Below are 72089 nucleotides of genomic sequence, written 5' to 3'. Positions count from 1 at the left end.
CTGGCCTGAGCTTGGCCAGCAAGAGTAATAAAGAATGATGCCAATGCTTGAACTGCCTCAAAAGGCATGGCAGGAATACAAGTAGGTAGCGAACAAGGCAGAGGATGTGGAAGAGTCTTGGTCTGTTCAGCAGCAGGTGCTGCTCGAATAGTAGACTCAATCGATTCCCCCTCTATAGGATCTAGCTGACGATGTTGGGAACGACCTCTTCCCTTCCCAACCTATCTAGTGAGAAGTGGGTGTTCGCATCGAGGAGGCATGTTAATCTATAAAAGGAAACAAAGCGTGTTTAGGCTACCTTAGGCTCTATATACTGATGCATGTATTCTACTCAACCTAACCTGATTTAACCTAACTAACTTAACTTAACTTGGGCCACACTGACACTGTAGTTTTTAAAATAACTTTAAAACTAAAAACTCTTATCTTTAAAACCAAAAGCTCTGATACCACTAAAATTGTCACGACCCGGAACTCCATTCGAGCCCATGACAACCACCGCGGTGTCTCAATGGGCACTTATCTCTCGGAATGCCATCCGAAATCCCGCAAGGTTTAATATCAGTTTCTCGTTTTCCTCGGTGAGTCACTATTGCCAAATATTATGTTCTAAAGGATTTTGAGCTATTTCAAACTTAAAATAGATAAAATGAAAATTTTGTCTCACAGGGGCATTTTAGTCATTTTTCCCAAAAATCTCAAAATCAGTTAAAAATGTAGTATGTAACTGGAAAACACATATTTCATAATCAAAAATAATTTTGGATGTCTATAACATTCATTTAAAATGAAATTATGACTATTAGTATAAAATAAAAATATTGAATAAAATATTCAATTTTCTCATAAAACAATATTTTAAGAACACTGCATAAATAATTTTTACAGCATAAAAGTAAAATAAATTCATCTATATTGTAATACAGATAATCAAAGTATAAAAATAAATTTGCAGTGACACGTGGGCCCACGAACGACTAAAAGTATCTAAAGAGATAAACCTACATATTTTGAGGATGCCAGTCCAATTGTAATCCTCGATGAAATGAGCTATCTACCAACTATCCTGAGCCTAAAATGGGTGGAAAGGAGGGTGGTGAGATTATATAATCCCAGTGAGTAAACAAATATCATTTAAAATATCTAAAGGCGAGTAAAATGAGACTATTAAAACATTTCATCAAACTGTAATTTATCATCTTTCGACTTATTTCAACCAAATGAAATTAATTTATTTAAATCAAGTAATCAGTGTGGCTTATGAACTTCTTAAAACTTTGGCTCGTGCCAAAATCATTATCATACTCAGTTATCAGGGATACCTTGATCGAGGGCTATCCCAACCGACCCTGCCAAGGTTGTTAAAAAGTGATGAACACATAAATCATGTTTTTATTTTGAAAATATAGTCGTTTCTTGGCTTTAGCAGAGTTCATCATCACGAGGTGGTTCGGCATGAAGTGAACTCTAAAAGTTATACGTCGGGAGTTACCCTACTCACCTCTCCAACTGAGGTAAAATATAACCGGGTTTATCGCGCCCCTCTAATAGGCTAGTCCACGGAAACCCGTCTACTGCAGTAAGCTAAACCCACCATGCAATAAAATTTTAACAGCATAACAAGGCTAATATATTACTACCCAGCCTGCAAGGGTAAAATAAAACAATTCATACAATTCATAAAACACAGCTCAGCCAGTCATGCCAACACAATAACAATGTAACATAAGCCATCAATTTCCAATCATAAATTTACAACATACCGGTGGTCTCCAATTACTCTATTTTCAAAATCATTATTTCGTTTCAAGACAATTTATACAATCATTTTATTTAAACATATTTTATTTGTAAAACCAAAAATTAACCATTTAAATTCATTTTCATAAAATTTCACCAAAATCGATTAAAATCATATTTTAGATAATTAAAATGATGATAAGATTACTCACAGTACTAAGAGTTCGATATACTCCTATTCTCGGTCTTCGGGCACAATCTCTTTACTCTTGTTAGAGGGCTCACCACCTATACATCATACATGACACGAATTTCAATAAATTGTGTCAATTTCTCATAAACTATTTCAGGCTCTCTAAATCTATATGAATGCATGAAATGTGTTACAAAATGTTCGAATAGCCGTTTAAATACGGTATTCGACCTAATTTGCACTATTCTCGATGTAATTGGCTAAAACCTCCAATTTAACTCCAAATCAATTTCTTTCACTTTCTACACTCCAATTATACTTAAATTACCTTAGTGATTGTGAATGAGATTCAATTTATCAGTCTCGGGTCAATAATCACACATGTCTATACATTAGGTAAAAATTCATATTTTCATATCAAAATTTCCCATTTAATTTCTAGCCTCACCAAACATCAAATATCACCCAAATATCCTAAAATATCATCAATTTCAACTACAATATCCTCCCTAGAAAATTCGGCCAATAATGGTGATGGGGAAAAATGAATTCTTTTCATGTTGTTTTGTTTCTAAATATGCTAAACTAACTAAAAACACTAACATAACTTAAAATCAAATCAATCTAACTTCATTCTCTCTCCATACCCATTTGGGCAGCCATGAATTCACCATGAAAACATGAAATCTAACCATGGAAAATAAGGAGAAATGCATGGGAAAGGTAGATCACAAGTCAAAATCAAGAAGTTTTACCTTTGATTGCTTGATTCCTTGAAATCCCACACTTTTTCTTCAATTTTCCCACCTAGGTTTTGTGTTTTTCCTTTCCTCTCTTTGTTCTTACTATGGCCGGCCATATGAAGAGAAAATGGGATAAATATGGGCTGATTTTAATGGAAAATAATAAAATATTCTTGCTTGACATGTGGCATATTTCCATTGGTCCATTTTTAAAACTTTAAAAATTTTAATCTTTTTTATCCCCACCACATAATTAGTCAATGGTCAAAATGAGGATAAGGGAAGACCATGTACTGGAAAAATGTCCTGGTGGTAGAAAATTACTGTTTTGCCCTTGGGGTGGTAAAATTACCTTTTTATCCCTATGCTAAAAAAAATACCAAGAATAAATTTTTTTCACTTCTTAACCTCAAATCATACTCCAATACTCAAATCATACTCCAATAAGTCAAATGGGGCCAAACAAATCTTTTCTAAAAATTTCTATTTTGTCCTTAGGTGGCAAATAACCATTTTGCCCCTAGATAGTGAAAATTTCAGTTTGACTCCAAATTGATCCTCGAACTCCAAATCACCATATTAAACCATTTTGGGACTTTAATATTCTCAATTTCACCCTAAAATCTCTATTTGATCTAGTTCGAGGCTTAAATCAACTTTGTTGTACCTCTAGGTACAATACCGACTTTTGTAAATTCTTCGGGACTCTCCTAGCATGCAAACATGCTATCCATCACATGTATGTCATGATAAATATTTTATAGAGTCGGGCTTGTCATCTTTTCCCCCACTTGGATCAACCATATGATCCTTCTTCGTGACTGATTTCGACATTCGGCTAAATATTAATATTTTAATATTATTTTATTAATAAAATATTATTTTATTTAAAAATTTTATCTTATCTCTTTGGTTCCCAAAGTTCCTTATTATGCCTCACTTGACCTCCAAATGACTCTTTTATCTCACAAATTCTCCTCCAAATAAATATTATTATTTTATTATTATCTTATCGTTTGCGGATCATTTTATCCTAAACTACTCATTTCATCTTCCATCACGTTTAGACATTATAATTGGCCTCAATTTGCATCCGACCAACTTTATTTATCACCATATCAAAGTATGAGGCATTTCAAAGTCTATGTTTCTTTCATCGTTTTAAATTGTATATGGATCTACTCTACGTAAGTAGAAACCCAAAGCTTCAATAACACAAAACATTGTAGGCAAAGCTTCAAAACTGTCCCTAAAGGAAGTCTTCGGTTGCATACTAGCAAGGAAAAGAAAAGAAAACATGATGCCCCGAGACCAAAGCACTGGTTGCATACTAACAAGGAAAAGAAAAGAAAGCATAATGCCCCTAGCCCAAAGCACGGCTTGCATACTAGCAAGGAAAATTAAAGCTGTCCCCAAGTGGGGACAATTGTCAATTTTTAAAATAATTTCACTTTTAATATTATTTTTTGTTAACTTTACAATTGATCTTATTTTGAAATGATTAAAACAAATGATCAAAAGTGAAAACTAAAGTCTTTGAAACAATTCCAAAAGCCTATTGAATATTAAAATAAAAATAGTTAAATGTTTGATCAAGAAATTAGTTCAAATTGGTTCAAAAACATATTTTAAAGCTGTAAGTATGAAAACTTTTAATTAAAATCTCGATATATCATTCATATCAAACAAAAATTATCGAGACCTTCACATGAAATAGTGATACTTTGTTGACAGAGAGCAAAAATCTGAAATGCTGAATTCAAAGTTTCAATACTTAGTTTACAAGTATTATGACTTTTCAACCCGAGAGCAAAAATTCTGAAACAAAGACAAGAGTATCATGACACAAAAAAGAAGTATTAATACATTCAAGATAAAAGCATTCTGTCTTGAAAGTACCGAGACCTACCATACAAGTCTTAATACCTTGTTTAGGCTCAAAAGTAAAAGCATCCAAGTATCCAAACCTATCACACAAGTCTCGATACCTTATTCAAACCCAAAAGAAAAGTTTCATAGACAAAAAGTATCGATACTTTACTTCCCACTCATTTTGAAGTTTAAGAAGTTTGAGAAAAACAATCCAAAAGAAGAGAGCAACTTTCATTCTTTGAGATCATTAATTTCTCTCTTACATTTAAGTATTGTCATTGTAACATTTATTGTACTTTAGAATTCTTCATAATTTATTGACCTACTTTGTAAAACCCTTGTACCCACTAGGCTCATTAATCTTTAAGAGGCATTATAGCTCTTCACCTTTCACTCATTATGTTCAAATTGAAGGTTATACCTTAACCATTAAAAGGTAGAGTTAGTTATACTTTAACCATTAAAAAGTTAGAGAGGTTAAACTTTAGCTTTGAACAAATTTTGTAAAAGTTGTACTTAAACCTCAAAAGGTATTTTTTATTTAGTGGATTCAAAACTCTTTAGTTTATTAAGGGAGAAGACGCAGATAAGAAAGCCAAACATTTATAAAATCGATTATGTCTTCCTCTCTATTTATTTTTAAAAAACGATTGATTCACTTGAAGCTAGTTTTTAAGAGTTCATTATGTTCAAAGTATTTTGAAAAGAATTATGAAAGCAACTTGATTTTCATCAGCACCCGAGCATTTAGCTCATTGGTTGGTGCATGATCCCTTGCCTAAAGAGCAGGGTCTGAATCCCTTTTCCCCCAATTATAAAAAAAAAAAAAACTTGATTTTCATCAATTTCCAAAGTATTTTGAAAAGAATTGTGAAAACAATTTGATTTCCAAAAATTTTGAAAATTTCCAATCCACCACCCTCTTGAAGAAACATGTTATTTAAGCTGACACTATTATCAAGGGAAATATTGGATAAAATGAATGTTACCATATATTTTTAATAACATGACTACTAATTTATGTTAATGTATACAACAAAATCATAAATATTTTTTAAAAATAAAGAACATATCAATTTCTAATTAGATAAAAAATTGAAAGACTTGACTTTAAAATGAGGAGACATAGAGGAAGAAATAAATCTAATTAAGCCTAGTTGTGGAGAAATAGTTCCTCTACGACAATAGCTTGAGAAATACCAATCCACTAACAGCCTAAGCTAGTGGTGGCCCAACTTACATTTAAACAAGGTTTAACTTTTCCGCATTCAAGCAACCCACACACTAGTTCATGTGCACCTTATTGTATTATAAGAAGTAGTTGAAGTCTTGTGAAGGGTAAAATCTAAAAAATTCCCTCCAATCACTCTAAAAGTTCCTCTTATTTTAAAATGATACTTTTAATCTTTTAACTGTTACGACTATTAGTTAATAGCTAAAAAAAATAGACCGAATACCATATAAGAATTTTAAAACACAAATGCCCTCTTTTAAAAAAAATCCAAAAAGAAAATGCTTTCTTCCAACTTTCATCTTTTCTAATTTTGGAGAGAACAGAGTTTTTTTTTTTAAAAGAGGGCATTTGTGTCCTAAAATTTTTATATGCTATTGGGTCTTAATTTTTTTAATTATTGACTAACAGTGTTACCAATCAATAGACCAAAAATATCTTTTTAAAATAAAAAGAATCAAAGTGTCATTTTAAAGTGATTAGAAGGGGATTTTTGAATTTTCTCCAACTTGTGAGGGCCACTACAAAAAATATTTGTATTTCCAACGGATTTGCAACGGACTTATACTGGAAATTTTCCAATGGAATTTTTCGTTGGAAATTTGACTTGTACAATATTTTCAACGGAATATTTCGTTGGAAATCCGTTTGAACTGTAAACTAAAAAAAAAAGTGTGTAATATTTATAGTTTCCAATTTCCAATGGAAAATTCCATTGGAAATTCCGTTGGAACATGAAACTTTTTAAAAAATTGTTCAATCTTTTTACAATTTCCAACGGATTTCCATCGGAAATTTTCGTTGGAAATCCGTCGGAACATTAAACTTTAAAAAAAATTTTAATTTTTTTACAGTTTCCAATGAAATTTTCCGTTGGAACATATAAAGAGTCAATGATATATTAAAAATGTAACTTTCCAACGGATTTTTTCGTTGGAAATAGCCATTTTAGTGCATCAAAGTGTTAATGATATTTGTAACTTTCCAACAAAATTTTTCCTTACCCGGAACTCCCATCGGGCCCGTGACAACCGTTGCGACGTCTCGATAGGCACTCATTACCCCAAATGCCGATCGAAATCCCGCAAGGCTTAGCATCAGCTTTCGCATCTCCCCGGTGAGCGACAGTTATTAAATCTCACATTTAAGAAATCATAAGTCATTTTCAAATCAAAATAATAAAATATTATTTTCTGGCTCACAGGGGCATTTTCGTCTTTTTTCTTCAAAAATACCAAAACCCACCAAAAACATGGTGTAAAAGATAAATATGTTCATACATACTTTAAATCAGATAACTGAAGTATAAAATTTCTTTTACAGTGACTCCTGGGCCCCCAACTAACCAAGAGGGTGTAGGGCTACGAACCCTTACTTTCTAGGATGCAATTCCGAGATTAATTCTCGTCTTACTCAACTATCAACAAACTGTCTTGAGCCTGAAAAATAGATAAGAAGAGGGGTGAGCTTATGATTACATAATCCCAATGAGTAAACAAACACCATCTAAATAATCTAAAGGCAAGTAAAGGGAGACAATTAAAAATAATTCATTTCAGCAAATTTTTCACAACACGAATATTCATATCAACCAAATAATCAATATGGCTCGTAAATTTCTCAAAACTTGGCTCATGCCAAATCCTGTACTTGGGGACACTTGGACCAGGGGTATCCAACCGAGTCCGCCAAGGCTGTGAAAAATTTTATATAATCATAAAACTTGTTTTTATTTTGACAACATAGCCGTTCCTTGGCGTTGGCTGAGTCTTACTCTCATGCGGTGGTCTACGTGAAGTGCACTCAAAAAGCCCACCTTAGGAGATAGCCTACGTGCCTCTACGACCTAGGTGAGAATATAAAGGAGTTCACCGTGCCCCTCTAATAAGTTGGCCCATGAAACCCCTCACCACTGCAGTAGCTAATCTTTTATCTACCACCTAATTTATAAAATCTTTTTTCTGCATGACATGGTAATTTATCGCAACCTAACCTCTCAAGGCTGAATACACAGTACAAATAATTCTAACACCAAAATCAGTTTAGCCATTCATGCTCATTTATTGTCATAAGCCATTCAATTTAAAACCATAAATTTGCAACACAAGCAAGCAGTCTCCAATTACTCTATTTTCAAAACCAGTATTCGATTTTTCAAAAAATTTATAAAATCATTTTATAAAATCACAATTTCTCTTAAAACATAGCAATTTACCATTTAAACCCATTTTCCATAAAATCACACAATTGTATAAAACTACTCTAGATAATTAAGACGATAATAAGTTTACTCACAGTTTTTGAAAACTAAATTCGGGTACTCTAACTATTACTCATCGGGGTGCGATTTCTTTGCCTTTGCCAGAGGATTCGCCACCTTGACAAATTGCACAATTAAGAGGTTTACTACTTTGGAACTAAATCAAAATAAACTAATTTATACTACTAATGCATGATATGAAGTGCAAAATGTCTAAATTTTGCCTAAACGCGATGTTAGCCTATTTCAGTCTTTTACCCGATAAATCGATATACGCATCCGTTTAAACTCCAAATTAATTTTTTTCAGTTTTTATACCTCAATTGCACCCAAATTGACTCAATGTTCCTCAACGTGGTGCAAATTATCAGTCTCGATAGCAAATCACGAAAATACCCCTAGTGGGTAAAAATTCATATTTTTGCTCCGAAAATTCTTATTATTTTTCTAAGCTCATAATTCATCATAATTCCTCAAATAAACATCAAGATCAGCAGCCAATATTCCCCTAGAAAATTTGGCCAATAATGGTAATGGAGGAAAATGAATTCTTTTCTTGTTGTTTTGTTTCTAAATATGCTAAACTAACTAAAAACACTAACATAACTTAAAATCAAATCAATCTAACTTCATTCTCTCTCCATACCCATTTGGGCAACCATGAATTCACCATGAAAACATGAAATCTAACCATGAAAAATAAGGAGAAATGCATGGGAAAGGTAGATCACAAGTCAAAATCAAGAAATTTTACCTTTGATTGCTTGATTCCTTGAAATCCACCAATTTTCCTTTAATTTTCCCACCTAGGTTTCTTGTTTTTTCCTTTCCTCCTTTTGTTCTTCCTTTTTCTTTGTTTGGCCGACCATATGAAAGAGAATTGGCTGATTTTGATGTTTATTTTAAAGTTAAATAATTAATGAATATAAACTTACACATGTCACCTTATTATTGGTCCATGTGTCATTTCTTAACTATTAAGCTTTCTCTCTCCACCACACATTATTCAAGGGTCAAAAATGATGATGGGTGAAGACCTTGTGCTGGAAAAATGCTTTGAGGGTGCAAAATTATCGTTTTGCCCCCGAGATGGCAAAATTACCATTTCACCCCTATATTCAAATTTATACCGAAATTAAATTTTTTTTTCACTTCTAAACCTCAAATCATACTCCAATAAATCAAATGGGGCCAAAAAATCTTTTCTCAAAATTCTCATTTTGTCCCCAAGTGGCAAATAACCATTTTACCCCTAGATAGTGAAAATTTCGATTTCACTCCAAATTGATCCTCGAACTCCGAATTACGATTTTGAGTCATCCTTGAACTGTGAAACTCTTAATTTCACCTCAAAATTCCTATTTAAACTAGTTCGAGGCTTAATTGACTTAATGGTACCGTTAAAGGTAATATCGTCTTTTAACGATTCCTCGAACTTCCTAAATATGCAAACATTCTATTGAGCATGTAAATGACGTCGTAATTATTTTATGGAACAGGGTTTGAAATTAGTGTTAGTTTAGCATGTTAGTAAACAAAATATGTAGAAAAACATTCATTTTTCCCATTACCTAGCCTTAGCTGAATTTTCAAGTCAATGGTGAGAAAGAATGTGATGTTATTTTAGGTTATTTGATTATGAAATCATGGTTTTTGATATGGAAATTAATGAATTATGGAAAGAAAATCAAGTAGGAAAAATTGTGACAATGATGCACCATTTTGGCCGAATTTTTCCAAGAAGAAATATGAATGTGGCTTTGCTGATTTTTGGGTTATTTGGCTGGACATTGGTGATTTGAAGCATTAGAAAAAGAAATGGGATCAATTGGAGCCAAATTGGATGCGTATTTCAATTTATCGGGTAAAAGACCAAAATAGGTCAATACGGTGTTTAGGCAAAATTTAGACCTTTTGCATTCCATATCATGCATTAGTAGTCTAAATTAGTTTAATTTCAATTTAGTACCAATGTGGTGAATTTCTCGATTTTCTACTGTGTCAAGGTGGTGAGTCCTCCGATAAAGGTAAGGGAATTGCATCCGAGGACCAGTAGTTTGAGTATTTCGAAAATCCCCACTCTAGACATTGTGAGTAACCTTACCATCATTTTAATTATCTAAATTATGTTTTTATTCGGTTTTGGTGAATTTTATGAAAATGAGTTAAAATGGTAAATTTTTATGTTTTGTAAACAAAATGTGTTTAAATGAAAAGACTTTATAAATTTTCTTGAAACGAAATAACGATTTTAAAAATAGAGTAATTGAAAACCACTAGTATGTTGCAAATTTATGATTGGAAATTGATGGCTTATGTTATAGTGTTATTGTGTTGACATGACTGGTTGGGCTGTGTTTTATGAATTGTATGAATTATTTTATTTTACCCTTGCAAGCTGGGTAGTATTATATTAGCCTTGTCATGCTGTTAAAATTTTATTGTATGGTGGGTTTAGCTTGCTGCAGTAGGCGGGTTCTGTGGACTAGCCTATTAGAGGGGCACAGAATCAAGATATATATATATATATATGTACCTCGGTTGGAGAGGCACGTAGGGTATCTCCTGAGGTATGGTTAGAGTTCACGTGTCAAGCTCGACCTTATAAAATACTTGTCATGTCATTCATATGATTGACAATATGCTTGCATACTTGGAAAGCCCCGAAAGAAAAATCGTTAAAAGACAACAATGTACCAAATGGTACAATTAAGTTAATTTAAGTCTCGAACTAGATCAAATAGAGAATTTAAAATGAAATTAAGAATATTAAAGTCCCAAAATGGTTTGATATGATGATTTGGAGTTCGAGGATCAATTTGGAGTCAAACCGAAATTTTTAATGCCCAAGGGCAAAATGATCATTTGCCACCTAGGGACACAATGGGAATTTTTAGAAAAGAATTTTTTTGGCCCCATTTGACTTATTAGAGTATGATTTGAGTATTGGAGTATAATTTGAGGGTTTGGCAGTGAAAAAGTTTAATTTTGGTGATTTTTAGAGTGTAGGGGTGAAATCGTAATTTTGCCACTCGTAAACAAAATTTGAGATTTTGAGAGAACTTAGATCAAATTTGACAATTTGGAGAATGGTATGAGTACAAGGGATGAAATATATGTCTATGGGCAATTTTTCAGTTTTTGGGGTAAAAATGTAATTTTTGACTTTTACGGGGGTAAAAGTGTAAATTTCAAAAATTATTCCACCAAGACTTTGGATAAGTCTGAGAACTTTATTTACGCTATGGAGATGTGGGACAAGTGTATGGTGAAAATTTGGAAAAAATTTGATGGCTAGAATTTAAGGAATTAATAAAATATTAAAAAAATGAATACAATAATATTATATTATTTTAGCCATTAAAAAGGTCAAAATTCCAGAATTCTCATCTTCTTCAGCCGTCCAAACCAGGGGAGAAAAGGGGGAAAAAAACAAATAAGAACCCTACCTGAAAATTTGGGGAAAATCAAGAGAAATCAAGAAATCAAGCATTAAAAAGGTAAATTTCATTGATTTTCCTTGTGATTTTTACTACCCATGCATTTTTTTCTCATTTCCATGCAAAATTAGAAAGTGGGTATGGACACCCATGCTGTCCAAACCTCCATGGATGAGTTTTGAGATTGATTTTTGGTTGATTATAATTGAATTAAGTGATTTTAGTTAAGTTATATTGAAATATAGCAAAAATAAGCTAGAGATATAATTTTTTCCCATTGAAACCCATTATGCCGAATTTTCTAGGGGAATATTGGCTGCTGATCTTGATGTTTATTTAAGAAATTATGATGAATAATGATGAATTATGAGCCTAGAAAAATAATGGGAATTTTCAGAGTAAAAATACAAATATTTACCCACTAGGGGTATTTTCGTAATTTGCTACCGAGACTGATAATTTGCACCACACTAAGGGACATTAAGTCAATTTGGGTGCAATTGAGGTATAGAAAATGAAAAAAATTAATTTGGAGTTTAAATGACACGTATATCGATTTATCGGGTAAAAGATCGAAATAGGCTAACACTGCGTTTAGGCAAAAATTTAGACATTTTTGCATTCCATATCAAGCATTAGTAGTCTAAATTAGTTTAATTTCAATTTAGTACCAATGTGGTGAATTTCTCGATTTTGTACTGCGTCAAGGTGGTGAGTCATCAAATAAAGGCAAAGGAATTGCACTCGAGGACCAGTAGTCTGAGTATTTCGAAAATCCCCACTCTAGACATTGTGAGTAACCTTACCATCATCTTAATTATCTAAAGTATGTTTTTATTCGGTTTTGGTGAATTTTATGAAAATGAGTTCAAATGGTAAATTTTTATGTTTTGTAAACAAAATGAGTTTAAATGAAAATATTTTATAAATTGTCTTGAAACGAAATAACGATTTTGAAAATAGAGTAATTGGAGACCACTGATATGTTGTAAATTTAAAATTGAATTAATGGCTTATGTTATTGTATTAGCATGACTGGCTGGGCTGTGTTTTTTATGAATTGTATGAATTACTTTATTTTACCCTTGCAGGCTGGGTAGTAATATATTAGCCCTATCATGCTGTCAAAATTTTATTGTATGGTCGGTTTGACCTGCTGCAGTGGGCTGGGTTCTGTGGACTAGCCTATTAGAGGAGCACGGAATCCTGTTATATTTTTACCTCGGTTGGAGAGGCAAATAGGGTAACTCCCGAGGTATAACTTTAAAGTTCACTTCATGCCAAACTACCACTTGAAGGGGAACTCGGCCAACGCTAAGGAACGGCTATGTTTTCAAAATAAAAACATGACTTTCTAATAGCCTTGGCGGACTCAGTTGGGATAGCCCTCGGCCAAGGTATCCTAGATAACTGAGTATGATAATAATTTTTGGCATGAGCCAAGCTTTTTAAGAAATTCATAAGCCATACTAATTACTTGCTTTAAATAAATTGATTTCATTTGGTTGAAATAAGTTGAAAGATGATAAATTACAGTTTGATGAAATGTTTTAATAGTCTCCTTTTACTCGACTTTATATATTTTGAGTGATGTTTGTTTACTCACTGGGATTTTATAATCTCACCACCCTCTTTTTCACCCATTTCAGATTCAGAATAGATTGTAGATAACTGATATCGGTAAGGATTACAGTTGAACTTGCCACATCCAAAGACTATAGGTTCATTTCTTTTTATACTTTTGGTCATTTGTGGGCCCACGTGTCACTGTAAATTAAATTCTATACTTTGGTTATCTGCATTATAGTATGTAGGAATTTATTTTGCTTTTACGCTGTAAAAAATTATTTATGCAATGTTCTTAAAATATTGTTTTATGTGAAAATTGAATATTTTATTTAATATTTTTATTTTATTCTAATAGTCATAATTCCATTTTAAACGAATGTTTTAGACATCCAAAATTATTTTTGATTATGAAATATGTGTTTTTCACTTACATATTATATTTTTAACTGATTTTGAGATTTTTGAGAAAAATGACCAAAATGCCCCTGTGAGATAAAATTTTTATTTTATCAGTTTTAAGTTGGAAATAGCTCAAAATCCTTTAGAACATAATATTTGGCAACGAATACTCACCAGGGAAAAGAGAAACTGATATTAAGCCTAGCGGGGTTCCGGTTGGCATTTCGGGAGATGAGTGCCCATCGGGGCACTACGGCGATTGTCACAGGCTCGAGGGGAGTTCTGGGTCGTGACATCACGTCACGCCGAACCACCTCATGACGATGAACTCCGCTAATGCCAAGGAACGACTGTGTTCTTTTTTTTAAACTAAAAATATATTTACGTGTATATGAACTTTTTAACAACCTTGGCAGACTCTGTTAGATGCCTCGGCCAAGGTATCCCCAAGAATGATTTTGGCAAGAGCCAAGCTTTTAAAATACTCATAAGCCATGTTGAATATTTAATTGAAATGAATATTTATGTTATGAAATACATATTGAGATGAAATATTTTAATTGTCTCCTTTTACTCGGACTTTAGATATTTTGAATGATGTTTGTTTACTCACTGGGATTATAAAATCTCACCACTCTCCTTTCCCTCCATTTCAGGCTCAAATTAGACTGTAGATAGCTGATCTCATTGAGGACTACCGTTGGGTTTGCATTCTTCAAACTGTAGGTTATAGTCCTCATTACTTTTGTTTATTTGGGGGCCCACTTATTATTGTAAATTAAATTAAATACTTTGGCTTACTGTATTACAGTATGTATGAATTTATTTAACTTTTAGGCTACAAAAATTATTTATGTATAACTCTAAAAATATTGTTTTATGATAAAATAGAATATTTTACTTAAATTTCTTTATTTTCTTATTATACCCAAATAATCAAAATTTCGTTTTAAATGAAGATTTTAAACTTTAAAACTCACTTTTGATTATGAATTATATGTTTTGTACTTGTATATTACATTTTAGCCAGTTTCAAAATTTTTGGGAAAAAATGACTAAATACCCTTGTGAGACGAAAATTATTATTTTATTTGTTTTGAGTTGGAAACAGCTTAAAATCTTTTAGAACATGATTTTCGACAACGGTTACTCACGGGGGAAATGAGATACTAATATTAAGCCTTGTGGGGTACCGGTTGGCATTTTGGGAAATGAGTGTCTATCGGGGTACCGCGACGGTTGTCACGGGCTCGAGGGGAGTATCGGGTCGTGACAAAAAATCATATTAAAAAGTATATATTACTTTATTTACGTTTTAATTGTAATTAGCTAATATATGTAAATTAAGATTGAAGTTTTATAATAAACTTATTAATATTTGTGCTTAAAAAATATCATTTTATTATATCTATGTATTCATGCAATTCTAACCGAGAGCTATAGAAAATAAATAAATATATATATATATATATATATAAACAATTATGACTTAAGAAAAAAATTGATAAATAATTGTATTAAAATTAAAGTACAAGTTATATTTTTAAATTGAAATATCTTTATAACTGAATATATATATATATATATATAAATATATATGAGATATATTAAATAAGGGTCTACATATATATATGTGAGGATATAATTTATGTAAGATTATAGTAAATTTCATTTAGATGATTAATGTAATAGGATCCAAATCATACATATATATATATATATATATATATATATATATATATACACACACTTTATAGTTACTATAACTTGTAATGTCTTTTAACACACACTTTCTATTATATATTATGTTACTATAACTTGTAATTACTATTATATAAATGAGTTACTAAATAATATATATACCTTTGTTTATATAAATTTACAATATATGAAGTTAATTATCTAAAAAAAAGTTGTGAGATTATAATAGTTTTGAAACTAAACTATTTTCTTTAAATTTCATGTAACTAAGAGCAAACGCATATAATTAATAAAATTATAATTATTAATTAAATTGTAATATCTTTTAATATCTATACTTTATATACATTGGGTTAATTTAAAAAGAATATAATTACGACTTTCATATATACACTATAGTACTTATAATACATATACTTTATAATATAAAACTTGTAATGTCTTTTAACACATACATTTTATATTATATATGTCATGACCCGGAACCTCCCTCGGGCCCATGACAACCGTCACGACATCCCGATTGACACTCATTATCCGAAATGCTAATCGGAACCCCGCAAGGCTAACGAATCAGTTTCTTGCCTTTCCTGTGAGCAATCGTTGTTAAATATCGAGTTTTAAGAAAATATAAACTATTTTAAATCGAAAACAATCAAAATAAAATTTTCGCCACATAAGGGTATTTTGGTCATTTTTACCAAAAAAATTCAAAACCTGATAAAGATACAACGTATGGTAGAAAAATATCCACTACCGATTAAAAATAAATTTTTGTAATCTAAATCATTCATTTAGAGTGAAAAGTTGGCTAATTAAACTAAATAAAAATATTTGATAATATATTTTATTTTCTTATAAAATAATTTTTATAGAACTATACATAAATAATTTTTGTAGCGTGAGAATAAAATAAATTCATACATACAATAATTTACAAAGTTATAATGTACAATAATAATTACAATGACAAGTGGCCCATAAATACACCCAGTATTGGTGATAGTAACCTACTGTTTGTGGGATAGAGGGGTCAATTGGAATCGTCAACAAAATCGGATATCTACAAGCTACCACAGGCCTGAAATGTTTGGAAAGGAGGTGGGTGAGATTTTGCAATCCCAATGAGTAAACAGACATTATCATAAATATCTAAAGGCGAGAAAAATGGAGGCAAGTTTAAACAACAAATCACAAACCATTTCATAAGGTTTTCAATTTCTTTCTTAAACCATAAAACATTCGTAATTTACCAAAACAGTTGTCAAGGCTTATAACCTTTATTAAAAACATGGCTCAAGCCAAAATCTAGTCCTCGGGGATACCTTGGCCGAGGCATCTAACCGAGTTCGCCAAGGTTGTTAAGATATTTACATGTTAAACACATTCTAGTTTTGAAAACAAGCCGTTCCTTGGCGTTGGTCGAGTTACATATTTACGTGGGGGTTCGACGTGAAGTGAACTCTAACACTACCCCGGGAGTTACCCTCCTCGCCTCTACAACCAGAGTAACTATGAAACCGGGTTTACCGTGCCCCTCTAATAGGCAGTCCACGAAAACCCGTCACTGCAGTGACTAACCCACCAATTTTAATAAAATTTCGATAGTATAATGTGGTTTTTATTTATTTATCTAGCCTGCATAGTAAAAGACAGCTTACATTCTATTCCCAATGCAATTATAAAATATAGCCACATCTACTCATATATCATAAGCCATTCATAAGAAAATATATTTTTCAAGACAATTGGTAGCCTCCAATTACTCAATTTCATAATCAACACAATATATTTTTATTTGTCACATTTATTTCTAAAACATCAAAAATCCCATTTTAATCTCATTTTCATTTCATAAAATCCATGAAGAGCATTTAAAAATAAACTCTAGATAATTTACAATAATAATAGGTTTACTCACCGTTTGTACAAATGAAATGCTTCCTAGGTGCCCCGATCACTGTTGGTCGAGTACGACTTCCTTACCTTTACCGGAAGGCTCTCCTCTTAGACACATTGCAAAATTTACCCAATTCACCACATTGATGCTAAATCACTATATAATTGACTTAAATCCTATACTAATGCATGGTATGAAATGCAATAGCCTAAACGGCTTAAACGCGGTATTGACCTATTTTTGGCACTTTACCCGATAAATTGCTAACACGCTCCATTTTAGCTCTAAATCGTCCCATTCTCTCTCTAACACTTCTAACCATTAAATATCAGCCAATAACCTTCTAAAATCACCAAAATCAGTTCATTTTGCTCCTTGGAAAATTCGGCCAAAAATGGGACATTAACTCGGTAAATTTTCTACTTTGTTTTTCTATCACATTTAACCATTTTTCATCATTTTCTCTTCATTTCTCTTAGAATAAAAATAAGATCATCATCATTGTACCTCATTGCAGGTTCGGCCAAGGGTGGGTATTGTGAAAATTTAATGCTTTTCTTGCCCAATTTAATTTCTTAACACATTTAACTAACTAAAACTATCAATTTAATTAAAAATCAAAACCTAAAAATTTTAATTTCTCCCCCCTTGAAATTCATCCAACCCTTGGTGTCACTTTTAGATCTCTCTCTTCAAGTATGCTAAATGGCAACAAAGGCATAGGAAAGGTAGAAATCAAGCTAAAGTCGAAAAATCTTACCGTTAGACGCGTAAACGGGCGAAAAACGCGAATTCCCCTTTGAATTTTCTTGTTTTTCTTTGGTTTTTCTCTTTTCTTCCTTTCCTCTCTATTTTCTCTCTTGTTCTTTCCTTATGGCCGGCCATCACTTAAAATGGGGTTTAAATAGGCTGACGTTTCATTAAAATAATATTAAATCATTAAAAAGTGTCATGTGTCACTTTCCCATTGGCCCATTTTTAAAATTTTATCTTTTAAACTTCAATTTTTCATCACTTAACATACCATAGTTGTTCATACCAAAAATAAATAAATCCTATGATTTTGACAAGTTTTGGGTGGTGAAAATTACGGTTTTTACCCTAGGACGATAAAATTACCGTTTTGCCCCTATGTTCTGAAAATTGTCAAAATTGAAAATTTTCACTTCCTATCATTAAATTATACCCCAAATAGTTAATCTCGGTCAAAAAATTCACTCCATGATCAAATTATTATCTTAAGTGGCAAAATGACGATTTTTGCCCCTGAACATCAAAATTTTCAATTTTACCCCTAATGAACCCTCGAACTCCGAACAATTATTTTTAGTCATTCCTGGACTATAAAATATTAAATTTCATCCTACAATTTCTATTTGAACTAGTTTGAGGTTAAATCAACTCAAGTGTACCGTTAGGTACAATATCGGGTTTCGTCTATTCTTAGGTGCTTTCCGAGCATAATAACATGCTACTCAGTGCATGTATGTCATGACATGTGTTTATAGGGTCAGGTTTTACAATTCTACCCCTCTTAAAATAAAATTTTGACCTCAAAATTTCACTTATCAGATTCGACAAATAGATACGGGTATTGGTTCCTCATCTGATGCTCTACTTCCCATGTCATTTCCTCCATTCGAGCACTTTTCCACAACACTTTGACCTTTGAAATACTCTTGTTCCTCAATACTCGATCCTTTCGATCCAAGATACTTACAGGTTGCACATCGAACTTCAAATCATCATGCAACTCGATCGGAGGTGCTTCAAGGATGTGAGAGGGATCTAGTACATATATTCTTAAGCATGAAAACATGGAAAACGTTGTGGATCCGATCTAACTCCGGAGGTAATTCTAACCGATAAGCCACTGGTCCAATTCTCTCAATGATTCGGAATGGTCCAATATACCTCGGGTTAAGCTTTCTTCGCTTCGCAAATCGAATCACACCTTTCCAAGGAGACACCTTAAGAAAAACTTTATCATCGACCTCAAACTCCAAGTCTTTTCTCCGTTTATCTGCATAGCTCTTCTGCCTATCTTAGGCTACCTTTAGCCTCTCTCGTATAACCTTGATCTTGTCATTAGTTAGATCAATCAATTCCACACTAACTAACTTTCTTTCACCCACTTCATCCCAACAAAGTGGAGTACGACATTTCCTTCCATATAAAGCTTCGTACAGTGCCATACCAATGCTTAGACTGAAAGCTGTTGTTGTAAGCAAATTCCACTAACGGCAAGTGTCTATCCCAACTCCCAAGAAAATCCATGACACAAGCCTTCAATATATCCTCCATAGTCTGGATAGTCCTCTCTGACTGACCATCCGTTTGTGGGTGAAAAGCAGTGCTAAATTTCAATTTGGTTCCGAGAGCTTCTTGAAATTTAGGCCATAATCGAGAAGTGAATCGAGGATCTCGGTCTAATACTATAGAAACGGGAACTCCATGTAGCCTCACAATCTCATCTATATAGAGCTGAGCCAGCTTGTAAAATCCGACCCTATAAATACATGTCATGACATACATGCACTGAGTAGCATATTATTATGCTAGGAAAGCACCTAAGAAAAGACGAAACCCGGTATCATACCTAACGGTACACTTAAGTTGATTTAACCTCGAACTAGTTCAAATAGGAATTTTAGGATGAAATTTAATATTTTATAGTCCAGGAATGACTAAAAATGATTGTTCGGAGTTCGAGGGTTCATTTGGGGTAAAATTGGAAATTTTGATGTTCAAGGGCAAAATCGTCATTTTGCCACCTAAGATAATAATTTGATCATGGAGTGAAATTTTTGACCAAGATTAACTATTTGGAGTATAATTTAATGATAGGAAGTGAAAAAGTTTAATTCTGGTGATTTTTGAAGTGTAGGGGCAAAATCATAATCTTGCCACCCGCGGACAAAATTTGAGATTTTGAGAGAATTTAGATCAAATTTGAAAAATTGGAGAATAGTATGAGTATAAGGGATGAAAAATATGTCTATGGGCAATTTTTCAGTTTTTTTGGGCAAAAATGTAATTTTTCACTTTTACGGGGGCAAAAGTGTAAATTTCAAAACTTACTCCATCGAGACTTTGGATAAGTCTGAGAATTTTATCTAAGCTATGGATATGTGGGACAAGTGTATGGTGAAAATTTGGAAACAAATGGATGAAATTTTAAAAATGGGCCAATGGGAAAGTGACACGTGGTATTTTTTAAATGATATAATATTATTTTAATGAAAAGTCAGCCCATTTAAACCCCATTTTAAGTGCTGGCCGGCCATAAGGGAGAACAAGAGAAAAAAATAGAGAGGAAAGGAAGAAAAAAAGAAAAACCAAAGAGAAACAAGAAAATTCAAAGGAGAATTCGTGTTTTTCGCCCGTTTACGCGTCTAACGGTAAGATTTTTTGACTTTAGCTTGATTTCTACCTTTCTTATGCCTTTGTTTCCATTTAGCATGCTTGAGGAGAGAGATGAAAAAGTGATATCAAGGGCTGGACGAAATTCTAGGGGAGAGATTTTGGAATTTTTTAGGTTTTGATTTTTAGTTAAATTGATAGTTTTAGTTAGTTAAATGTGTTTAGAAATTAAATTGGGCAAGAAAGCATTAAATTTTCACAATACCCACCCTTGGCTGAATATGCATTGATGTACAATGATGACGATCTGATTTTTGTTCTAGGAGAAATGAAGAGAAAATGATGAAAAATGGTTAAATGTGATAGAAAAACAAAGTAGAAAATTAACCGAGTTAATGTCCCATTTTTGGCCAAATTTTCCAAGGAAGAGAGTGAGCTGATTTTGGTGATTTGAGATGAATATTGGCTGATAATTAATGGTTAAAAATGTTGGAGAGAGAATGGGACAATTTAGAGCTAAAATGGAGCGCGTTACCAATTTATCAGGTAAAGTGCCAAAAATGGGTTAATATCGCGTTTAAGACATTTTTGGCTATTGCATTTCATACCATGCATTAGTATAGGATTTAAGTCAAATATATAGTGATTTAGCATTAATGTGATGAATTGAGTAAATTTTTGCAATGTGTCTAGGAGGAGAGCCTTCCGATAAAGGCAAGAAAATCGTACCCGACGAGTAGTTATCGGGGCACCTAGAAAGCTTTTAGTTTGTACAAACGGTGAGTAAACTTATTATTATTGTAAATTATCTAGAGTTTATTTTTAAATGCTCTTTATGTATTTTATGAAATGAAAACGAGATTAAAACGAGATTTTTGATGTTTTAGAAATAAATGTGACAAATAAAGATATATTGTGTTGATTATGAAATTGAGTAATTGGAGGCTGTTAACTGTCTTGAAAATTATATATTTTCCTATGAATGGCTTATGTGATATGAGTATATGTGGCTATATTTGATAAATTGCATTGAAAATTTATGTAAGCTGTTTTTACTATGCAGGCTGGGTAAATAAATAAAAGCCACGTTATACTGTCGAAATTTTATTAAAATTGGTGGGTTTAGTCACTACAGTGACGGGTTTCCGTGGACTGCCTATTAGAGGGGCACGGTAAACCCGGTTATATAGTTACTCCAGTTGTAGAGGCGAAGAGGGTAACTCCCGGGGTAGTATTAGAGCTCACTTCACGTCGAACCCCCACGTGAATGTATAACTCGGCCAACACCAAGGAACGGCTTATTATAAAAATAAAAATGTGTTTCACATGTAAATGTTATAACAACCTTGGCGGACTCGGTTAGATGCCTCGGCCAAGGTATCCCTGAGGATTAGTTTTGGCTTGAGCCTTGTTTTCTTTTATAAAAGACATAAGCCTTAACAACTGTTATGGTAAATTACAAATATTTTATGGTTTAAGAAATAAATTGAAAACATTATGAAATGGTTTGTAATTTGTTGTTTAAACTTGCCTCCCTGTTACTCGCCTTTAAATATTTATGATAATGTCTGTTTACTCATTGGGATTGCAAAATCTCACCCACCTCCTTTCCAAACATTTCAGGGCTGTGGTAGCTTGTAGATACCCTATTTTGTCGAGGATTCCAGTTGACATCTCTACCACACAGACAGTAGGTTTCTAGCACCAACATTGGGTGTATTTTGGGCCACTTGTCATTGTACCCATTATTGTACATTATAACTTTGTAAATTTTTGTGTGTGAATTTATTTTACTTACACGTTACAAAAGATTTCATACACATGTTTCTATAAATATTGTTTTATATAAAAATATACTATATTTTAATCAATATTTTGAATAGTGATATTTATTTATAAATCTTTTTAAAATATTTTTGTCTTTTGATTTACTTGAGTAGGAAACTACTGGAAATTGTTTAAAAACGATTGCTCACAGAAAAGGCAAGAAACTGATATATAAGCCTTGCGGGGTTCTAATTGGCATTTTCGATCATGAGTGTTAATTGGGGCGTCGCTGCGGTTGTCATGGGCTAGAGGGAGGTTTCGGGTCTTGACAATTCAATTGGTATCAAAGCTTTTGGTTTAAAAGCTTATGGTTTTGAAAGAAGTTTTTGATTTTTAAAGTTCTTGGATTTAAAGTTATATTTTTAAAATAATTTACAATGTCAGTGTGGCCCAGTTAAGATTAGTTAATTGCATATAGAGTCTTAAGTTGTCTAAACCAATTTCGTTCTTTTTGTAGATCATTATGCCTCCTCGACGTAAGCTACCACTTATTACTAGATCTACTGGTAGGGGAACAGGTCGCCCCAGACAGAGTCGGTCGGATTCCATAGAAGAGGAGTCGGCTGCGTCTTTTTTTAAAGTAGTTCCTACTGCTGAGTCTACGGACATTCCTGTACCTCCTCCACCACATGTTGCTACTCCTGGCGTACCTGCCATGACACCCGAGGTAGCTCAGGCATTAGCGGCTTTTCTCATTGCTCTTGCAGGCCAGGCTCAAGCTGGTCCAGTTTCACTCGCTAATTCCCCTGTAACAGCCCCAGTACCACCACCTCCTATTTCATCCTAGACACCGGACATCTCCATTTCTAAGAAATTGAAGGAAGCTAGACAGTTAGGTTGCGTCTCGTTTACTGGTGAGTTGGATGCGACCGTAGCTAAGGATTGGGTTATTCAGGTATCGGAGATACTAGCAGATATGGGATTAGATGATGAGATGAAATTAAAGGTGGCTACACAATTACTTGAGAAGAGAGCCCGTACCTAGTAGAATTCAGTAAAGTCTCGCTCTCCTATACCGCTGACTTGGACGGATTTCCTCCGAGAGTTCGATGGTCAGTACTACACCTATTTCCATCAAAAAGAGAAAAAGAGAGAATTTCTAAGTTTGAAACAAGGGAACATGACCATTGAGGAGTATGAAACTCGTTTTAACGAGCTGCTGTTGTATGTACCTAAGTTGGTGAGATTGGAGCAAGATCAGGTAAACTACTTTGAGGAGGGACTCCGTAATGAGATACGGGAGCGTATGATAATGACTGACAAGGAGTCGTATAAGGAAGTTGTGCAGATGGCCTTACGGGCTGAGAAGCTTGCCACTAAGAATAAACGGATCCGAGCTAAGTTTGCAAAGAGAAGAAATCTGCCTACGTTCCATGGTCAGTCTTCAAAGAGAGGCAGAGATTCGACATCTACTGCAGGAAGTACTACCTCAGCGTCTGTGGCATCCACTAGACCTCCATCTCAGCAGTCACAGCCAAGATCTTCTAGATTTGATCGGCCAGTGATGAGTAGTCAGGGGAGGACTTCAGGAGGATTGGACAGATGCCGTAATTGCGGAGGATTTCATGTTGGGTCATGTAGACAGCCTGTAAAGTGTTTTCAATGCGGCCAACAGGGGCATATCAAGAGAGATTGTCCTCAGTTGAGACGGGGTACAATAACTACTTCTACTCCTCCAACTCGTCCTAGTATACATTGGAGAGACATTTCAGGATCACAGTTCAAACATATGCTCCGAAAAATACTTGGATTACAATTTTTTCACTTCTCAACCTCAAATCATACTCCAATACTCAAATCATACTCCAATAAGTCAAATGGGGCCAAAAATTCTTTTTTAAAAATTCTCATTTTATCTCCAGGTGGCAAATGACCATTTTACCCCTAGATAGCGAAAATTTCAGTTTGACTCCAAATTGATTCTCAAACTCCAAATTACCATTCTGAATCATCCTTGGACTATAAAGCTCTTAATTTCACCTTTAAATTCCTATTTGATCTAGTTCGAGACTTAAATCAACTTTATTGTACCTCTAGGTACAATACCTACTTTTGTAAAATTTTTGGGACTCTCCTAGCATGCAAACATGTTATCCATCACATGTATGTCATGACAAATATTTTATAAGGTCGGGCTTTACAACATGAAATATGACAAAATTCATCTTTAAAATATTCCCTATAGAATTCGGTTAATTAGGGTTTGATGAAGAACTTGTTGTTTTCTTATTTGTTTTTCATACCGAATATCACAAAATACTAAAAACACCTAGATAGCTTGAAATCTATCAAAAACCATCATCAAAACCCTCAACCCTTGATTCGGCCAACATGCTTCCATCATGAAAACTTGAGTTTCAACCATAGAAAATGAAAAAGAAAGAATGGGTAAGGTAGATCTTAAGCTAAATCGCGAAATCTTACCTCCGATAGCTTCGTTTTTCAGAAATTCAATTATTTCTCTTGAATTTTTCCTCCTTAGGGTTTTTGTATTCTTTCCCCCTTTGTTCTTTGGCTTGAACGGCAATGAGAGAGTGAATGGGAGAGTTTATGTTGAGTTTATAAAGGAAATTATAAAATAATAAAAACTTGACACATGGCAACATATAATTGGTTCACATTTAAAACTTAACTAATAAGGCTTTTCCTATCCACCATATATAATCCCATAATTATCCAAAGTATAAAATAATAATCGGTGAAATTCATGGGTTTGACAAGTGTCATGGTGGTGTAAAATTTCAAAAATTCCAATTACGTCCTCATGGACACGTGAAATGATCGTTTTGCCCTTATGTTCGAAAAATGTCAAAATTGAAATTTTTCACTTCTCAAATTCAAATTATGCTCCAAATAGTCAAACTTGGTCAACCATCTCGTCCAACATTCCAATTTTTGCCCTAGGGTGGTAAAATGACCATTTTGCCCCTACGTTATAAAAATTCCCAATTGGACTCCAAATCAATTCTCGAACTCCGAATCACCATATTAAAACATTTTAAGGTTCAATAACTCTCAAATACATCCTAAAATCTCTATTTGGACTAGTTCGAGGTTTTAATCGACTTAATTGTACCATTAGGTATGATATTAACTTTTAACTATTTTTCGAGGCATCCAAATATACAAACATGCTATCAAGTACATGAATGACATGACAAGTATATAATAGAGTTAGGCTTGACAACTGTCGAATGCTTTGTCTTGTCACTCCAAGTTTCAAACCTCATTTAGGTTGGAATTGTTGATCATAATGGTAAATTCAAATACAAGCTTTTTTCATTACTGTAAACAACTGCATAAATTCTTGTATGTGAAATTCTTCAAAATTATAAGAAATTTCACATTGCTCCAAAACCTGCACATATGGCACCAAGTATGATCTTTTGTAGCTGTTAGATGATGACGATTATCTTGATAACGTAAAAATTTTTGCTGTCTATACATTAAATTGTAATAATTAAATATTGTTTTTTATTTCCTTTTTCAAACAATTTATGATAATTGCAATACCAAAAATTATTAATATTAATAAATAATTATCTTTTAAAATTTTAAAATTTTTATGCAAAATTTTTAAAATCAATTGTATATAAAATTTTACAAACTCACTGCGTAGTACGGGTACTCTTTAGTTATAATGATTCTAAATAGCGAAGTAAAATTAAAATTGAGAAAATGTAAGGTATTGAAAGTATTTATTTATAATTTACATAATTTATATGATAACATTATTAAAATAAAATGAAATATTAATTACACTTATTAAAATTTTCTTAATTTTAATGATGAAATTTTGTAAATCATTTTAAATTTTAATTATTACTTTTTAATCTTACGCTTTTACAAGTATTTAGAATTAACCCACCTTGTGAAAATAATCTTGGGATCCCCCAATAATTTTGGTAAGTGATTATTCAATTTTATTCAATTAATTTTTTTATTTTTCATTCTTATCCTTTCTTAAAATAATTTCATAAATTTAATTCATGTATAAAAAATAAAATTACATAAATAAAATAAATAATTACAAGGTAAAACAGTGGGTTATGAAATACCTCAATTGTTGTTGGGTTTGACCCAAATCTACTAAGCGTAAAGCTGATCCCAGTTGGGCTTGGGTGGATTCGACCGACCTGTTCATTTTTCTTCTCCAATAAAACGACGTAGTTTGGTCTTTGTATAAAATCTTAACATAACCCTAAAAGCCAACCCGTTTCTCGTTTCTTCATTTTTGCGCTCTTTTTCTCCCACTGACCCTACTCTTTCTCCTTGCTCCTTACCTTAGTCCCCGACACCTTCACCTTCGCCGGCTTAGGCCTTTCCGACGCCGGCTCCCTCTTTCCTTCCCCTTCCTCTTTTTTTCTGTTCTTCTCTTCCCCCTTCCTTCTGCCTCCAGTTTCCTTTCTTTCTTCTTCTCGGGGTGCAAGGTCTCCTTCACTCTTAAAACTGTATAAATACCGCGAAAACTATCCTGTCCGTATCACCCACCTCTCTCTCTGTCTCTCCAAAAAAAAAAAAATATTTTACTTTCTCTCTAATAATCCATTAAATCAGGTAATTGGAATTCAATAATTCCAATTTAATTTTAGTTTTGTTTGTATTCTTTAGCATTCATGTTTCTTTCTTCGGCAACAAGTGTTCTGAAAATAAATATTCTTTGCTGAATTGAATCTGGAATTGATTTATTTGGTATATATGTGTTATTTTTTATCTGGGTGTTTTTAGTTCTTCCGAAAGGTGTTAGATTTAGTTTTAATGGGTGGTAATCATTGGTGGTTTTGAAGGGATTAGATAGATTCTAGCTTCACATTATTGGATTATGTGCTATTGGGAGCTAAAGACTCTTTTTCTCTTGGGAGTGGTTTTTACTTTGCTTCCTTGCGAAGATCGTATGAATGAGATTGCTGTATCTGGGAATGTTTATCTTTCTTGTTGCATGGGAAAGTAAAATGGACTAAGACTCAATTCAATCAAGGCAGAGCGCTTGTTGGTTTTTGTGTTTTCTTACTCGTAAGTATTTTGTGTTGGTTTTAGCATATATGGGTTCTAAATCAGTTGAGTATACGATAGGGGCCTCATCCGGGGTTCAATTTTTGTGGGGTCCGTATGGATGGTTTGGAGTCGAGAAATAATGGGAAGACAGTTATTATAAATTCAAAAGACTTCTATATGACTGGACATGTGTCATTAACACACCTGTTTAGGGACAATTTTAATGTATGTTATAGATATCTTCTACCCTCTATGACATGATCATGACGCATAGATATCTGCTGCATTAATGCTTAGGTTGCTGCTAGGGTGAACATGTGATGTGTGGACAACAATAATGTAACTTAAGTATGTTATTATTAGGAAATTAAGCTCATCAATTAGTTGTATTGTTTTCTAATAAATATTCATGATAATTTCATCTTTTTTATATTTGGTATTAAAATATAAAATTAACTTTTGTATTTGGTATCGATGATAATTGTAGAAGGGAGGAAGGTGAATTTTTTGGTAGGGCAAAATAAATTGAACAAAAGAATATTACCCATAATTGAGATAAGGACTCCATTAGGTAAAATACAAGAATGGGACTCAATTAGGTACACATAAAGAAGAAATATTCAATTGGGTACGATAAAAGTATATAAGCTTAATCGCAAAACTCTTTATAATTTAACGACTTTTGTTGTTATTTAAGCCAAAAAAAATTATTGCTAATGCGTTTTTACTCAACAGTGAACTTTTTTTCTGTTTCTTCCCTCATCGTTTCCCTCTTCCCTCAGCAGTCTCTGACCTTGCTTATTATTCTGAAGGATAGGAGAATGGAATGGGACGGCAATGAAATTGGCGAGTCCCAATATAACAATAAGGAAGAAGAAAAGGAAGAAGTAGAAGGCAAAGTGGGAGATAAAGAGGATGAAGATGATGACGAAGAAGAGGAAGAAGATGATGATTACGAGTTTAGATTCAAGAGCGGTATCAACCCATTGGAGTTTGTGGGGGAAAATGCTTCTGGTCTCCAAATTTATCAACAATTTGAGCGTCTTGAGTATGAAGCTCTGGCTGAAAAGAAGCGCAAAGCACTTGCCGACACCCACCTGTAAATTCAGCTCTTCTCCTCATCTCGACTGGTTTTAATCTTTTCCATTTAATTGTCACCTTGGTATTTCATTCTTTAAGTTTCTCCCAATTTCTGACAACAGTAGTGAAGGTCCAGCAAAGAAGGCTAGGCAAGAGGATATCTCTGAAGCAACCATGGATGAAATAATGCAAGTCATCAACTTTGGTGCTCGAAGAAAATCAAAAAAGGTACAATATTTGTTGTAAATGATCATTTTCCTTCATTTTAGTGTAACTTCATCATCAATTGTTGATAGAAGATTGATGATCTGTTCTTGCCTCTTTACTCATATTTATAATTTTGCTGTGTTTGAAGGTTGATTTCAATCTACTATATTAAAGGGCTAAGAGTCGCTAGGAACTATTCTTGTTAGCTGGGATATATCTCTTGATTCTTCAAAAAAATTGTTATAAAATAACCTGGGAGGAAAGGTTGAGGAACTTTTCACTAGTTATAATTCTAAAAATGTGCTTATCTCATATAAATCAAACTCAATGTCAACACTCTTTAAGCACTGGTTGTTTTCCAGCTCAAATTTAAGTTGTGGATGATTGCTTCACTTGCATCCTCTTTCTTGTCATGTTTTTTAGTTGGTGCACTCACAGTTGATATCATAATGCTTTTCATGACTATTAAGTGATTTTCTAATAGAGTTTTTAATCGTGTTATTTGTGGATTGCTTATCTATGAATTTGGCTCTTTGCGTGACTTCAAATTTCTGTTTCTGCATCTCATCTTATTTGCCACATATGCAGCGTAAGAAACGAGGAAGGCGAAAGGGATCAAGGAATAAATTGAGCCCTGAGATTTTGGGCATGCTCGGAGATGCTACACTTCACTATGCAAATGGCCGTTACAAGGAGGTATGCATTTAATTGATAACCACGTCTCATGCTGCAATATATTTGTTTCAGTTAAAGTAGAATAGTGTGTTCCAATCAATTTGGAATATACAATTTCCATTACTTTTTGGATCCATGTGCAATTTTCTCGCTTTGCATTGGATGTGGGAGTTTTGGTTCTAGACAGAATAATTCATTGGAAACTGGTGACAATGTTGTATGTGGGCCAGCATGATGGTCCTCGTCATGAAGCAGTTTAAACCTTAAACCTCCCCTGATGAATTATCTTGAGGCATTATCGATGTATTCTATCAATGCAATTCTTCAGTTGCGTTCTATGGAAGAATTTAGAGCATGTTTGGTTCATTGGAATGGCTATTCCCTTCCAGGTCTATTCCATATGAAGTAGCCATTCCATAGCTGGGTAATCTAGCCATGGAATGACTAATACTGATGAGGGGGCTATTCCTTAAACATCTGCAGAAGCCATTCTGAAATCACCTCCGGAATAGCTATTCTGCCCAACAAGGAGTAGCAATTTTCTTTTGTTCCAAAAATACCCTTTAAAAACAAAACAAGTCTTTTCTCATATTCTAGTTGAAACTCGACAGTGACCATCAAGATTTTTGGCTACTAAAGTCCAAGTTAGGCCATTTTTGGCACAAATCAATTGCTAGTGACCAAAAGGGAGCTGAATCTTGCATCAGCTTCTAGATCGATTGCTGGTAGCGTGAATCCAGCACACAGTGACCAAATGTGGTCACTTTGAGTGCTGGTCTCTCGCGGCATCCAAATCTGGTTGTGCGAATTGATAATTTGACATGTTGGTAACCAGAAAAACACCAGCTAGCTCCAATTTGTTGTGGCCTTAAAGGTCCTTGGTTGGCCAGATCTGGCCAAGCCAGTGCTGAATTTGGCACCGGAAGGTCAGATTCAGTCAGCTTGAGCAGTTCTAGGCTTGCTGGCAGTCCGATAAAGTGGCTTTGTTGGCATCAGGAAGAAAGTAAAAAAAGAGAGGACGAAAGAGGAAAATTAGCAAAAAAAAAAAAAATGTAATAGGAAAAGAGAAGAGAAACAAGTAAAAAAAATATCTTCCACTTCATAATTTTACTTTTGGAAGAATATCACATGGCTGCCAGAAAAAAATGAAAAATACTATGGGACATTGGCTCTGTTATCTTTGGTGGGTGACATTGCAATTATGATCAAACTTGGTGTTTATGATTTTACAAAATAGAATTTTATATGCTTAATTAGACACAATAAAAGATGGAGGGCATATTTCTATTTTTGGGTAAAGTTTGAGAGTATATTTAGGTGGAAGGCCATTTTTTTTGTTAACATATGGTTCTTTATTATTCTTCTCTATTGACTCTTTTCGAAATATTTTGGTTGCAGGCCATATCTGTTCTGAATGAAGTTGTTAGGCTTGCACCAAATTTGCCTGATTCATACCATACACTTGGACTTGTACATAAAGCTCTTGGTAATAATAAAATAGCTTTTGAGTTCTACATGCTAGCTGGAATTCTTAAACCAAAAGATTCATCTCTCTGGCAACAGCTTTTTACCTGGTCAATGTAAGTTGTCTGATTTGATCATTCTGCTTTTATAGTTTTCTCATTTACTGCTTTAACAAACAATGATATGACTTGTTAATGTCAAACATGACAATTAGAATAGAAGGAGAAAACAGGAGAGCAACCTAACCCGACGGTAGCCCTTCTCTTTGCAATAATATCTCAGATGCAGATGGTTTTATTCCGTTTTTGGATGCTTTGGTTTCCCTTGTGTGAATTGTATAATATTTTAAAAATAGAAATATAAGTTCATTTTGACCTGGATCTCTTAAGTTCTATTATTGAAATGCATGATATGTTTTGTCCCTTCAAAAAGGAAAAACTAGTTCAAAGCTGTAAGCAAATTTACCATATGCATTATAAATGGATAACCCATGTTGTTCAGAGAGAAGGACTGTATTCTGTTCATGCTTAGGGCATTAGCTCTTGATAAGTTTATAGGCCTGAAAGAAAATCCTTCATTTCCAGGAAATAGAATCTGAGTAGTCAAAAAAAGAAATTTCATGGTCCTTTTTGACATCCTCATATTCATTGTTTTTTCAGATATGAATTATTTTCTTCCTTCATTGACTCTGAAGAAACTATGTTTTGATATGTCTTTACATGCATCCAATTTGGAACCCTTGCTTTTGAGCACCTGCTCCTTAGAAAAAAAATTTCAAGTGTCTCATTTGTTGCATATTAGACAAGAAAGCTGTACTTGATATTACTAATATGGGATAAGATCTCTTAGGAGTAAAATATGCCCAAGTTTATTGGTGTTGGCTCCTTGTCTTACAATGGGCAAAGAATATCATCTTTGTTGTCTGGTTTATCTTGAATATAAGCCTTTCAGGGATATGCACATAGGTTGTGTATAGCTAGTCAAGTACGAACCAGCCAATTTTTTTTGAGATTAACAGCTTTAATTAAATCAACTTTGATTGGATCTAATAAATCTCAATAATTGTTAAAATAATTTTTAGTATTTCATTGCATCTTTTCTATTTTAAGTATAGGGTAAACTCCACATAGACCCCTTGTGGTATGGTATCTTCTAACATAGCACCTTGAGGTTATGTTTTTTCCCACATAAAACCTTGTCTTTTACTTCTATTCCCAGAGAGGTAAAGGTGTTAAATTTTCAGTTAGTTTTTTGTAAAAAGACAATAAAAACCTTTCTTTTATAATTCTTTTGTTTTTTGTTTGTTTAATTAAAGAAAAAAAAAAGATTTGAATGTTTTTGGGTTTCTTTTATAACTTTTCTCTCACTTTTCTCTCCTAAACTCATTCTAAGATTTGGTCTCTCTACTTATTTTTTATGAAATGAATTTTCCTTTTCTGATGAACTCGATTCATAATTGATAGACTTGGTACAATGTGATAGTGTTAATGCAAGGTCACTAGTACTTGAACTCACGACCTCTTACTGTCGACTTGAATTTTTTTTTTTTAAACAAAACCACCATAAACATCAAGCAACATCCACCCATCCTAGGCAGAAAGCTATGGAGCTACAACATCAATTCACAATGGAATATGTAACTTCTATTTTCTTCATGACTATAAAGCCAATGATCATTATACTTTGTACACTCATTTATGAGTTTCAAAAGTCCAAGGAACCAAACTCGTTCTTTTTCAATCCTAAAATTAATTTGAGTAGTGCTCCAGATGGGCCTTTAGAGGTATCTTATAAATAATGACAACGCATCAAGATTCAAAACTGTAATTCCCCTTGCCAATCTTGACTAGCTGGATATAGTCAATGCCAGCAGCATCTGACCAAACCAATGGCAATCACTTCTCATGGAAGTGTCAAGGACCTTGTGATATGTAGAAGCTGCTCCAATTTCTTAATGAAAATTGGGGTTACATTGGCAAAGAGCGTAACCCTCCTAGGCCTCTTACTAGCGAGAATGAGAATATCTGTCTTCCAATTCCCCTGCCAATATCGTCTGTTTGAACTCCTCTCATAAGGATAGTCATACTCATCTGGAGGTCTTTCATAAGGGCTGCCTTTGCTTTCCCTGGGAGCTTTTCTGATTTCCTCTTCAAGATCATATTCTGACGGCTTAGCAGTATCTCTCTTCCGTCAAGGGCATTTTGTTTTCCTTATATTTAGGATATTCCTCAATCATTTCCTTAATTGTCTTTTTTCTATCTTTTTGCCTGATTTTTAATCAAAGTTCAGCGAAATCCTCCGCATGCAACACCCCTGTTTTTGTGGATAATTTAGCTAAGTGAATTTGTTTTCAAAGGGATTAACGGAGTGCTAGTTAATGTTAAACACTCAACTTATTATTCTCAATATGTGCTGAATCTATATCTAAACTTTAATTTGCTTCTGTTGATAGGATTTTACTGTTTCAGATAGAACCAAAGAATGGTGACCCACAAAAAGGAGTGAGAAAGTGAGAGAAAAGTCATAATAAAACTCAGAAAACCTCAAATCTTTTGTTTTTTCTTTAATTAAACAAACAACAAAGAAATGAATTATAAAAGAAAGGTTCTCATTGTCTTTTTATGAAAAAACTAACTGAAAATTTAACACCTTTACCCCCTTTGGAAACAGAAGTAAAACACAAGGTTTTATGTGGGAAAAAAAATAACCTCAAGGTGCTCAGTGAGAAAATGCCATATCACAAGTGGTCTATGTAGAGTTTACCCTTAAGTACATTATAAATTGAAAACCTTTTATTTTTAGATCTTTTGTCTTGTGATGTTGGACATATTAGGGAAAGTCTGCCTACTTAAATTTTATGGTAGACTAGGGCTGGAAAACTAGTGACTTTAATGTTTTAATGTCTATGGTAGGATTGGAGGGTTTATGGATTAACTTGGTGATGTAGGGCAGAGATCGAATAATAAGAAGAAATCCCCAAGCTTTACATCTAGGGTTCCTTCGGTGTGACACCCAAGGTTGATTGTATTAAACAATCACAAGAGTAGTATGGTTGTAAATTCTTTGATGATAATGCTCTATCTCAAAAGAGAGATTATATTGATAAATATAGACTGCTACCTTTCCTTATCCAATAAAAGCCAACACTGCTACTGCAATAGTAGCTTTAATGTATAGTCAGATCTCAGGTAGGAAGCTATCCAATTAGAAATAGCATACTTGACAATAAAACTTTAATTAAAACCCAATAACATTAGGGAAACACAAAATAAGACTCTGGATTCAAAAGTTGCAATTTCGACCTCACCCAATAATTTATGGAAAACACAAAGTAAGATGCTAGATTAAAATTGGTAACCTGAGGATATTTGATATGCTTCATGAAAGAGGGATAAATTGAGGCTAAGTGACACACAAGGGTCAGGATAGGATACCTTTTAAGGGAAGCTGCAGGCATAGGAACTTACCAATTTGAAAATTGAAGACTAGTAGGAGTATCATTGATCAAGAAAGTGGCTGGGATTACTTCTTCACTTCTAGTTGATCACAATAGGGTGGAGAAAGCATTGGAAAGCTCAAATTTTGGCTGTAAAATCAGATTGGGTCAGATATGCCTTGCAACCACTCAAATTAATTTCAAAAAATAGATATCCAATCTGCCACTAAACGTCAAAAATGTATTGAGGGCTTTTGATCAGCAATGAAAGGTGCATTATTCAGTGGTGTTGCCTGGCCCTACTGGAAAGCTGATTTCATGGTGACGTCAGCAAGTTTTTTCTTTACTATAGTGAAGAGGATTAGAGTGGCCTCTGTTTAAAGATTATGGTTATGACACAAGAATATGACTTCACTGATACCGTGCTAACATATATTCATACTAAACAATAAACTACTGTTAGACTGACATACCCTTTATGCTAATTCCTTAACATATCCACCTCTCATTTATGCTCTGATTGGCCCTGGATATTCAAACGCATTTCTCTTGGTGAAGACTGAAAAGTATAAATCTTAAAGTATAACAGGATTAACGTTTGGCAGTTTTGTGATGTGCATAAAATTTTAGGTTATAGAACAATGCTTGGGCCACTTGATATTACAAGATCTGAGAATTGGTGTAAACAAGAAGGATGGCCTGTGATAATGTAGTTATTTTAATTTAAGAAAGCTACCTGAACAAAATATCAGTATTTTGCTTCCACTGATGTCCATCAGAGCTTCTCAATATATCCTGTACTAAATGATTATCCTAGAGGAAGTGAAACCAAATGAGAACTTGCTTCATATATAGTTGTTTCACTTGCTGCTTAATCCTTTATTGAATGAAAAAGACAGATTTACTATAATCTCTTAACCTTTATAAATGCAGAGAGCAAGGGAATGTTAGTCAGACCTGCTATTGTCTTTCTAAAGCAATAACAGCAGATCCAACAGATATTAGTTTAAGATTTCATCAAGCATCACTTTATGTTGAGCTTGGAGATCATCAGAGAGCAGCTGAGTCGTATGAGCAGATTCAACGACTCTCTCCTGCTAATGTTGAAGCATTGAAAAGCGGGGCTAAGGTTTCCCAGGATTTGTCCCTTAAAAGCCTTCTTTAATATAATATATTAGCAATATCATTTGTTTCCTGTTTTAAGTTTATAGTGGTATGTTTTTGCTTTTCATTATATTTGCTTTTGCAGCTCGTGGTGGCAGCATGGTTCAGATATGCGATTTATTCAACTTATATGTGCTATCAAAATAGAAAATATATTTTCAATAAAAAAGAAAAATTGGAATTTAAGAATCTTGAAATTAAAGAACTCTGCAGCTTCGTAGTTATTGTATATCAAGAATTTCTATTTCGTTTTCCTTTTATTAATTTGATACAATTATCGGAAAAAAAATTCTTTTGAATTGCTTTGGAGTGTACTTATGTGTGGATGTCTAAATCAAAAGAAACTGAAATGTTTTTGAAAGAGAATGTTCTATTTTTGAAATTGAGCCATTCCCTATGAACAAGAGCCCCTACTCCCCCCGCCTTTTTATTTTTTATTTTTTATCATTTTTCCCTATTTCATAGCCTGTTCTCTATGTCTGTCTCTCACAGCACCCTTCTCTAACTCTCTCATCTCACTCTCAAGATGTTGGCTAAATGCCAAACATTTCTATAGCTACTGTCACCTTTTTTCTCTTTCTTTGGCTTTTTTTGTCCCACTCTAACCTATTCTAATAACTCCCATTCTTAGATTCCTTCCACACATACTAATGTATTTGCCTGCTGTTACTCTTATGGGGTGAGTCCCCATTTCCTTGTCCTTTAATTCTTCTTTTTGTCTCCTTTTCCTTTGTTTCATTATTTTTTAGATCTGACAATTCTCATTGTCCTTCTTCTCTTTGTTTTTTTTTCTTTAATTTTTTAATTTTTTTACTTCAGTTGGTTGATTAGAGATAGTTATGGTGGCATTACCATAGATGCAACTTGCAAGTGTTGGAAAGATGATTTTGTTTTTTGGGCTTAGAATGTCAATGCTACTTGGCAGTTTTGGCAGTTTTGGGCAAGAAAAATAGGCTATGGGTTTTAGATTTTTTTGGGTGGCATATGTTACTCATTTTTGAATTATTCTTCTTGGATCTTAAGTGTGTATCTCACTTGGAGAATCAAAATCCCTAATTTTTAGTAGTATTTGGCAGATCTGGTAAAATATTAGGAAATCTTTTAAATGATCTAAAGAGCTTGAACAAAGACTGACTTAGTGAGTTTGCTAGAAGCCTAGCATAATAGGATGCAGAAATTAAACAGTGTTCTTTTACAAAACCATAAAGAGAAAACAAAGGGAACTGCTGGGATATTGTAGCTAAGGGGACACATTTCAAAGTGCAGTGGGCCTGTATAGCTTTATTATGTTATAAATGATATTGGGGATGCTCGTTAAAAAGCCACTTATATGGTTATTGCTCATGTAGCTTGGGTAATCTGTTTATGTGGTATTGGTGGGCTAAGATTTAAAGAAGGTAGGTGATTTTAGGAATTTATGGGTACGGTGCAATGTAGAACTAGAGAGTGGCATTAGGGAACACTGCCTTAACAAACCAAATGACTAATAATTTCTCTGGATCTGGGGTTGGAAATTTAAAGTGGAATGATCCGGGATAGAAGAAGCTTTTTGATGGGTAGAACTATTTGGGATTGTATAGGTATTTAGGGTATTATTGGGGCATTTAGGTTCATAAATAATATTTTGTACTTGTATTAAGGTTTAAAATGTAGCTTATTAGAACACAGTTAATTTTGGTTCTGCAGATTGGCTTATTAATTTTAGAGATTTTAATTTTTTGATTATTGAATTTTTTCTCCCTTGGCTTTATCTGTTCCTATCCTTTATTCTTCATCTCTTTCCTAAGTCCTCTGTTTCCTCCTTTTCTTTTTGATTTTCCCTTTATTTGTTGTTTCTCTCATCTCCGTTATTTTGCATTAGGGTTAGGGAGAGAGAGGGAGGTAGGGAGGCCTACAACTTTGAAATTTGAACTTTGGATTAATAGGATATAGAAATCCTAGGACTGTATGTACAAAAAAAAACCCTAGGAATTGTGAAGACTGCTATTTCTGCCTTACGATGTAAAATTGAATTAAATTTCTTAGAACTAATGCTTGAATAAAAACAAGAATATTTGATATTCTTGTATGATTTATGTCTGTATTGTTTAATTATCATTGTTTTGCCTGGATGTTCTATGATATATTAAAAATTTATTATGTGCAGAAGAGGCCAAACTTCTAAACTTAGGCTTGATAATATCCTTAAACTCTAGGAATTGTGAAAATTGCCGTTTTGCCTCTAACTTGATCATGAGTTAAAATTATGATTTGCCGCTGGCCAGTTCTGCCATGTTACATTTAATTTGATTAATTGAGAAACAATGACAAAGCATTTGGCACAACATAGGGTCTCTATGAAATGCCAGATGCTGCCTCCATGGAGGTCTTCTATGTAGTTTTTCATTTTTTATCTTTTTGTCATAAACCCCCTCCCCCCACCCTTCTCCAAGTTTATGCTTTGAAAAGTTTTGTTCCTTTTTTTAATCTTCCTCTCCATGTCTGTGGAAGAGTGTGCATATATCAACTTTAGGTTCTTGTAGTCTCAACTCTCGTGACGGTTTTTGGTTCAAGTTGTTTGTATTTTTCCTCTTAACTTGAGATGTTCATTTTTGTTGCTTTATTCTGTCTCAGTTATATCAGAAATGTGGTCAAACTGAACGAGCTGTTGCTATTTTGGAGGACTATCTTCGTGGTCATCCAAGTGAAGTTGATTTGAGCGTGATTGATCTTCTTGTTGCTATGTTGATGAAAATTAATGCATATAAAAGGGCTATCTTGAAAATTGAGGAGGCCCAAATTATCTACTATTCAGAGAAAGAACTGCCTTTGAACTTGAAAATTAAAGCAGGAATATGCCATATTCACCTGGGGGATACAGAGAAGGCAAAGGTTTGTTACGTTTATATCTTAGTGTTGGTGGTTACTTTGTCTTTTTTTGGTCAATAAAATTTGTTTAAATTTTGAATGCTTCATGGGTCTGTCTCTAGCTTTATTTGTTTGATGCAGCAGCAATAATATCAAAATAAAACTTAAGAATATGGAACTTTTAATTGCCAAAACCCGAGAAAAGCTCTAGACTCACAGCTCAATGTTTTGATTGTTTATCTCAAATATTTGACAATGATTTATTTATATGAGCTTCAAAAACTTAAAATTAAGTCCACATAAACAATTCGAAGCTCACATAAATAATTATATGAGCATATTTCTATCCTTCATCACATGTATTTGGAATGCATATCTTGCAACTTTGAATTCAATTCAGTCATACATGCTACTTGGCACTGAATTCTCTTATGTGATTTCCAGATCTACTTCAGTGTCTTGGTATTTGGTGAATTGCATGATCATGTTGACTGGATTACTGAAGTGGCAGACACGTTTATGAGTCTTAAGCATTTTAGCTCTGCGCTGAAGTATTACCATATGTTGGAGACTCTTGATGGAGTTGATGATGTAAGGCAAACTATTTTTTCTTCATCATTCAGCTGTTTGTTTCATTTGTTAATTCTTCTGCTCTCTCTCCCCCTGCGGCTTTCTTAATGGTGCATTGTCTGTATTTTTGATAATGTTAAATTCTTTAATTAATTAGTATATTGCTCTACATGTGTAGAACCAATTCCTAAGTATGAAACCTATATGCTACATGGAAGAATCAGCTTTTCTTTTTTCCGTCAACATTGCCCAAGAGATAAATGCATCAACTTTTAATGTGGCTTACATATATACATGTGTAAAATTTTAATGTATGTATATATTTGAAATGGCCTAAGACATTTTGCAATTTATGTGTGAGCGGATCATTTGGGCTTGCCTGCCCTTGATTTGAGGATTTGATTTATCAAAACTTTACACTATCATGATGTGTTTAATGGAAATTCATTGGTTGGGTGCAAATTTGAGCAACTGCTTGGATTGGGTAGCATTGAGGCTCCCAGCTCCCATCTTTCTATTCCATTTGCTTTTCTCCACTTGCATTTATTTGCTTTGATAATCAGAAGGGATGGAACCATCCATGTACATTGATAATCAAATATTTTAGCTCTAGAATCAACTTTCTTTCTTCTGTGAGGTTTTGACACTTATGCTCCTTTGCATCAGTGTCAGGGCTTGTTTGTTCTTTGACTTCTTTGTACACTGTTTTTAATTCCTTTTGTTGGTAGTCAAAGATTTGGATGGATACTTTGACATGCAATGTTTTTTTAGCCAAAATTTTAATAGCTCTACAGGATATGATGCAATGTAAAATTAGTGACCAATTGCAAGATGAAATAATATAGTAAAGCCTGCTACCTTGAAATAAATCTAAACATCGAAGGGTTTGCTGCCTAGAGATGAAGGAGTCTCTCAGTTAGTGCGTGCTTTTTAGAAGGTTAAGATTGGTGCTTGCATGCAGCTTGGAACTGGGTGCTTGTCTATGTTTGACACATTTAGTGAGCTGAGCTCATGGTTGCCATGATTTATTTAGGCTCGTGAAAAGCTTGTTTATGAGCATGTCCTACGTGAATTAATGTCAATCTTTTCCTAGGGATGAGCAATCCCTTTTTTTCTTAGTGTGAGGAGCATGTCTCATTGCACCTGGCGACCTATATGCTTATAGTGTCACAAAGTAGGCTTTCCTCCTCCATTCTCTTGGTCTTATGTGTTGCCTTGGAAAATTAGTTTTGTATACAAATTAGAAATTTTCAGAAATTCAAGAGTAAGATGTTGAGTTTGAGTCTAAGCTTGACAGGCTGGTGTCAAACAAGCTATCCGATCTAAACTTCAGGTTTCCATTTTAGCTGAAGATTGGTTAAATTTGACCATTCCAGACATAAACATGTGGTTGTATCAGCACAGTTTCTCATCACTCTGGCTGCTATTGATTTGTAGATAACTATGCTAGTTTGATAATGAAGGGTTAGATTTTGTTGCCATCTTTTGGTTGGATACATAATTGTCAGCAGAAAGTTTTATTTAGCTCAAAAATTTTCTGTCAATAATTATGAGGCTCTATATTGCTCCTCTCATGCCTGAGGTCATTTTGGTATTCAATTTTATAACAGATATGTAAAATTTTTGTGTTGCGCATTTCTTTTTCAGCTGTGTGTTTGTCTCTTTGTTTCCATGCATTTGTTTTGTGTCTAAAACACTGGTTTAGTATTGGTTTCTGATTCATATTTTACAATTTTCTCAAACAGGCTAATTTGCATCTAAAAATTGCTCGTTGTTACTTATCTTTGAAAGAAAGAGGTCAAGCTATCCAGTTCTTTTACAGAGGTAAGGTGGAGCGATAATTCGAAGAAAGGAACTTTAGGCTATTCTACTTTGCCTAAGAAATAGATAAGATCCATTTAGCTAGTGCAGTCTAAGGCAGAAGGTGCGCTAAAGGCACTAGGACAAGGCACAACACGGCTGACATTGAAGAACTATCTAGCTGGAACATAAATTGAACTAAAATTGACCCTGACTTGATCTGCGTGAAACTCGACTGGACTGAACATGGACTGACTAAATGGAAAAAAGGTGTCAACTTAAAAGCTAAACCATAAAACTTTTATTCAGGATATATATTTTTGCATTTATTTAAAATCTTGCATTCAAAAAGATATTTTGTAAATGATTAATTAGAAGATAATAGATGATAATTTTTCAATTAGAGGTGGTGAAAGTTGATTAACCTGATCTGACTTGAACTATTTTATTAGGAGCTGCAAGCATTTTTGAGGTTATCATCTTTAGATTCTTAGTGCAACTCTTTCTTGAATGAAAATTTTTCAATGTAATTTTGCTTAAGATTTAAAAATTTTGTGGAAACTGGGTTTTTGTCATTTTTTAATATGAAAACTTTATGCATGTCTTATGGAGCTTCCCACTGAAAAATCTTTTAAACAGTAAGTTCTTTCCTTCACTTTCAATTTTCATTTTGGAAAGTTGGCTGATAATGGATATTATTCAGCTCTGGACCAGCTGGAGGATGATGTTGATGCTCGTTTAGATTTGGCTTCCCTTCTTGTTGAAGATGCTAAAGAAGATGAAGCAATTTCTTTGCTGTCTTCTCCGATAAACTTAGGTACCTGTAATCTCATAATTTTGTTCCTTATTGATATACATGTAGAACAAGCATAACAGTCTTTTCCTTAATTTGTGGCTTTAGATTCCCAGAATATTGACCAGAATCCTGATAAATCTAAACCATGGTGGCTTGATGGGAAAATAAAATTGAAGCTCTGTCACATTTATAGAGCTAAGGGGATGCTAGAGAAATTTGTTGACACAATTCTCCCTTTGGTTCGTGAGTCACTTTATGTAGAGTCTCTTCAACTGAAGGTAACATTAAGAGTCTTCAGTGTCATTTAGGTTATTATCTATATGATCTCTCCCTCTCTCTCTCACCCTCAAGTTTGAGGCAGAGAAGCACAAGACCTCTAATCCTGAATCAACAAATTTTTATCTGCAAGTAGTAAACTTGACTTAATGTTCACATACAAAATTATCCTGGTTCACTTTTGCACTTGGCTGCTCGAATGTGGCAATAATTGTTGGATGTTTTCTAAGTTTTTCCTTATATTGGAGGTCAGAACTCCATATCCATGTCCATTGCCTGTGTCAGATACAGGTACTTGGAGAAAATGAAGAGTCAAGAATAACATATAGTACAGATTTATTGTCTATATGTGTTTACTGTTCAAAATTTTGAGCTTGCTACAATTTCTTTTCATTTGGGCTACACTGGTGCTACTTTGATAGTATAATGCACTTTACTGAGTTATATGGCACAATCTAGGGCTGACAAGATATAGATAGTTATGGGTTAGCATGTCGAATGTTATTTCTTCTGCGGAAACATCATTGTTGGTACCGCATGTGTAATATGTTGAGCTCAACATGTAAGCTACTGGAGCTTAGTTATCTGGGACGCGAGAAGTGCTTTAACAAAAATTCCTATTTGTTATGCTTCCAAATAAAGCCAGATGCTAAAATTTTATGAGTTAATGGCCGTTCATGGATCAGACTAAGGTGAAGAAAAGGCTAAGAGATAGTGTTCTATTTGAAAGAGTTAAAAAAGTTGATGATCAGCAAACTGATGGTGTATTTTGTGGGTCAAGGCCAATAGTAACTCCAGCAGATAGGTAAGTGGTAATCTTTCTCCCAATTGATGTATTTTAAGATTCCTGGTGTGCACCTTTTTTTTTTCTATTATTTGTAATTTTGAGTTTGTTTATTTGAATTGTTGGCAATCGTGGAAAACTTTGTTTTGTCCTTTTTCTTTTTTAAATTGCACATTAGCTTTGCACATTCTGATACCTCTTTTTTACCCCATGAAATTGAATGAAAGAGACACAGTTTATGATGTTTGATGGAAGTCTTTAATTTTCATTCAAATGTAAATTCTCTGAAAACAGATCACAGAGCACTTGAAATGATTCAAAAGTCCATTTTACAGAACAATAGCTTCAAAAGATTTTTTTTTTTTGGTCACAGATTCAGAAGAGTTCAAAACAATGATTTATATTGTCGTAGTAGATCTAATGACTTCAAAATGCTCTTCATATGGCTTAAAACTACTAAAATCTCATAAGAGATTCAATATTTTGTTTCACTTGAAAACATACTTCCTAGAATGCTAGTAGATAAATATGAGTGTTTTAGGATGATTGAAACAACTTGGGGTAGAATAGAAAGTAATCTAAATATCTACGTTCAAATTGGACCAATAGATGAGTTCATTGGAAATGCTCTAAATGCTAAAAACCATGCATAAAACACTTGAAAGGGAAATAAAATGATACGGTTCACCAATAATTATGATTTTTTTTATCATTTTGGTGTCCTGAATATAAGCTAGAAAGGCTACACTCTGTATTTGAATGGCAACTGGTAAGTGGTATTTGGTAGAATTGATCTAGTCTGGGCCAAATTCTCGCATATCATATTTAGCATAAGTTTACTATTTTCTGATCAATGCTTAGGCATTCCTTCCTTTTCCCTGGCAGACTTAAATTTACTATTTTCTGATCAATTCTTTAAGAATAGGATGAAAGCATCCAGGGCAAGGAAGCTGCTACAAAGGAAAGCTGCATTGAAGGAAGAAAAAAAAGCTGCGGCAGTAGCTGCAGGACTCGATTGGCAAAGTGATGATGCAAATGATGAATCTGAGGTAACCCTAATTTATATAGTTAATTTGGATGGAGTTGATTTATTTCATTTGAAAAGCACTTAAGTTCTTTTGAAATGATGAGATTGTGTGATTTTGGTCTGATATATTGGTACATACATTGTGGTTTGCAGCAAGAACCTGTTAAAGAGCCTCCTTTGCTTAATCTTCTAAGAGATGAGGAGCATCAATACCTTATCATAGATGTTAGTACATTTTATTTGTAATTTTCCTTTCTTTCATTTCTTTAATTTTTTTTAATCTTTTTTGTAAGCTCCATAAGCTTTAACAGGCTTTCATTTCCCCTCTCAAGCTTATTATCACGCCGGGGACTTATTTCAGTCATAACTTTTATCAAATGTTCTTTTTTTGTTTCCTTCTTACATCTTTGCAGTAAATTAAAGTTCTTAAAAAGAATAAATAAAACTTAATAGTCATAGTTTGTGCTCATTAGTTGTGCAAGGCATTGGCATCATTGCAAAGGTATTACGAAGCATTGGAGATCATCAAACTCACATTGAAATCGGGTCACAACATTTTGCCTGTGGAGAAGGAGGAGGAGCTTCGGTCACTTGGAGCACGTAATTTGTCTCCTTACCCAGTTTTCAGTTTTTTATTCATTTTCCCACAAATTGTTTTGGTCAACGACTTTATTTGCTTCATTATTAAGGAAATGATGTTGTCAGATTTTTCATGTATTGCTAAAGATTATATTAATTCTTACAGAAATGGCATATAACACTATGGATCCCAAGCATGGGTTTGACTGTGTGAAACACATTGTTCAGCAGCATCCATATAGTATTACTGCTTGGAACTGCTATTATAAAGTAATTTCAAGGTATTGAATTTTAGTTGTTTATCTTCTATTATATGACTTTTTACTGAGGAATAGGTTCTTCCTTTCTCTCCCTTCTTAGAAATAGCAATATCAGTAAATAGCTTGTTCTCTTCAGTTGACTGTCATTATGCTAGCACTGTTTACTGGTTATGTTTTGATCTAATTGTATGACCATTATGTGTTCGGCATTGTGATTTATGGGGATGTTTTCATTTTTTAGGCAGATGTGGAATCTTGGTTTGGAATAATCGAAAATAGGAATGGCAATAGTCTATTGTTGACAGAACCCATCTGTTTTACCTGTTTGGACCTGGGACCTGCCTTGCCTTGTCCCAAAAAAATTGTATACATTATATTTAAGAATATATTCTCATTTGTTATGTACTAAAATGTCTTAAAATATTACAAAAATACCATGTGTTGTGCATGTGTTCTCAAAACATAATCATTGTCTGCTACCTTTCCCACCTACTTGGAAGTTTCTTCATTTTTCCTTTGAGCTTGAGCACAACTTGTAACTTTGAGGAACAAAACTTGGCTCAAGATTGACCAATCATCTTTCACAATTTGTTCAGCTTAAGAAATATATATAGATACTACTTTATCTCACTCTAGTTAGTCTGGTTATTATATGGTTAGAACAAAATTGCAAAATTGTACTTTATGTATTTATGCCTAATATTTGAAATATATTTAAGAATAGAAAGTTCAATTAGGCTTGTAAGCCACTCGAGACAAGGTTTGGCTCCATTTACTAATCCTACTACTCATGCTCTTCAACATAATGTCAAGTCAAACTCAAATATTTAACATATTGAGCTCGAGTACTTTAAGTCAATGACACTGAGATGCCCATCCAACTTTTAGTTACATTTTTTTTTCTTTACATCACATTTTTTTTAATTACACTTTCAGAAATATAACTCACTTGCAACCCCTGTTGTGCCAACACTCCATTTTTCTTCAATCACATGTGTTGGACATATATCTGATGCCTTAAACTGGGCTATGAGTGTGAGTATGACCATCCAAATAAAAGAGAAATTTGGAAAATATTGAATCCTCATATGTTCATGCACCCATGTCCAATATCGAAAGTAGAGTTTTAGAGCAACATTGGTTGCCATGTGTTTGGGACAACATGTAGTCCTAGTAAAATTGAACTCGAACCATCATGAAATTCCTTTTGGAATTTGGTACCTATTTAGTTGCAACTTTAATTCACTTCAGATAATGAGATGTTGAATCACTATTATGATCTTTTTTAGCTTTTGTTATTCTTCATTGTTTTATTTTCATTATATAGAAAGTTAATTTGCCATGTTGACTTGCGCTGATGTCACTCTAACTAATAGCATGTTTGTCATTTGAATACTTGTCCTTTCCAAGTTAATTTCTAGGTGTTAATTATTGGTTTACTTGTGCTATTTTAGATTGGGAAAAAGTTATTCCAAGCATTCTAAGTTTCTACGTTCTATGCGAGTCAAATACAAAGATTGTGTACCATCCATTGTCATCTCTGGTCATCAGTTTACTGTGGGTTGTCAGCATCAAGATGCTGCTCGAGAATACCTTGAAGCTTATAGAGTTCTACCGGAAAATCCCTTAATTAATTTGTGTGTGGGTATGGTTTTCTCCCTTCTTTCAGAATCATGCCTCCGATAATTTTATATTTACATCTTATCAAGTTTTTTTCATTTAAATCATTTTTATTTTCCTTTTTAATTGTTTTACCTTGCAGGGACTGCCTTAATCAACTTAACCCTTGGATTTAGACTTCAAAACAAGCATCAGTGTCTTGCGCAAGGTTTATCATTCCTCTATAACAACTTGCGGCTTTGTGGAAGTAGCCAGGTTGGTTTTCTTCTCATATTATGTCATAATTTTCTCTATTTTGCTTATCATTCTTTAATATGAGAGAGAGAGAGAGCATGAACATATATAAAGATGGCATTCCCCTCTAAAGTAATATTCTATCGAAGACATCCTTAAATATAGTAATAATATGTCTTTTTTAACTTTAGAGTGATTATATCAATAGTAAATTTCACCTGCACCTCTTGTGGTTTTAACTTTTCTTATACAGCATTCATGATTCTTTTTCCTCAATTAACATCCCATGGTTAATTTCCATTTTTAGAGGGGTTACACCATTAATTTTACCTAGAAAAATTATCAAAGTACTTTAAGGGGTCATTTGGCTTGAGGTTTTGGAATATTACCATTGGAATAGGATTCTTGAGTATCTTACTATGGAATCAAATATGTGTAGGCATTAGAGGTAATAAATTTCTCCATTGTTTAGTTCATTCAGTATATTAGTGGGCATATTAGATTATTGTATTTGGTTTGGTGATAAAAATTCTTGGGAAAGATCATGGTGATTGTGGTGATTTGACAAATATTTAAAAATACCCATGCACTTAAATTTTTTATATTTTTAAGCAACAATCTATGCAACGCCCATCATTCTTTTTTCCCTTAATAAACCGTTATAAACATATACTAAATTTACATTTTTTGATTTTGACATTATAATAATTTTAACATAGTTTAAAATCAACATAAAGAGAGAAAATAGTTTTACATAATATATACTAAATTCCCATATGGCATAATCACATTTGTTTAAATTTTTGAATCTTTGAAAATGTGAAAAAAGAACAAAAGTAGAAGTTCTAATTCTAGAAAATAATTCTCCTTTTTTTTCTGACTTTTTTCAAAAATTCCGCTTTGTGCTTCTGTATAATTTCCTTGCAGCATGAACATGCTAGGTAATTAGTTTGAATAAGAAAACTAGAATAACACAATCTTATTTCACCAAGTCAAGTTATAGTACATCTTATGATTCTATTGAATAACACAATCTTATTTCATCAAGTCAAGTTGTAGGACACCTTATGATTCATATTAAATCAAGTCAAGGTAAAGAACATCCTAGATTTACCTAATCTACATGGACATGCTTCTTTATATACATATATATATAAGATGTAGATTAATCGTATTTCTCTATCTGGTACAATGTTGGGGATGGGGAATCTAATACTCGCCACCTCTCCAAACCTGATTTTTTAGTGTTTATGCATATTTTAAACAATATTTTTTCATATTTAGGTTATTATTTAACGTATATATTTTCATATTTAAAAAATATAACATAATGGAAATCCTTGTACTTGAAAAGAAAAGTCAGGAGATGATTTTTTGAGTGTAACTGGTCTGTGGCACTGCTTTACACTTGAAATACTAGTATTAATGATAGTAAACCAGGGACTAATATTTTCCCATGCTAGTGGAAGTCCTAGTTTTTTTTACCTTCATTGCTTAGAGAATTAAGTTGTTGGGTTGGGGTTGGCTGGCTTTGGCAGGAAAATGCTAGTGAAACAAATTGTCAAGGATGTTAGTCCATCTCTACTTGGCTGCAGGCTCGTTTACAAACATTTGTATAACTGCTTCTAACTTCAGCATTACAAAAAACCTAAATTTTCTTTTCGGTTTTTTTCTTCTTTTACAACAAAGGTGCAACTCTAAATTGTATGAATGTTTCTAGTTTAGGCCCTAGCTCATGCGGTACAGCAGTGTAGTGGGGATTGGAAAGGGTCAGGCATAGATTGGGATCCTGCTAAAATGTTTACAAAGTTATGCGGTCTATCACACTGCAATTTGGCCATTGAGATGCATGTCAATCGAGGATTGCCCCTGGTGTGGCAATAGATGACAAACTTGAATCTAACAATAAAGCTAGATGGTTAATCCATTTCTTGCTATACTCATATCTTAGCATTACATGAGCAATCTTTTGCTATGTATATTCTGAACTGTGTTTTGCTTTTATGTCACGTGGTTTCTGTCAGTTTAAGAAACAAACATATACTATACTACATAGCATATATCAACAACAGCAAAACTTGATGGAATCTAACAAGCATCCATGCAAATTTTTGGAATTCATTCATTAAGTAAATCATCACATTAATTGTGCACAAATTTTTGTGTAGGAAGCATTGTACAACATTGCTCGGGCTTTCCATCATGTTGGACTTGTCACTTTGGCAGCCTCGTATTACTGGAAGGTGCTTGCAATTAGTGAGAAAGATTATCCCATCCCAAAACTTCCCAATGAGAATTGGGATGTGGCAGAGAATCAGAATCATGGTTATTGTGATCTTCGGAGAGAAGCAGCTTTCAATTTGCATTTAATCTATAAAAGAAGTGGAGCATTGGATTTAGCTAGGCAGGTCTTGAGAGACCACTGCACTCTCGATTAATCTTACTGTCTAAAGTTATTTATTTGCCTATATGCAATTGTAAGGAATTTGTTGTTCTTTTTCTTATCAATTTCTTTATTTTTGGAGTAAATATGACTCAAAGCAAAGGGAAGTTATGCAATTCAGGCCAAAACTCAGACTTGGAATGAACTTTTATTGATTAAATTTATTAAAATTGAGGTAGAGGGATTAAATCAGCATAACTGAAATAATAGAAGAACCAATTCAACTAATATATGCATAACTCATTTAAAATATGAAGCAAGGCTTATTGGAGAAACAAAAGTGAAAACTTCCCTTTCTAAAAATATTCTATACAGATTAATTAGACAAAGAAATGGAAAGGAAGCTTATTACCAACTTTCATAAGTCTGCAGGAAAAGAAAGTCAGAGATCTCTCTTCCTCCTAATGACACAAAAGCAAAGGGAAGGCATTCATTTCCTTTGCTCCAGTCAAACATAAGGTTCCAATTGTAGAAGACACTCTCTTACAAAATCTAACTTATATCTGCTGCAGTTTTCCGACGAAGTATGATATCTAGAACCACAAATAAAACAAACACCATGTGAAGTGGACAGACATTCTTTTTCCCATGGAATCCTTAGCTCTAAGCAGTTGCATAAAGCCTAGGGATGCGAATGTCAAAAAAAGCATCAGCTTGGTGATACTTTGTTTAGCCCACATCCTGAGGACACCAATGTCAAAAGAAGCATCTGATGATTTCTTTAGGCTTTAGTCCTGTCACAATAACTATTCAGTCGGAATACTCACAGGAGTTCGTTGTGACAGACACTTCCGATGACTCCTTTGCATCTTGGAAAATGGTATATACGATGCCATATGGAGTGGACTGTCGAACTTGATGGTCCTAGTTCAGGCAAAGTATCAAGCTGCTACAAAGCAAGAACTGGATTACCAACTGAAGCAGCTTTCATGTATTACTTTAATGTGATGCCATGGATATGCTTTCATTGATTACCAGCCATCAGCAAATAAAAAGTAATATAAATGCAAGTACAACTTTTGGTCAATTTACAAAAATGTAAGAAGCAGTTAGTCAAAACTTTATTAACGACTACACATTATTAACCCAGAATGTGGATGATTCTCACAAAACTAGATTTTTCAAGGTTAAAATATTAAATAACCCCTGAACACTCTAAGTTTTTTTTAAATACCCAAATAAGCCCCTCTTTTTTAGTTTTTACCTAGATAAGCCTTTATGTTGACAAAAAGATGTCATACAACGCAAATGAGTTGAACGGTCGTTAGACTCGTTGTAAGCTAGCGTACTTCACACTCGTGGCCAATGACATAGCTTTTTTGACATCGCAAAATTGGCTAACTGGGATTACCACGTCTAGGACAAAAAACTCTTCCTCTAAGCCAATTTTGTCACGTTAAAAAAGTCAAATCAGTATCCCCATGTGCAAAAAGATGACCATTACACATAGCCGTTAATGTCACCTGAGACACGACATCTTTCTGCCAACATAAGGACCTATATGGATACAAATTTTAGAATTGGGAGTTATGTGGGTACAATAGAAGAATAAAGGCTTGTTTAGAATAGGGGCATATCTGAGTACAATAGCAGAATAAGAGCTTATTTAAAAAAGTGATAAAGTTCAAGGACTTATTTAGTCTTTTAGCCATTTTTTAATGGTGACCTTCACAAGCATAATTATTCTTGAGAAGTATTGAACATTATTTTGAGACTTCATTCAGTTAAAAAAAAAAAAAAACTCTTGTCCAATCTGTTCCAAATGGGTCTTAAACACGTTGCTGCATATGTTTAACACCTCAGTATTGTTGAGATTTGAGAATAACCACAAATTAAAATCATGAGAAGCACATTTCATCACAAACACAGGCATCATCAATGAACTATGAACTAATCAAATCAAAACTTATAGTAATCAAAATTCACCAAAACTGCATGTAATGTGTAAAAAATTTACCAGAAATTCCTCTGCTACCCTCATGCTCTCTGGTTTCATTCCTTGTATTTCTAAACTCTCTTCCTTGATCCACACAATCCTGTTCTTCGCTGTTGTGTTGGAGAATTCTTGCATCTCCAACAGTTGGCTCAGAAGGCTGTACATCATGTGTTTCTTCACAACTTTGGGACATTGGTTGAACAGATGATCCATTACTATTCTCTGGATGAGATGACTCCTGACCATTTTCAGCTTGAATAACAGGCAATTTATCAGAAGCTTTAGGAGAAGCAAGGACAGAAAGACGGCAGAGTGGACAGGTGGTGTGGTTGGCAAGCCAATGATCAATGCAGTCCATGTGAAATGTATGGCCACATGCAGGAATCTGCTGAAGTTTATCCTCTGCTTGGTAGTCCCCAAGGCAAACTGAGCATCTGCAATAATAAAAATGACACCGTACCAGTAAGAAGAAAATTTTGAAAGTAAAAAGCCATATATATTTCTCATAAGAATCTCTTAATTTGTGAACTATACTAGCCTGACCACTGTTTTCCTAATCAGTTTTAGAAGATTCCAATAAGACAGCCATCAGTTCTATAGTATTTATGACGCTAATCCTATGTCATTATGATTCATTGACTGAATAGAAGAAATGACTTTTAAGATAACAAGGCAGATGATCTAGCTTTTGGAGAAAAGTGTTCTTCAAATATATACAAGAGCACTTTTCACTGCATCAAGGGACTTGTTATGCATTAAATATCTGGGAATCATTTTTCCTGTTTCATTCTTTGGAGTTACAGCCATTCTTATTGGAAGTGTCTATCTATTGGTTATTATGCAGCTTACATGCGCCCTTTATGAGAGAATAGAGATGAAATTCATTAGCAACTTTTATGTTATGATTTTTCATCATGAAATTTACTTTTTAATAATGATGATTGTTTTTCCCTTATTTTTTTACACAAGTGAATTATTACTTACAAACTCAATATTTATTACTCTGTGCTTTACAGATTCATATTGTTATCATTCAGAAAAAGCCATCTATCTCACAAAAATTTATAAATTTATGTGTTTTCCCCTTTTTAGGTTTTTAATAGATAATAAATTTTTAAAATCTTAACGTGATTTTTTACTTATGTTAATACTGTTAACGTGTCAAATCACATTCAATGCATGTGATACAAGTAAGACTTTCCCTCCTGACTAACTATTGTTGGAATTGTCATGACCTCTCAATCATGGGAGACCATCTTCTTTAGAAAACTGTTGCACTAACAGAGCACATGCAATAGTTTTCAAGTATATGGGTCAGACGGTATCCAACCATATAGAGACCTTGTTCAAGACAAGGTTAAGAACATAGAATCATCTCAAACACTTCATCCATTTCGTATCTTGTGCCATGTTTAAAAAAATTCAGCACAAAACAAATGGTTTTTCCCCTCTTCTCCAATAACATGGGAACAATTTATGTAACTGAAAAATTGTCATTAACAAGCAGATAACTTACTATTTTGAGTCCAATTTACGTGGGAAGCCTTTACTGGACAAATAATTACAATTTACATATGGTATTTTCAATATATTATAGCAAAATTGATATTTAGTAGGAAAAAATCTCATATAAATGTGTTTGTGTGTCTATATATATAAAATGTATGAAAATTATCCTATACAGCAGTAATGAGTTTTTAAAATTAATATCTATACACATTTTTTTTTTTAAAAAAAAAAGGCAAAGCAAAGCAAATTTACATCAAATTCAATGAGAGTTTGAAGCAAGAATCACGAAAGAATTAAAAAATGCTAACTCACTGTGCATCTCTAATAGAGAAGGTCTCCTTGTATATAATAATGGGAAGCATCTCTCTTACTTCTTTCTTGAGGCCCAATTCAGCCTGTCAAACCACAACTAACAAACATGTGAACAAATGAATACGTGCAAATCATTATTAACTGGGAAAAACATAAACATTGAAAGAAAAGAAAAACATAAAGAGGAAGAGAAGTTGTCATGGTCATACCATGTAGAGGTCATTGTTGTTGTCTAAGGCGGTTCTCATCCTAAGAGATGACCAATCAGCTCTCCGGCGGCGAAGATAGAACAAATAGAACATGAAGAGGAGAATGAAAGCAAAGAAAATTGGGACAGAGAAGATGAAAGCTTGATATAGCTTAAGCTCCGCTGAAACAGCCGAAGAAGTTGTTGATGACGAGCAGCAACCTGCTTGCTTCGAACTGTTCTGAGACTGAGACATTTCCTGACCAGTCACCATACCCAAATGATTTGCTTCTGCTTAACTCAAACACCCAACAGAAACAGATCCCATATAACAATATCTACTTGGGAAACAGATTTAGAGGGAAATTGTAGAAATATGTTGGTTTTGGTTTGTGTAGCTGAATCCTCTCACATGAAAGAAGATGGAAAATGGGTAATGAAGAATTGAATGCAGATTTGAAGGAAAAATGCAGAGCTGGAGATTGGGTTTTATGCAAAGGAGAGTAAACCAAAATACATAAAGATTTAAGATTAGATCAGCAAATCTGCATCAAGAAGAAGGAGAGTTTTGGAAGTCATATTGGCACTGCTTATAGTAATGGAAGAGATTATAAGATTCAGACAGCTGGTAAACGGTGATAGACCAACCGTAGCAGGTATAAATAAATAAATAAATAAAAGGATAAGTATATTTTCCAGTAGAATAAATTACATTTCTTTCGTCTCATTTTATTTATTTTTATTTAACTTTCACAAAAAAAAAAAATTTAAAAAAAAAAGTTTGATGTGAATGTATTTCATATTAAATTTTTTGTTTTTAATGCAAAAAAATTATAAAATTATAGGGATTGTAAGAGAATAAAACATTAAAAAAAGAAAAATAAAACATATATATACTATTAAAAATGTCTATACATAGAAGGTGGATTTCTGACTGAATCCTAATAAAATGCTGTTATTTACTATACTTTAATACTATTAGTATTATATAAATACAATTTTGGATTTTTTATTTTATTTTTTATTTTATTTTTAGGGTCCCAATTTCATTCTAAAAAAAAAAAAAGGAGTTTTTTATGTGATAATGGTATCATGAAGATATTATATAGTTTAGAGACAAAGTAGTAGCTGTCAACGTCCATTTTTGGGTAATGCATGAAACTTAACGTAATTTAAGGGTTCCTTTTTTTTTTAATTTTTGGTCAAACTTTATTATATTTTGTCTCTCTTCTGAAATAAATATGTGAAATTAGTGAAGGGGTTAAGGCCATTACGATAAATCATTATTCTAATATTGTGTTAAATTTAACGTATTAAAAATCCGGGTTCACGTACCAACTAGATATGCTCCTATGCACCCGATGATATAAATTTATATAATGGATTTTTTTATTTAATTGTTATTAATTTGGATAAACTCAAAATTATCACTTTGTTGGGCTCTTGAGACCCAATAGAGTATGGACCAAGTTTGGCCTAGCTAACAAAAGGTATAACTCAAGTTTGAAGGAGGAGTGATGAAGAACATGGCTCTATTCTCCCCTTTAAAAGCCTCAAACAAGCTTGCTTCAACCATTAGACTGTGAAATATAATCATTTACATATCATTTCCTACGTTCTGCCTCCAATCTTGCATTGAACCCCAAGTCCACAAGAAGAATAACCTTAAAGCAAACAATTACCTTATAGCCAGGAACACAACTACAGAGAGGCCTGAAGGACTGGTTTTCTTTTTCTTTTGTACTTCACCAAGAGAAATATGGAACGGATGCTGAATCTAAATTCTGCTAATAATTATCAATATTGAACTTAAAAGTAACTAAACAAGTTGATGCAAAAGCACTCGAACTTTTAACTGATTGGTTGGTGTATGATCTCCTTATTTAAAATGCAAGATTCGAATCTCTTTCCCCCAAATCTAAAAGAAAAAAAAAAAGTTGATGCAATATCGTATTTGGAAATCCAGGGACTGTAATCCCAGCATTTAAGCCAAATTAGGCAACTGATGAATGGAGTGGAAAGCATATAAAACATTCAATAATGCACATAATTGAAGGGTTTCCACCAGTTCCCTCTCGTACCATACTTTTTCCATTTCCCACCACTAAGTGTTTCCGCTTATGGTCAGTCACTATTTTTACTATTTTCATACTCTTATCCAGATGCAGCCTCAGCAGCAATACTGAACACAACAAGTTCCATAAAGCACAAGTTCTATACATGAAATCTTAGAGAAACTTATATACAACATGTATTATTAGGTTAGACACATGTAATGACAGTTGCCAGTCAATGTGCTCTGTGAAAGAAATATACAAATTACAACATTAATCAAACATCCCTCACCTTAAGCCTAACTTCCGAATGTGAATGAAGTGGTTTCCTTGGGCTCAAAGGAACACTGCTGAACTTGGGAACTAGAACCTTGAAAATGGGCAAAAAGAGTATGTAGAGTATGGCCAAAATAATGGGTGCCGCAACAAGCCATCCCAACAACTGCAGCAATTGATATAAGATGATTTTCAGTCATAATTCCAAATTGATGAGAGAAGCTTCAACTAATGTATAATTACATAAAGTCTATGCTGCAATTTATTATAAGTTCCATCACCCTAGGTATAAGTAAATCATATTGCATCATAGAGGTAAAAAAGGGTCGTTTCCACCTCTAACTTTACTAATGTAAACAACTTGGTGAAGGAAGAGAGCAGCTTATTTAAAACTACAGTACAAAAAGAATGGGAAACTGACTTATAATCTGGGATAGGTTGTGTGTGTGTTCATGGCTTTTGGACTGTTCAACATTAAAGCTGATGTCACAATGGAGATAAAGATTTGGCAAAAATGATAGCAGAATAGCATGGAGAATTACATCTCTGCAATGCAGAGTATGTTGAAGGAGATGACCAAAGATCATTTTAATGACGGGAAAACTCCTAAGCACAAAATTACAATAGTGTCTAAATCAAAAGATTCTTTGCACTGTTTCCAATAGATTTGGCCTTTCTTCTTCAGAGTTTTTTTTTAGTTCTAATTATTTTGAGAGTGGTGAATGATGACTTTCCAAATCATAAAGCTTTGAGCTTTTGTTTCGTACAACCTGTGCACATGGGATAAACACTATGCATTATTTATTAATGGATCTTTACAAAATGAACATCATCTTTATTTAATGGTGGGCAGCCATTGACAGCATCCATGATTTGCAACCTCAACAACACACAACAAGTTAAGGCCATCTGCCAAGAAACAGCAGTAAACAGGGCTTTAAAGTTGAGTGTCAAGATGCCGGACGATCAAGTTTAATGAACTTATTTATGTTCAGGGCTAGCTCCAGCTTAAGCTGAAGCATTACACTTGAGTGCTACTATAACCCAGTTATCATCCAACTAAAGTGGGGTTCCCTGGTGATCCTTGTATGACCTATTTCAAGCTTCTAAGACCAGTTGCCTCCAATCACCAAATAAATAGATAAATAAATAAATGAAATAGGATACTTACAGCATGGGCAATACTAAGGAGGACTTCATGGGAAGCATGGCCAGTCAAAACTTTCTTCAAAGCATCTGAAGTTAATGGAAAATGAGGTCCACCAGCTATGGCTTCACCAAAGCGCAGGAAGGGCACCACCAGACTACAGAGCAAGCCAACATTACACAGATTAAAACAAGTCAAAGTAGAATAGAGAGATGGATGTTGTTACTTGTAAAATGCTAACATTAGATATGCATAAGGTAAGAAGTCATTAGCAGCAATTCAATTCTTTCTTTTGCTTCCTTATGATCATCCCATCAATTTGTTTCGGACTAGACCAGATGGTGTCTCTATTTTGCTCACAAACGAAATGGTAATAAGAGAAGTACCTCAACTCAATTGGAGTAGCTATGAAGTTGGCAAGCATGACAGTAGGGGAATGGGAGAGAGATCCCAACAACGCTATAGCCATCCCACACAGCAACACCGTAACCCCTGTAGTGTAACCAACATTTTCCATCAATCAAATATTCTTCAGATCACAAATTATCACTCAATCAAGAAAAGATAAGAAAGTAATACCACATATTGGAAATATTCCCAAAGTAATCCCCAAAGCTGCAGAGAAGGCCAATTGCTTCGGTTCGGCTCCCCTGAAATCCCAATCGAAGCCTTTAAATTATTATCATTACATACATCAACAGAAAACAAAAAAGGAAAACGAACAGAAAAGAAAATTACTTGCGGAGGATTTGGAGAAGAGGATCCACGATCTTGTTGTGAAGCCAGAGCGTCATTGCCATTGAATGAAATTCCACAACTTCACCAATGAATCAAATTCTTTTCCTTTTGATCGAAGACAAGAGATGGGATTCTTTTCTTGGGTTGTGCAAATTTTGGATTGCTGTCTGCTGACCCTCTTTGATTGATTGGTGAGATTGAGCAATCTTCTTTCAATAAAATAACAACAAAGTGAAAACGTTTTCAGATTGAGAGCCTCAACTTTCAGTATATTGTATCTGTTTTTTCTTCAGTTTGAGTTGAAAGTGGATGGCACATTTCAATGTTCGACGGCGGACAATCGCCGGAACCTATTCAGTGTAGGCCGTAATAAATAAATAACGCCTATCATGTTAAGCCACGTCATCGTGTCATTTACGTGCCTTAATTTTCTTATTTATTGCACGATCCAGATAGGTTTTTTTTTTTTTGCACGATCCAGCTAGCTTATTTTATTTTATCTATTTATTTATTTTTCACCATTAATGCACAAATCAATGATCAAAAGGTTTAAATTAAATCAATTAGTTTTAACTTTTAAATATTATCATGATTTATTATAATTTATAAATAATAATCGATTAATTAAACATTTAACTTTATTAAATCATTTCAAATAGTCAAGATAGTAGTTATTTGAATTCGTAATTTTTCGTTAATTATTAGCATCCAAATAATCAGATGTTAAATCCGATTTGGCAAAGAGTAGGATTTCACGTAATCTGCTCAAAATTGTCTAACAGATAAATTTGGGTTAATGCTGTTGATTAGCCGATTAACTAATTGATGTTGGACTTCATTCTTCTTCTTATTGATCACTTGATAAAAGTTCTCTGATCCCCTGTAAGCTTCAAAAATCTTGAAATGCCTCTGGAAATGGACATGCTCAATCCTTAACCTTGTTTGTTGCCTTAATCCATTAAGCTAGACCTTTTATTTAATATTCTAGAGCAGTTTAATTGCTTTAAGATCGATTAACTTTTGTTTAGTTCATAGTTTCAGGCTATTAATCAACTAACCCTCTCCATTAATCGATTAACCATGCTGACGTAGCTTTTCTCCCTTTTCATCTTGGATCTAATTTATTTAAAGACTAACCATGTTATAAACATGCGATACTTACATTAACACAAACAAATGGGAATATGTTGTTACCATCAAAAACACTCCTTTATAAACAGTGTAGGGTCTTGCATATTTAAATAATGTATGCATACTTATGTACCAAACCTCTCCTTAAGTATATGTAATGGAAGCAGGAGGAACCAAATAAGTTTCTCCATGTCTATTTGTATTACCAAGTTAAACACAATCTCCCTTTGTAAGTTATCTCCATATTCTCCCCCTTTTTCATATATAATAATAATAATGTCACATTTAAAACATGTTTTCTACTTTATCTTCATCCTTTTTTTGTCACAATAACAAAAAAAGATAGCAATGAGGAGAATTCATCAAAACCATATGCAAATAAGCATAGAGGAGAATCAACCTCAAATTGCCTTAAATTTAAAAGTGTAACTACTGATATAGATTGCCTTAACCAGATAAAATTTTGAGGTAGGGATCCTAAAGAAAGCAAATCAACAAACAAGGCAGGTGCACTGTATAGATGCTAGGTGGTTGAATGACTACTTACTTTTGTCCTATGGTACATGCCATCTAATTGAAAGGGTCCCAAAACCTTAAGCTACAAGTTTGGTGCCAAATCCCATGATTGAAGTCCATATACAGATCAACCTCAAATTGTATTCATTCAACAATCTCATGCCAATCATAAAGTACATAGATGAACCCTCAAAGCAGGAAAGAGAGTTGAAACTAATAAAACCAAGCATGAGTAGTTTAGGGCATGTACAGATATATCTTCCCATGATCAAAACTTTTCTTTTAAAGCTCGATCCAACTGTTTCGTATATCAACAAAATCATCGTGTTAAAGAAAAACCTTCTTCAAGACATTGTGTTCTTGTATCTTGCATGGTATGTTGAAGTAAAGAGGGGTTACTAGTAACAATAGCATCTGCATGCTCATGCAACATCCTCGTCATCGAATCAGCATCATCAACTGTCCAGGCATATACCTTCTTCTCTCTCCTGTCCAAGCCAACAGGTCAAGCAATGTTTATCACAACTGCATTCTGCATACACATCAGTTACACCAATATATCCATTCACAGCTCAAAAAAGGTTTCATACCCATGCAGAATTTTAACAAGTCTTTCATCAATCAATGGATGGTATACACCAACCACCCTGGCCCCTTTCATTCTCAACAAGTTGGTTCTAGCCCCGGTACTGGGATCCACCATTACAATGTAGCCTACCTGTGAGTTCACCCACGAACCAATTAAATGCACATAAAGAACAGTCAGAAGAAAAATATCAACAACTCCCATACACAGCCTTAGTTGAAATAGAAGAGCATTAAGGCAAAAGCACCTCCAAGAATTAGAATTCAGAATAAATGTTTTATAAAAAAACAAACTTAAAATCTTCCAACACCCGAGCATTTGACTCATTGGTTGGTGCATGATCCCCTGCTTAAAAAGCAAGATTCGAATCCCCCTTCCACTAAATCCAAAAAAAAAAAACTTAAAATCTTCCAGGATCAGAGTCAAGATATTATATAATTTTCACAAAAGAAGCCAAATAAGGACTACAACAAGCTTAAAATGGGCCAAGTTTAGCCAAAGTAGAAAGGTTGAGCCTATCTCCACATCTGGTAGATGTGCAAATCGGTTTAATACTTTCATTCAATATCCAAATAAATGTGTTCATGCATGCACGTGTGTATATTCACAAAACACACATTACAATTTACAAAGAACTTAATTCTGTGTATTTCATAAAAAATGCTAGCTTTCAATTTCTTTTTCTTGGAGGAAGAGAAAGGAGGCAACATCAGGGAATTCTGATGGAAAATTGTTTTAAATTTTATTCAAAGCGATTTTTTAACCATATCAGTCCTTAATAACAGACCAAAGAGACTACAAGCTAGAAGAAAATTTGGAAACTCAATCAAATATCAAACCTGTTGGTTCAGTGGACCCAAAAGAAGACGTAATATGTCAAATGAACTTAAATGTAATACCTGATGAGTTGCTTAAAAAAATGCAATGATGAAATACATTATGTATTATTGACTATGTTGGTCTAGATGTACTACTGACAGCTGAAATCCTGTATTTTCTAGCAATAACAAGAAGATTGCACACTATGAAGGGATTTATAAGTAAATGGAACTTAAAATATTTCATACATGTGTCATAATGTATTTGTATAAGAAAAGAATTAATTTCAATTAAGAGAGAAAAAAAACTGGGATTGGCTTCACATAAACTTTTGCCACATTTGGGCAGCAGATAGCAACAAATTCATGTCCAAAGTGTTGACGTTCAAAAGATATGTGGGTTGGTAAGTTGGAAGGATTGTTCAGGTCAAATCAGCTTTCGCCACCTCCAAAGCACAAATATACCATGTCATGTAGCATGTGACAATCATCATTAAAAAATCAATCTATACTCCACAAGTTTCCCTGAATAATTTAAGATAGTCATACAATCATCCTTTTAACTCACTCAATAGTTTTTTTGACAGAAAAAAAAATAGAAAAGAGCTTAAAACAGTCAAATTGCTTCTCACCTTAACATCCGATGAGAGTTTAATTATGTCCCTCGTTAAACTATCACTTTTAGCCCAAATGATACAATTCTTACACTGCATCTTCTCAACCTGAAAAATTTTATAATGAAAACTTTTAAGCAACATAGCTTAGAATTAGAAAATCTATGCTGCATAAAACACTTCAAGCAATTATTATTATTTTTTTTTAAGTGTAAGCAATTCAAAATTCAAACAACAAAACACAATAAAAACTACCAGAATGCTGGTTAGACTGCCTAATGGCAGCTGCCACAAGTTTCACATGTTAACTATTCTCTGCATATGGCCTAGTTTTTGTCTCAATCTAAGCCTAGAAATTCAAACCTCTTCACTGTTATGAAGGCAATATATCGCTTATAAGCTCTAATAACTTTTGCATCTCAAATCGAAGTTGAGTTCAGTTTTTGACAAATATGTTATAAGAATGTCAAACAAAGCATGAAAAACTCCCATATTGGTTTAGGAATCAACATGCATGACAAGAGATCTCAAGAAGACAACAAATATGAGAAAACAACAAAAAGAATTGAAACATCTCTAAGCTTGTGCACCAAGACGTGCTTCATGTGTTTTGGAATAAATTTGTTTTAATCAACAAAAGAAAGTTGTCGAAGCTGCCAAGGAATCCAAATGGAAGAAATCTGAACTTAAGAACACTGAACTCATATATGTTTATGAAAGAGTATGCTATGTGATGCAGGATGAAAAGAAGCTACTTGAGGGATTAAACAATCTAGGATTTTATTTTGTTTCTTTGTTATATTCCATGTGATGCAGGATGAAAAGAAGTCATATCAGAGGAATTAGTGAATACACAAAATTAGATGCTATACACAAAATTAGAGTGCTTTTACGGAGGGGAGAAAAATCTAAGATAACATTATTAATGCTATAAAATCATTATAGCATCTAAAGCTTTTTATTTTCTAAAGCTCAAGAGGAAGGGGAGGGAGGGTGAATTGGCACTTAAAATTTCTGTCATGATTAAAGAACAGAAAGAAAAATTAAATAAATGAACTGTGTAATGCATCATTAACACATTTCTCGGTCAAAATCTATAAGAAACCAAGACAAGGGGAGGGGGGAGAAACTCACAGCGAAAAGAATATCCTTCGCAAGGCCCTTTTCATATGACGGAGGCCCCACCTTGGCATCTAGAATCACCTGCCGTACTGATCTTGATATCAACTGAACATCCAGATGAACCTTAATCAGATACTCATCATTCATCTTTTGATAGAAGAAACAAACAATAATATACAGTATATGAGACAAAACACTATCCTGAACATACCATCAAAGCATCTTCAATAGTAGGAATCTTTGAATCACCAGACTGATGAGAGACATCTAGTTCTTTTATCTACAACAGAAAACTTACAATCTCAATCAACATTACTCACAGATAGCTTTTCTATATGGGCTAGATATAAGCAGATCTTTTGTGATAAAACCAGAAGGTATTTCTCATAATCAAATTCAGAATGGTGTGTGTCAGAAAATAAACATATTAGCAAGACCAAACTGAAAAATCAAATCACATATACAAATGAAAACATCTTAATTCCATATTTTATATCTTTTCTTTCTGGTGTGTGTCTATGTCTGTGTCTCCATGTATGACTTAAATAAAGAATACTAGATTAAGTCCCATAAGTCATGCATGTAAATACAGATTCCTTAGAACTCAACAGTGCAGAAAAGAGAAAACCAATCAGCAATATTCTCACCTCTTTTGATCTTAAGTGCCCAACTTTAGAAGTGCTGTTACCAGTTATCCGCTGCAAATCCCTGCCTGTGTAATGTAAAAATCAAGTCTCCAAACAGCTCTGGAATAAGCTTGTGATACAGAAAAAAGACAGTCAAATTATGGATTTAGTCCTTGTACTATACCAAAATGTTGGACTTAGTCCCTATTTTTATTATTTGAACAAATTGAGTTCTTGTATTTTAAAGAATTGTTGATTCAAGGATAATTGTTAACTCCATTAAGCCAATTCCATTTAATATGATGATGTGACACATGACATAAATTTAAATGGCCGCATGGCAAGATTTAGTCTGACAAATGGCAAAATTTAACCACATGACACTTCATGTAAAAACATCAAATAACTAATACAAAATTTATTCTTTTCTTTTCTTTCTTCTTTCTTTTTTTTCTTTTCTCTTTCTCTAACCCTGTTGTAGCTGCCACCCCCCCCCCCTTCTAACTCACTTCTATGGCTAGTCAACACTTGATCTCACAGGCCAGATCAGTGCCAACTAGCGAGATCAAGCATAGGCTGGCCTCAATGTTTCCTTTCCTGTTTCTTTTTTCCATTTCTTCTTTAGTTTTTCCTTTCCTTATCTCTCTCATCTATCTCTCTTTCTCCTTGCATCATTGCCTCCACATCCTATGCCGCCGGCCCACGATTGGGACCTAAACCAGACCTCAACGAACTCCGTTGCGTTTCATCGAACGAAGATCCCAACCCCAAACCCAGCCCTCTCTGCATCCCTCCCTCTTTCTCTTTGCCCTCTCATTGCAACCCATTCTGAAATTCCACCAAATTTCCTTTCAAATCTTCCATAAACTCAGACATATATCACTGAAGTGTAGGATTAACAGTGTTTGTAATTTTTTGCTTGAAATCTTTGGTTAATTTGGGATGTATGAGTGGTTTTGTTGAGTTTTGGTAGTTGCATTTTCTAGCATTTTGTTGATTTATTAGTTTGAAGAGAGACAAGGAAGGAGATTATAGCTCTACAAGTGCTTCCTTGAAATCCAAAAATTCATGTTTGGGGAAGTCGAACTTTGGTTGCATTCTGACTTTTTAATGTAAAATTTGTTTTGGCTTTAGATGGTTTTACAGAGGAAAGAGTTGGTTGCATTCATGTTTGAGGCTATGATGGTTGTTAGAGAGAGGCTTAAAGATGGAAGATTTGAAAGTAAATTTTGATTTAGCTGGCCGGTGCTTATTTGGCGCCAGCCAAGTGAGGAGGAAGCTCTGCATGTGCGAGAGGAAGAGAAAAGAAAATTGAAAACATAAGTAATATTTTTTATTAATTAATTATATTTTTGCCTAAAGTGCCATGTGGCTAAATTTTCCATTTATCAACTTAAATCTTACCACATGGCCATTTAAATCCATATCATGCACCACATCATGATGGATTTCGCTTAAAGAGTTAAGCATTGTCCTTGAATCAACAATATTTTAGAGTACAAGGATTCAATTTGTCCAAATAATAGAAAAGGTACTAAATCCAATATTTTGACATTTTCGAGGAACTAAATCGAAAATTTGACCAAAAAAGACCAAAGCTGTACTCTAACATGAGCAAGAAATATTTTTCTCAAGTGTTACAGATCAGTTATTTAGCTATGATCTTAAGCCCTCCTAGTACTACCCTCCTACAAAAAGCACTTTCAGCTTACTTAATCTTACTTAGGTTGTCAATGCTTTTTCTTAACACTTTAAATCTTAAAAATCAACAAAGATTAAAGAAGGAATTATCATTTTTGAGTAGAAAATGTACAAAGAGTAATCTACGTTGCAGATATGGGAACAAGTCAAGTAATCAAAAGCCTTAGTTTAAACTACCTACCAATACGTAAATAACTAATAAATCAGAATCAGTACTGCTTTAATTAATAACCCAAAACCATTTCGTATATGTATCAAATTGTAGCAAGTATTAAACTAATTATAAATATACCAAATTTAAAAGAGAACAATATGATATAAATAGGTGGCATGAGAAGACAACCTATAGCTGACTTATCTGTATATATAAGCAATAAGACTAAATAGCAGAGAGGATTCCATTCTTTTGCTTAATGCAAAAAAAAAAAAAATAGTTTGAATAAGTCGGGGAATTGGAATCAACATTCCAAAACATTCACTAATCTGTAATTGTTGCAGAACTTGAATGAGGATAAAGATCTTTACATTTTTCTTTTTTTTTTTAGGCATTTAAGTAAGTTATAGGTATGTTAACATCAAAAGTTGAAAGGAAGTGGATTAAGAGGAATATGGAAAGAGATGAAATGATGTTGCTTATCATTTCAAATGTCAAAACTTCAGCACACTTTATGCATTGAATTATTGAAAGTATTTCTATACAATTCCTATTCATCAAGCAATTTTGGAGTTTCATATATATTACTATTATACCTGTTCTGAGAAGTAAAGTACAAATGAAAATGAGAAAGCAACATCTTTTATGGCGGCAAAAGAGAACATCTTAATGAAGCAAAAGATGGTAAATCCTAATACAATTACAAGGCTGAAAATACCTGTCATGAAGTGCAAACAAAACTCCATCTGAAGAGCGAGAGATATCAATCTCAATGCAGTCTACTTGAGAACGAAGAGCAAACTGATATGCAGACATCTGTGTCAAAATATAAGAAAAAGAACAGATGATAAACAGATCAACCAACAACAATAATAGCAGCCCCAAAGAGTAATGAATAAGAATGCTCAATTTAAGGTCGATGTATTCTACAAAAACACTTCATGATGCATTATAAGGATGTAACTTGCACTAATTTAGCCTCACCCAAGCTTTAGCTTAGGTTCAAGGTTTAAAGCACAAAATTAGAACTTGAAAAGAAACCGAAGGAACCTAAAACCAGGTCATGTAAACAACAAAACTATTACATCTCCAAAGATATGAAAGCAATCAAAGTTAACAAGTAATGCTTGTTATCTTAGGAAAGCAACACATAATAGCCAGGAAAAGCAATTACAGAAAGGAAGAGATGCCTACTGTGTTTGGGAAGGCGTTAGTTGAGTCACCACCATGAGCACACACAAGGGGAGGATTGTTCAGCCAACCACACCTCCTTAATTGCATCTACAGAAAAAGTAAAAATAAAAATAAATGAGTACTAGTAAGTGAGGACCTATATCTGTGATGAATATCCCATTTAACTAAGGAATTAAACTGACCTAATTGCAATTAAAAAGCAATCTTCAACATAGAATATTAGAAACTATGTGCTACTATTTACAAAACGGTAATTAAAATCACTCAGCAGTATATCCAAAACAATTATATACAGTGAGCATCATCTTAAGTACACTAACTTTAGTAAAAACGTTTCAAAACTTCCTTGTAATGCTCTTTAAGAAATTTTACAAAAAGTGCAGACATACATATCAACTTCTTATTTCCCTTTGAGCCCTCAATGTTTTGGTTTTAGATGAAATACAGTTATTAAGTAAATCACTGCACATTTGAAAAGTGTACCCATTTGGCAGACAGACATTATTGCACACTACTTAAATTGGAGAAAACCAAGGTACTTTTATTCTCAAGAGAAAGTGCAACTTATAATGAGAAACTTTTACATTTTTTAATGAAAAACAACAAAAAAAATTAGACATGAGGTATACAAGAGAGCAAAGAGAGATAGAAAGAACAGAAGAGGCTTAAAGTAAAAAGGGAAAAGCAGCAGTAATGCCTCAAATTTTACTACCTCAGATAAATCAAAAGGAATAAAAGAATACAGAAAATTTAGCAAAAGTATAAATTAAAAACAAGAAAAAAGAAAAACACTTGCTGAAACCTTGGCCTTTGAGTTAGGAACAGAATACTCCACTCCTTCAAATGCTCTACTATGTCTCTCAACCCAAAAACACCAAAGTAAATAAAGAGGCACCATTGTCCAAACAAAATGGTTCCTGCGTTTACTAGACACTCCTTTCCAACTAGCCAGAATACCAACCACTGTCTTGGCCATGCCCAAATTAAAGAGAAAAAAAAAGACCTTACTCTGAAGCAATTAGACATGTATATGTTCATATATTTTATTTATAGCACAGAATGAGTAGAGTAATAAATATCAAATCAAAGATATAACATAAGAAACATTTTCACATGCTTCAGTCACAAGCAATGACTCAATTCATTAATAAGACAGTCATAAAAGCATGAAAAAGAGTTTGAAAAAAATTAACTACCTGCCCTGGGGACATAATAACGGATATTGCACAAGGCAAGCAAAAGTGAGATGAAAGCCCCATTTAGATAACAACATGTGACTAGGGATAAAGGCTGACTTGTATTAACAAATATACATGGTTCCACTGATGGGCAGAGCTTAGCAGACTCAGCTTAATTTTAAAATCACGCAAATTTGGCTTTTAGACAATCATAGACCAAGCAGACTACCATGAATATCTGAATATTTCATAAACAAGGGATACTATAATTAAACTTTCCCTTTGTTTCTGCTATGAATTCTTGTTTGTTGTTTCCTGACACCTGGATATTCCGAATATCACCACTTTATCAAGTTCTGGATTTTAAAGGCAGAAATTACTATCACCATATAAGTTCTTGGAAGAAATTTCCTGGAGAGACTTACTATACGAAGCAGTCAACAATTTACATTGATTTCCTTTTTTGTTTAAAACAATTTACATGGTGATAAACAAGTGAAATACAATTTTCAGTTTTTTTTTCACTTTTGTCAGTAAATAACACGCAAATATAACCAAAACATTTATAATTCTTCACTCAACATAACCTACAATCTTTTCACATGTCAAAAAAGGTTGTTGACAACATTAAAATCAAATTAAATGAAAATAATGCAATAAATGCAAGAAAGCCCCTTTGGTGGAGCAATTTGAACAAATGAATAATGGTAAGGTAAGGATTTGTTTAGTTGATGTCACGTAATAAGAAAGCAAGTAATCAAATTTAAAACATGGAAAAAGAAATCAGATGGAAATAATTGACGGATAGCATCTCGATAAATCAAGGCTAAACCATCGAATTCCAATGATTTGGATCTCTGATCACATGTTAAAGGCAAAGGGCAAGTCGTGACAATATCTGAAAAGAAGCTTAGCTTAGCCTTCCCATCAGTAGAAAAAACTAGTTACTTTGAGCAAAAAAAAAAGAAACGGAACGAGTCATTGAATTGAGGGAAATAGTGGCTACCTGATGGAAACGGCGGAGCCTGAAGTGGAAGAAAATGGGAGGCAAAAGGGCGATGAAAGCAAGAAGAATAAGGATGAAATGAACAAGGCTTTTGTAGGAAGAAGAAAATATAAAAAGAGAGGCGCGATTGCTGCGGCCATGGCCTTGCAGATGTTGCCTTCTTCCTAATTTACCATACATGGCCAAAGCCGTCTCTACTTCTTCACAACAAACACAGAATTACTTTTATAGGTTACTGTAGGTAGGCTGTAGGTTGAGAGTTGAGAATGAGACACCAACTTCCCCCAGCCCAACTATTAGGAGAAAGAAATGAAAAGACGATATTAGGCCAGGCGGGGTGTGATTAAAATCAGCCATGGACGATGTTTGTTTGGCAAAGATGACCGTACGTAAGATGCAATCATAAAAATATTTAAAAAAAAAAAGCATTAGTATTAAGCAAAAAACCAATAATAAATTTAAAATGTTTAAAAAATGCAAAGAAATAATAATAATAATAATAATAAGATAACATAAATTCCTATACTATGCATATCAACAAAATTAACATATAGAAAAATCAAAATGCAGAATTGAATATTAACCTCCCGCCATTGATGTCACAAGAATAAACTTATCTGTGGGACACTTCTAAACTTTAGCAATTTCACTTAGATGGTATGTATTTAGAAAATATTGAGGTATAGAACCCAGAGTCGGTTTTCTTATATATATAGATAGATAGATAGATATCATTTTTCCATCAGAGACGTAACCAAAACTAAGAAAGTGGGCATGTCAAGATGGTTAATACGAGGTTAGTGGAAAGTGGGTGATATATGGACCATAACTGAACACAAGTAACTAACATTCTCCCACTTGGTCTATATATTTTACTTAGTAATATCTAAAAAAATCCATAAATCCTTCTTAAGAGAATAAAAAAAAATACGTGAATCATGGTGACAAGTCTTCTAAGAACAAGTATTATCTTCCATGCATCACTATACATTCTATTTCTTTAATGTCAGCCCATCATAACTTAATCAATAAACCTTATGTTTATTCTAGGTCCAATAATGATTGTTATTCTCAAAATAAATGTGTACATAAAGATGAAAAAACGCACAAATGAATAAGAGTTTCATTACAAATGATAAAATTTCATACAACAAAAATCACATGATGGAACCAAGTCCCATTCATGCTACATGATTTTTAAATTTCATTGGTAGCATGCCTTTGGTTAAAGGATCTACAATCATCAATTTGGTGCTAACGTGCTCAATGACCACTTTGTTCTCCTTAACATGTTCCTTTACGGCTAAATACTTGATGTCAATGTGTTTACTTCGATTACCACTTTTATTGTTTTTAGTTGAGAAAATCGCAACTGAATTGTTACAATACATCCTTAACGGCTTAGAAATGGAATCCACAATTCTAAGCCTAAATATGAAACTCTTCAACCGCACACCATGTAAGGTAGCCTCAAACAACAACAAACGAACTCAGCCTCCATGCTAAAAATAGCAGTTAAGGTCTATTTTGCACTCCTCCAAGACATGGTGACGCAAGAGCGTCAAAGATTGTATTTTATTTAATTTAGTTTTTGCTAGTTTTAATTGATTTAGGAGTATATTATTATATTATTATTATTTATGAATTATGGGTAAAATAGAATTCTTCTTTTATTTGTATTAGGACTTTAAGCTAGTCATATTTTATTTAGGAATAAAACACTTATTTTATTTAAATTTCTTGTTAATTATTCTAATTATATTAGGTAACTAGGAGTAAAGTTTTATTAAAATGTGGGCATATAATACTATAAATAGGACATTTAAGCTTAGTTATGAGACATTCAAGTTGAGAGTTAATAAAGAATATTTTTTTAAGTAAGAGTGCTTATTTCTCTAGGCTCTTTTTAAAAAATAAGAGGTTTTTAGTATATTTGGCCTAGCTAACCAAAGTGAGATTTTGGCTATATTTTTCACCTTAGTGGAGTTTTCAACCTTGCCAAGGTTGATGATTCATCTTAGTGGGGTTTCCAACCTCACCACGATTGGTATCTTTCACAACACACAGGTGTCTTTACAACGCCCCGGCATCACATGGCTCCACCAGCAAAATAAAAACATATCCAGATGCTGATTTTCGTGAATCAAGACACCCAACGAAGTCTGAATCCAAGTAACCAACTACCTCCAGGTTGTTAGTTTGCCTATACATAAGCATGTAATCTTTGGTCCCTTTAAGGTACCTCATCACCTTCTTTACAACTCTCTAGTGGTCCATACCTGAGTTACTTTGATATTTGCCCAACATTCCAATAGCAAATGCAATGTCAGGTCTTGTACAAACTTGAGCATACATTAAATTTCCAATAGCAGAAGCATACAAAATGTTTTGCATTTGTTTTCTTTCAAGCTTATTTTTTAGGGATTGGTTTAAATTGAACTTGTCACCCTTCACAATGGGTGTTATACTTGGTGAATAATTTTTCATTCAAAACTTCTCTAAAACCTTATTGATATAGGTTTCTTGAGATAGACCTAAAATGCTTGGAGATCTATCCTTATAAATCTTAATGCCAAAGACATAAGATGCCTCATCCATATCCTTCATATCAAAATTCTTAGAGAGAAATTGTTTCACCTCATATAGCAACCTCTTAATATTGGTTGCAAGTAGTACATCATCCTATAAAATAAGGACATAAATTTTACTCTTACTAACCTTCTAATATATGCATTGACCCATGATGTTTTCTATAAAACCAAATGAAGAGATGACATCATGGAATTTCAAATACCATTGACGGAAGGCTTGTTTCAATCCATATAAGGATATCTTGAGCATGCACACACATTTGTTCACCATCACTAGAGGAGAATCCTTCTACTTGTTTCATATAAACTTCCTCCTCTAGTTCTCCATTAAAAAGCGTTGTTTTCACATCCATTTGATGCAGCTACAAGTCAAAATGGGCAATGCCATAATGACATGAAAGAAATCTTTCTTAGATACAAGCGATAAAGTCTTCGTGTAATCGATCCCTTCCTTTTAAGTGAATCCCTTGCCAACAAGTCTTATTTTATATCTCTCAATGTTGCCTAATGAATCCTTTTTTGCTTTAAAGACCCATTTACATCCAATGGCCTTTACGCCATTAGGCAATTCAACAAGATTCCAGACTCAATTCGATGCCATAGAATTTATTTCATCTTTCATGACATTGTACCACAATTCAGATTCTTTACAACTCATGGCTTGTGAAAATGTTTGAGGATCATTTTCTGCTCCAACATTATAGTCAGCTTTTTATAATCACTAGGGATTGTTGATTTCTTCATTCTAGTTGATCTTTTTAATGTTGTATTAACATCCTCCAAAGGAGCATGTTGCACAATTGGTTACTCAACAATCTTTGGCAATTGCTGAACAACCAGATCTACTAGATCAACATCGATAGCTTGTGGACACTTCAACGATTGGTTGTACAACACTCATTTGAATTTGAAGGGTGTTATGAATGACAATCAATCTATCACTTGAAGTGGGAGTTTGAATATCACGATGATTCTTCTCAAAAATTAAGTTCTAAGATTGATCACTCCCACTGATCAAGTCATTTTTAAGAAATTTTGCATTTTTGGATCCCACAATCCTAGTGCTATGAGATGGACAATAAAATTTGTACCCTTTAGACTTTTCAGCATATCCAACCAAACACCCACTTATAGTCCTTGGGTCTAGTTTCTTTTCTTATGGATTATAAACTCTTAGTTCAGACGGGCATCCTTAAATATGTATATGTCATAAACTTGGTTTCCAACCTTTCCACAATTCAAATGGAGTTTTAGGAACAACCTTGGTTGGAACTCAGTTTAATATATACAATCCCGTTTTAAAAGCTTAAGTCCATAAGGATATAGAAAGCTTGGAGCTGCTAAGCATACTCCACACCATATCCATTAATGTATGGTTTTTTCTTTGTGCTACACCATTCTGATCTGAAGATCCAAGCATGGTGTATTGGGCCACTATCTCATGCTCTTTAAAAAACTTCACAAATGGATCAAGTGTATGAGACCCCAACCTCTATAAGCTTGTAACTATGAATAGATGTAATAATACGAGCCAATGGTAGTTTCGTCATTATCTCTAATAAGCTCTCAGAAGAAAGTTTCATGATATTTTAAGGTCTAAATAGGCATAAGACTGCATAAATGATGTGTACTAATGAAAACACGAAGAAAACTAGAAATGACAATAATTTTCACAATAGAGGCAAAATGGTCATTTTGCACCCAAGTCAAAACTTTTAAAATTTTCGTAAACCCGAACATGTCTAGACCATTATGGACCTTGTCCCAATGTCAAAAGAGCAAAAAGATTGCACAAAGGGTTGCATGAGAACAAGTTAACTAGTTAAGGGCATTTTCGTAATTTTAAGAGAATGGATAAGTTTGGCCTATAAATATCTTGAATTTCCAGCACCTTCTTGAATTTCCAGCAACTTGTCTTCTTTTTCCCTTCTTCCCTCTCACATTTCTTCAAAACCTCCATGGAAGCTTGATATGGAGCTTGCATAATTTTCTCTCTCTAGCTTTAATTTTCATACCCTTGTGCCCTTTTGACTAGAACCATTGAATTCTTTCACACTTTCACTTCAAAACCCTTGATAAATCTTATTTTCATACTTTCTCTCATTAGTTGGACGTTCTAGAGAGAGAAAAAAAGAATTACCCCATTGATTTGGAAGCTATTGGAAGAGAATTCGACTACAAAGGAGCCCTAGGGTGAG

The 72089-nt window shown here is 33.6% G+C and overlaps 4 protein-coding genes across 9 annotated transcripts; 1 reads left to right on the top strand and 3 right to left on the bottom strand.

Moving 5' to 3' along the window:
• Positions 1-26461: 26461 nt before the first annotated feature.
• LOC18592802 (tetratricopeptide repeat (TPR)-containing protein) lies at positions 26462-48581 on the top strand. 4 transcript variants are annotated; one of them, XM_007019697.3, is made up of 19 exons: positions 26462-26795; positions 28051-28332; positions 28436-28541; positions 29109-29216; positions 30594-30775; positions 35029-35224; positions 37873-38130; positions 38551-38697; positions 40422-40500; positions 41180-41293; positions 41378-41550; positions 42235-42353; positions 43258-43381; positions 43513-43584; positions 43833-43959; positions 44105-44219; positions 45653-45843; positions 45961-46073; positions 48221-48581. In XM_007019697.3, exons 2-19 carry the CDS (start codon positions 28055-28057, stop codon positions 48488-48490), a joined length of 2772 nt encoding a protein of 923 aa, XP_007019759.3. In that variant the 5' UTR covers positions 26462-26795; positions 28051-28054; the 3' UTR covers positions 48491-48581. The 4 variants fall into 4 exon arrangements, with proteins under 4 accessions (XP_007019759.3, XP_007019761.3, XP_088665033.1 ...); XM_007019699.3 differs by having other exon boundaries at positions 28046-28332; XM_088808907.1 differs by lacking the exon at positions 26462-26795 and having other exon boundaries at positions 27935-28332.
• A 177-nt stretch (positions 48582-48758) lies between these two features.
• On the bottom strand, positions 48759-53080 carry LOC18592801 (RING/U-box superfamily protein). 2 transcript variants are annotated; one of them, XM_018125844.2, is made up of 4 exons: positions 52462-53080; positions 52253-52335; positions 50453-50865; positions 48759-49384 (listed from the first exon to the last, which is right to left on the bottom strand). In XM_018125844.2, exons 1-4 carry the CDS (start codon positions 52711-52713, stop codon positions 49377-49379), a joined length of 756 nt encoding a protein of 251 aa, XP_017981333.2. In that variant the 5' UTR covers positions 52714-53080; the 3' UTR covers positions 48759-49376. The 2 variants fall into 2 exon arrangements, with proteins under 2 accessions (XP_017981333.2, XP_017981334.2); XM_018125845.2 differs by having other exon boundaries at positions 48759-49381; positions 52462-53079.
• A 1555-nt stretch (positions 53081-54635) lies between these two features.
• Positions 54636-56913, bottom strand: LOC18592800 (uncharacterized). The gene is made up of 5 exons (XM_007019695.3): positions 56655-56913; positions 56496-56566; positions 56303-56408; positions 55941-56073; positions 54636-54935 (listed from the first exon to the last, which is right to left on the bottom strand). Exons 1-5 carry the CDS (start codon positions 56714-56716, stop codon positions 54771-54773), a joined length of 537 nt encoding a protein of 178 aa, XP_007019757.1. The 5' UTR covers positions 56717-56913; the 3' UTR covers positions 54636-54770.
• Positions 56914-58218: 1305 nt separating this feature from the next.
• On the bottom strand, positions 58219-67691 carry GDPD4 (PLC-like phosphodiesterases superfamily protein). Of its 2 annotated transcripts, none has more exons than XM_018126368.2 (9): positions 67301-67691; positions 65117-65203; positions 64641-64738; positions 62089-62149; positions 61653-61721; positions 61454-61546; positions 60338-60427; positions 58892-59019; positions 58219-58789 (listed from the first exon to the last, which is right to left on the bottom strand). In XM_018126368.2, exons 1-9 carry the CDS (start codon positions 67478-67480, stop codon positions 58621-58623), a joined length of 975 nt encoding a protein of 324 aa, XP_017981857.2. In that variant the 5' UTR covers positions 67481-67691; the 3' UTR covers positions 58219-58620. The 2 variants fall into 2 exon arrangements, with proteins under 2 accessions (XP_017981857.2, XP_088665445.1); XM_088809319.1 differs by lacking the exon at positions 67301-67691 and adding an exon at positions 65919-66914.
• Between the last annotated feature and the right edge of the window lie 4398 nt (positions 67692-72089).

This window comes from Theobroma cacao, chromosome 8 (assembly GCF_053813885.1).
Source record: "Theobroma cacao isolate CCN51 chromosome 8, ASM5381388v1, whole genome shotgun sequence".
NCBI lineage: Eukaryota > Viridiplantae > Streptophyta > Magnoliopsida > Malvales > Malvaceae > Theobroma > Theobroma cacao.
Note: the sequence above shows the minus strand (reverse complement) of the source record. Positions and strands in the feature narration are given on the sequence as shown.

Coding starts and splice junctions, on each gene's coding strand:
- LOC18592802 (XM_088808907.1), top strand. CDS start 27,950: ATGCGTTTTTACTCAACAGTGAACTTTTTTTCTGTTTCTTCCCTCATC. Junction 38,698..40,421: donor CTCTTGATGGAGTTGATGAT/GTAAGGCAAACT, acceptor TTTCTCAAACAG/GCTAATTTGCATCTAAAAAT. Junction 44,220..45,652: donor TATTATAAAGTAATTTCAAG/GTATTGAATTTT, acceptor GTGCTATTTTAG/ATTGGGAAAAAGTTATTCCA.
- LOC18592801 (XM_018125844.2), bottom strand. CDS start 52,713: ATGGTGACTGGTCAGGAAATGTCTCAGTCTCAGAACAGTTCGAAGCAA. Junction 52,336..52,461: donor ACAACAATGACCTCTACATG/GTATGACCATGA, acceptor GTGGTTTGACAG/GCTGAATTGGGCCTCAAGAA. Junction 50,866..52,252: donor TTCTCTATTAGAGATGCACA/GTGAGTTAGCAT, acceptor TTATTATTGCAG/ATGCTCAGTTTGCCTTGGGG.
- LOC18592800 (XM_007019695.3), bottom strand. CDS start 56,716: ATGGCAATGACGCTCTGGCTTCACAACAAGATCGTGGATCCTCTTCTC. Junction 56,567..56,654: donor CTTCTCCAAATCCTCCGCAA/GTAATTTTCTTT, acceptor TTGGGATTTCAG/GGGAGCCGAACCGAAGCAAT. Junction 56,409..56,495: donor GGGAATATTTCCAATATGTG/GTATTACTTTCT, acceptor GTTACACTACAG/GGGTTACGGTGTTGCTGTGT.
- GDPD4 (XM_018126368.2), bottom strand. CDS start 67,480: ATGTATGGTAAATTAGGAAGAAGGCAACATCTGCAAGGCCATGGCCGC. Junction 61,722..62,088: donor GGCACTTAAGATCAAAAGAG/GTGAGAATATTG, acceptor TTTCTGTTGTAG/ATAAAAGAACTAGATGTCTC. Junction 61,547..61,652: donor CTATTGAAGATGCTTTGATG/GTATGTTCAGGA, acceptor CTGGATGTTCAG/TTGATATCAAGATCAGTACG.